The 69,129-nt window shown below is 52.0% G+C and overlaps 6 protein-coding genes across 6 annotated transcripts in view; 3 read left to right on the top strand and 3 right to left on the bottom strand.

The window, feature by feature from the left end:
- Positions 1 to 6,624: 6,624 nt before the first annotated feature.
- On the bottom strand, positions 6,625 to 9,619 carry CALY (calcyon neuron specific vesicular protein; the record flags this gene model as incomplete). The annotated part of the gene is made up of 4 exons (XM_080695115.1): positions 6,625 to 6,915; positions 7,122 to 7,235; positions 8,316 to 8,429; positions 9,485 to 9,619. 4 exons carry the CDS (start codon positions 9,617 to 9,619, stop codon positions 6,625 to 6,627), a joined length of 654 nt encoding a protein of 217 aa, XP_080551241.1.
- Positions 9,620 to 19,806: 10,187 nt separating this feature from the next.
- PRAP1 (proline rich acidic protein 1) lies at positions 19,807 to 21,846 on the top strand (the record flags this gene model as incomplete). The annotated part of the gene is made up of 5 exons (XM_080694893.1): positions 19,807 to 19,862; positions 20,033 to 20,099; positions 20,908 to 20,960; positions 21,409 to 21,512; positions 21,632 to 21,846. The coding sequence occupies 5 exons, from the start codon at positions 19,807 to 19,809 to the stop codon at positions 21,844 to 21,846; spliced, it is 495 nt and encodes a 164-aa protein (XP_080551019.1).
- Positions 21,847 to 24,615: 2,769 nt separating this feature from the next.
- On the bottom strand, positions 24,616 to 26,737 carry FUOM (fucose mutarotase; the record flags this gene model as incomplete). Its single annotated transcript, XM_080694899.1, has 6 exons — positions 24,616 to 24,676; positions 24,937 to 25,010; positions 25,627 to 25,725; positions 25,823 to 25,893; positions 26,057 to 26,125; positions 26,653 to 26,737. The coding sequence occupies 6 exons, from the start codon at positions 26,735 to 26,737 to the stop codon at positions 24,616 to 24,618; spliced, it is 459 nt and encodes a 152-aa protein (XP_080551025.1).
- Positions 26,738 to 31,724: 4,987 nt separating this feature from the next.
- ECHS1 (enoyl-CoA hydratase, short chain 1) lies at positions 31,725 to 39,401 on the bottom strand (the record flags this gene model as incomplete). The annotated part of the gene is made up of 8 exons (XM_080695321.1): positions 31,725 to 31,790; positions 33,269 to 33,336; positions 34,307 to 34,426; positions 35,285 to 35,389; positions 36,306 to 36,405; positions 37,014 to 37,141; positions 37,621 to 37,818; positions 39,314 to 39,401. The coding sequence occupies 8 exons, from the start codon at positions 39,399 to 39,401 to the stop codon at positions 31,725 to 31,727; spliced, it is 873 nt and encodes a 290-aa protein (XP_080551447.1).
- Positions 39,402 to 47,264: 7,863 nt separating this feature from the next.
- PAOX (polyamine oxidase) lies at positions 47,265 to 55,939 on the top strand (the record flags this gene model as incomplete). Its single annotated transcript, XM_080693721.1, has 7 exons — positions 47,265 to 47,445; positions 47,879 to 48,365; positions 48,856 to 49,055; positions 49,599 to 49,851; positions 52,110 to 52,222; positions 54,247 to 54,404; positions 55,796 to 55,939. The coding sequence occupies 7 exons, from the start codon at positions 47,265 to 47,267 to the stop codon at positions 55,937 to 55,939; spliced, it is 1,536 nt and encodes a 511-aa protein (XP_080549847.1).
- A 3,589-nt stretch (positions 55,940 to 59,528) lies between these two features.
- Positions 59,529 to 69,129, top strand: part of MTG1 (mitochondrial ribosome associated GTPase 1) — a gene marked incomplete at both ends in the record, with an annotated part of 13,551 nt that continues 3,950 nt past the window's right edge. Inside the window, 6 exons of the mRNA XM_080694022.1 lie at positions 59,529 to 59,637; positions 60,288 to 60,365; positions 63,006 to 63,097; positions 65,306 to 65,386; positions 65,824 to 65,880; positions 66,086 to 66,176. Coding sequence (XP_080550148.1) covers positions 59,529 to 59,637; positions 60,288 to 60,365; positions 63,006 to 63,097; positions 65,306 to 65,386; positions 65,824 to 65,880; positions 66,086 to 66,176 — 508 coding nt within the window. The remainder of the gene's footprint in view (positions 59,638 to 60,287; positions 60,366 to 63,005; positions 63,098 to 65,305; positions 65,387 to 65,823; positions 65,881 to 66,085; positions 66,177 to 69,129) is intronic.

A 69,129-nucleotide genomic window follows, 5' to 3' on the forward strand; every position in this document is an offset into this window, starting at 1 on the left:
AATTTGGTTACATCTTGACCCAAGCCCAGAGGCTCAGGGCTTACTCCACAGTGGGGCTATGGGGCAGGTGACTCAGACCTGTCTGGAGCACTGGTGGGGAGCCCTCAGAGGGAGGGTCACTGCAGCTCACAGAATTACTTACTTCTGCAATCCCTCTCACCCCAGTCCTGCCTCCTGCTTCTGGGGCTTCTCCTGAATACACATTAGTGAAAATTCAGAAGATCCACTCAAAAGGCAATTTACTGCAGTGCAGTTTTTTAGTAACTAAGACTGGAGCCGGGTGTGGTGACGCACACTTGTAATCCCAGCATTCAGGAGGCTGAGACAGGAGGATCACGGTTCTTGGTCAGCCTCAGCTACTTACTTAGTGAGGCCCTCCGCAACTCAGTGAGACTGTGTTTCAAAAAAAGAATAAAAAAATAGGGCTGGGGGAGTAGCTTGGAGGTAGATGCCCCTGGGTTTCCATTCATCTCCAGTACTGCCAAAAATAAAAAATAAAAGAATAAGACTTAAAGCAGCTCAAATGTCTCCAGTTCTAAACAGCCTGGGTGTTGAGAGCTGATTTGGGCATGGGAAGAAGATGTGGATCAAGGAAGCTAATGAAAATCCTCTAATCCTGAGGCTGAGCAAGACATGTCACTGCAGACACACGCCTCACACTTGCTGCAGCTTTGCTGAAAATCCTGGTGGTTTTTTAAGAACCAAGGAAGTTATTAAGGAATGCTAGGGTTGGTCTCAGGAGGCAACTTAAATAGCTTGAACATTAGTAAAAATAATAACCTCAATTAAGTGAAGCACTTCAATCTATATAAATACATAAGTTCACAGTAATTCTTTAAAAACAATGCCAGGCAAGATGGCATATGCCTGTAGTCCCAACTACTCAGGAGGCTGAGGCAGGAGGATTCCAAGTTAGAGACCAGCCTCAGCAACTTAGTGAGATTCTCGCAACCTAGCCAGAAAATGTAAAAATTATTTTTTAATTTTTTATTTATTTGTGTTACTAGGGATGGAACGCAGGGACATTCTACCTTCGAGCTATATCCTCAGCCCTTTTTGTGTGTGTGTGGGTCAGGGGCATTCTACCTCTGAGCTATACCCCTGCCCTATTTTTTTATTCTTTACTTTGAAACTGGGTCTCACTGAGTTGCGGAGGCCTCACTAAGTCGCTGAGGCTGGCTGTGAACCGCGATCCTCCAGTCTCAGCCTCCAGAATGCTGGGATGACAAGTGTGCGCCACCACGCCCGGCTCTCAGCCTTATTTTTTATTCTTAATTTTGAAACAGGGTCTCACTGAGTTGCAAAGGGCCTCACTAAGTAGCTGAGGCTGGCTTCGAACCCCAATTTTCCTGTGTCAGCCTTCCGAATGCTGGGTATACAAGCATGCGCCACCAAGCCTGGCAATTTAAAATTTCTTTATGGGGCTGGGATTGAGTCAGGCAGGCTGGCTCCAGCCATTGGAGGCGCTCTCAGACACCCTGGGGACTGCTGCAACCACTGCTTGTCCCCCAAAGGGTCTCCAGTTCTCCCAGGAGAACCTGGGTGTGCAGGAAGAGGAGGCCATGCCACAGGCCTCAGGAGAAGAGTAGGTCCCAGCTCTCGATTTCCATCATCGCCCAAAAACCACAGCACCACGGGGTCGTGTCCACGGTCACCATGGGGTCACCTCAGACTCTCCAGCCCCAGGAGGCCCCATACCAGTGCCAGCTGACTATCCACGCAGGGGGTGGGTGAGACAGTGGAGCCTCCAGCTTTGTCCTGCAAGGGGCCTTCATCGATGTTGCCTCAGGCTACACTGCTCTCCAAAGTGGCCCACCCGAGCCAGGCACAGTGGTGCAGGCCTGCAATCCCAGGCCTTGGAGGCTGAGACAGGAGATCACATACTAGAGACCAGCCTCAGCAATTCAGCAAGACCCTCAGTAACTTAGTGAGACCTTGTTTTAAAATAAAAAATAAAATAGGAAGCCGGGCGTGGTGGCGCACGCTTGTAATGCCAGCCTTTGGGAGGCTGAGACAGGATTGTGGTTCACAGCCAGCCTCAGCTACTTAGGCCCTTTGCAACTCAGTGAGACCCTGTTTCAAAATAAAGAGTAAGAAATAGGGCTGAGGGTGTAGCTCAGAGGTAGAAATGTCCCTGGGTTCCATCCCCAGTATCACAATAAATAAATAATAGGCCGGGGGTGTAGCTCAGAGGTAGATGCCCCTGGGTTAAATCCCCAGTAACACACACACATAATAAATCAATGTCCCACTGGACAAAGCTGCCAGAGTCCCACTACATCAGGCATTCTACTTGTGAGAGTGTGTGCCAGAGGTTTCAGAAAAATTGGGCAAGAACAAGACTTATAGTTACCAGGGGATGCGAGGCGTCCTGGGTTTGTGTAGCTGGGAGGGCTGGGTGGCATCCGGATACCTCAACACAGGGCCTGCTCTGGCAAAGGGTGGTCTGTGGCAGAGGCCAGGGGCTGGGGTCCCTGCCCTGACCCAGGGTCCTCCTGTGCCTCTGCTCCCTGAGGTGGGCAAGCACTGGGCTGCTAGAGAGGCGAGGCCAGCACGCTCGGCTCCTGGTGTCTGGTGTTAGGGTTAGAGCAAGTGCCACCAGCCCATGCTGTTTACTACTGAAAACAGTAAAGCTGCTAGTTGGACGTAGAAGGCTCGACTTGCTCCAACCTGAAAAGCTTTATTTCATACACCTGTGAATTTGATTTTTTTTGTTGTTGTTTTTGCAGGTCTAGGGATGGAACCCAGGGGCATTCTACCTCTGAGCCACACCCCCTGCCCTATTTTTTATTCTTTATTTTGAAACAGGGTCTCACTAAGTTGCGGAGGGCCTTACTAAGTAGCTGAGGTTGTCTGTGGACCATGGTCCTCCTGTCTCAGCCTCCCGAAGGCTCGGAGTACAAGCGTGCGCCACCACGCCCGGCTGTGAATTTCATTTTTAGATGCGTGAAAGAATTTGAGATTGTCTGACTACCTCTGTGACTCTGGCAGTCTCGGTGATGGTGTGTGGTATATGGGCACTTGTGCAGCCTTCCCTGGGTAGACTAGGTCCGTGCTGTCAAGGTTTGAGGAGCCCAGGGGAGATCACTAGCAATGCACTGCTGCGCCATGAGAAGCAGACAAGGTCTGAGCCTGGATGTAGTGACGCCCAAGCATCTGTTCTTGTTGTTGTTTTGTTTGTTTGTTTGTTTGTTTGGTACTGGGGATTAAACCTGAGGACATCCTACCTCTGAGCTGCACTCCCAGCCCTATTTATTTACTTATTTATTTATTTATTTATTGGCACCAGGGATTAAACCCAGGGACAGTCTACCTCTGAGCTGTATTCTCAGCTTTACTTTTTATTCTTTATTTTGAAACAGGGTCTCACTAAGTTGCAGAGGGCCTCAAGCTGAGGCTGGCTGGGAACCTGCAGTCTTCCTATTTCAGCTTCCCACATACTGGGATTACAAGTGTGAGAGCCATGCTCGGCCCAGCATCTGTTCTTGAATGTGGCACAAGAAAAACATTTGGGTTTTGTTCCTGATTGGTAGCCCCTAAGGCCCTGGAGTTCCCTTTATATTAGGAGTATCTTTGACTTTTAGTGACAGTCCTTTGGACCATACCACTAGGCCTGAACTTGTGCTGGTGAGGTGATGTGGGCTGGCCCCTCGACAGCTTCAGGAGGGGGATGCTCACCAAGGAGACCAGAGAGTGAGAGCTGAGCCTGCCCTCCACCCTGCAGGACAGGTGCTGGAAGAACTGGGCCCTGCCTACCCCCACCCAGCCCCATAGGCTCCTCAATGTGGTACCCCCAAGGTGTAGCCTTTAAAATAAACCAGAAACAATAAGCCTAAGATAAAATGACAGGGGTCATTGTTTTGTACTGAGCTCCTACAGGCCTGCTAAATCAGAATGGAGCCACCCACTCTAAAGCATCACATGCCCAACCCAAAGGAAGCTGTTGTCTGACCTGCCCAGAAGCCAGAAGAGATGGCAGGCCAACTTCCCAGACAGGCCCACTTCAGTCTGCAGGGCAGGGGCTTTCCCTCTGCTTTAACCTTACACTAAGGTAACCTGAAGGAGCTAATCCGCTGTTTTCCTCTGTGCTGCCCCTACCTACAAGGACAGTGACTGAAATGCCGGTTCCATTGGTTTTGCTTTCTCCTGCCCTCTGTCTGTAGCGCCAAGGCCTCTCTGCCTGACCCACTGGAACATTCCTGGCTTAGAGTCAAGTGCTGCTGGATTCTGGAAAGGCAAATAAAGCCAATTAAGATCTTTAGCTAAATTTGATGTAATTTTGTCTCTTGACATATGTAAAGTGCTTTCCTGAGTGCTAGTATTCATTCTAGAGAATTACCAAGCCTAAGGGGTTGTAGGAGTGCCTGAATTTGTAGCCAAGATGGACTGAAGAGCAGGTGGCTGGGGATCCTAGGCTCGTGCTGGTGTGAAAAGGGGCGTATTGTGGGGCCAGCCGGTGACCTGTGGGGCTGCACTGGCTCCGGGAAGTCAGTGGCAGAGGGACAGGACTCCAGCTGCTGTCAGAGAATTAGCTATTGTTGGAAAAGAGCCCTCCAATTAAATGTAAGAAGGAGAAATAAGAAAAGCACATGTATTTATTTTTGGAAATAAACATAGGAAAGTTAAGCCAGAAACTAATAATATTAATTTCTTTCAGGGAGAAGGTGGGGATGGGGGGGAGGGGATATCTTATCGGAGTCACCTTTTGTATAGTTTTGCCTTTTGGAACTATGTCAAAGTATTACATACTTAAAATAAGATTATAATTAGTAAGTAGGGAGGGGCCCTAAAATGGAGTGCAATCAGTAATAAACCTGTCACTGTATTTCAAATTAATCATGTAATCTCACTGATGTGGAGAAAACAACTGACCCAAGTGACCTTTGAGCGCACACTTAAACTCTGTGCCCTCAGATAAAGAGTGAAAGGGCTCTCAGCAGATGCCAGACTAGCCTGGAGGCTGCTTCTGTGTGGTTTGGCTTACTGATTTCAATGTATCTTAGGACTGAGCAAATGAAGGGAATTATGGGGGAAGACGAATAAACCCTGAGGTTCTGCAATGAATTGCAAGTGTCACATGAACGCCAAGATTTTTACATATGTGTGTGCCTGTGTGCCCACAGAGACACAAGTGCGTGTGGGGCGCGGGGAGGGAGAGGGCGCTCCCGCGCAAGCGCACATTTTCGGCTTGGGTTCATTCTCATCCAAATCATCTGCTTCATACAGATAGAGGGCCTCCCGAGACATCCACTGGCCCTCCCCCATGCTGGGGCCTACTCTCCACTCAGGACATGCCGGCCACTTCTGCTTCCCCTGGCCCCAGAGCAGTCCAGGCTCTGTCATGGCCCCTAACTCCCCAGTGGCCCCCGGCCTGAGCTCATCTCCAGCCAGGTAGGATGTCTGGGCCCAAGATGGAAGCATCTGAGAACAGGTACTCAGATGTATGGGATGGAGGCCACGGACCCAGCCAGCCAGGTTGGGGACAGGGCTGGGGATTGGCAGAGCTGCAGGCTGTGCTAGAAGGGGCTGGGTGTGAGGGGCTCTACGCAGTCCCCCAGACAGCCCACCTCTTGTCTAGTTCCAGAACTCAGGTGCTGGAGAAGGGAGCTTCCTGGCCGGAGGGCAGAGCTCAAGCCCTGAGCGGTCCTAGGCCCCACAAGGTCAGCAGGCCCCACTAAGCACCCACTCACTTCTTCACCAGTGATTCATGCCAGCAGGTGATTTGTCTGAGGGAGGAACCCAGTGCGGATGCTTCCAGGACCAACCCAGAGGAGCCCCAGCTTCCTGCAATGGGGAGACTATGGGACCAGCCTCAGCACCTGGCAGATGGGTCTGAGCAACAGTCAGAATCAACCCAAGACTTCAAGACCCTGTGGGTGGATGTGAGCTCCTCCCATTGTGGCTGGCTGGGATGGCTTGATCAGGACATGAGCGCACAAGCAGGGCTACAGCCCCATGGAAGCCTCCAGCCTTGCAGGAAGGCTGGAGGGCCATGGGCTTCCTCGTTCATCAGCGTCCTGCCTCTCCAGTTACTCAGCCCCACGAGCAAGATCCTTCAGAGGTCCCACCGGGCCCAGGAACACGATGACGGCACCTGCCCACATAGGCTGGGCTCAGGAGAAAGTCCAGCGTGTAAGGACTTGCAGGAGACACACGAGACCCAGGTAGACATGAATCTTTACTTACAGAAAAGCGACAGAGCCAGGGTCCTGCCAGGGCGGGGGCTTCAAAGGAGTGCTTGGGGGTAGGGGCACAAACACCGGGTAAGAAAGCTTGGGGCGATGCGCTGGTCACAGGAGCTGGCAGTGGAGCAGGGACGCTGCAAAGACAGGGTGTGAGGCTCAGTAGAAGGGGCAGGAAGACGGGGCCAAGGGGACCCTCTTCCCAGTGTCCTCTGCCCCGGACCCTGCCCCTGTGTCCTGTCCCCTGTTATGTGCGGCCACTCTGCCCCGCTTCCCTGCATCCCCACAAGTGCTCGGTTGGGGCTGGGGGGGCATGGTAAGCGGTGGGGAGAGAGGGGCAAGGAGGGGGGTCCCGGGCTCTGAGGAGGGGCGGGAGGCAGTGGAGCTGGCCAGTGCCTAAGAGCAGCTGACACACCTACCCGCAAGGGGCGGAGCGCGGTCCTCACTGGGGGGCTGAGGGCACTGCACTGACCGCAGCCTTGTGTGCCTCCTCCTCTCCCTCAGCCGTGGGCTTTCCTGTTGGCTCCACAGTCGCTGTGGCTGCCGCGGCCGCCTGGGTGAACCCCTTGCGCACCTCCTTGGTGCGGTAGTTGTCTTCCCAGGGCATAGGCATCTCCGTGCTGTGCTTGCGGGTCATCGGGTAGGCCCCAATGGCCGCCAGGATGCCACGGTGGCGCTCGGGGTCCATTTCAGTGTAGTACATCTCCAGGGTCAGTGGAGTGCAGATCTTGTGCTGTGGAAGGAAGCCAGTACGGGGAAGGGGGTATTGCTGACAAAGGCCAGCCTCCAGGTGAGGCTTCATGGAGAGCCCCAGGGCCGGTGAAGGGGAAGGGGTTCCCAGTGAGGGGCATCAGCTGGAGTGCCTGGAGGCTGCGGGAGCACCAGAGTGCTCTGTCTCCACTGTCCCCTGCCTGGCCCGACCCCGGCCCACAGCCTTACCCGCAGTAGGAAGCCATCCGGGCAAGAGAACTGGTCATACCAGATGGCCTTGTACATTATCAGCACGCAGCCCAGGAGTGCCATGACGAAGGCGATCATCCTGGCCGTGGGCAGCTGCAGAGGGAGAGAAGCACCCACTGTTGGTGCCAGGCAGGGAACTAGCCCAGCCAGCCTCCTAGGGGAAGCCCCATAGGGGCTGGGGCTGTGCACAGGACTGCCAGCCTAAGTCTTGGTGCTTTCCCCATAGGTGAGTCCTAGGGCCAGGTGTCCAGGAGCCACTTCTCGGGTCTGGGTGTTGCTGGAGGCCCTCCCCTGGGATTGTGCACCAGATATAGCGCATGTGGCCTTTGACCCAGCAGGGGCTTGTAGGAACTTGTCCAGCAGCTTTCCTGTCAACATGGTGCCCATAGAGGCTAGTGGCCAGATAGCCAACTGTTGGATGCTCTTAGGACCATCTCTAGGTACAGTAAGAATGACCTCATACAGCCTAGGCACTTGTGGGAGGTGTGGCCCAGCCTCAGTGCATCTGTGGGGGCACTTTCATTAAAGAAACAGGGTTAGCAGAGAAGGAACAGATGCTACTTCTGAAAAATAAAAGGCTTTAGGAATAGTCCACTAAAAAGTATTACTAAAGCCATCATTAGTAAAAGTTAAGATTAGAAGAAAATGAGAAGCCAGGTGTGGTGGCGCACACCTGTAATCCCTGTATTTGGGAGGCTGAGAGAGGAGGATCACAGGTTCTCAGCCAGCCTCAGCAACTTAGTGAGGCCCTGTTTCAAAATAAAAAAATAAAATAGGGCTGGGAATTTAGCTCAGAGGTAGAATGCCTCTGGGTTCAATCCTTAGTACAAAAAAAAAAATGAAAATGAGAAATGTTTGCCAGATGTGCTGCAGAAAAGTTAATGTCTTTATTACACAGAAATCCTGAAAGTCTAAATAAAAAACTGTGGCCCCTGGGGAGCTGTTGCTTCTCTGGAAAAGAACTGGCTGGGGGCTCAGGAGCAGTGCTCTCCGGCAGCCTTGGAGGAAGGCTGGTATATGGCTGTGGGCCAGCCTCTTCCTGGGATGACCCCTGCCTAGCTCTCCTCCTGAGTGGACGCAAGGGGACTCGGTCCTGCCAGAGCCAGGCAACTGCAGCCTCGTCCCTCTACTGCTCCCTGTCCCAATTCCCCACAGCAATGGGGGTTTGGTTACCCTTCGCCCTTCTTCAGGGTGGTTGCAGGCCAGCTTTTGTCCTTCCAGGTCTGAGAATGTCTTCAGCTGGTCCACAGAGGACAATTGGTACTCTGTCTGCGTCTTGATGACCACCTGAGGAAAGAGATGGTCACAGGCTTATGGGGCAGCTGGGTAAGGACTCAGACAGTCCTAAACTGAGGGGGCTGGGAGCCAGGGCCTACGGTGTGGCTGTAGAGTGGACACTGGGCCAGGCAGCTGAGCTCAAGCCAAGCATGGTGGGTGCTGCAAGTCTGCTGGGGGCCATGGTAGCCTGGGGCCTGGCCAGGCCCCTGACCAAGCTGGTACCCTGAGGGTGCTGGGAGGAAAAGATCCAGAGAGCAGTTTGGTGAGTCGGATTGCCAGATTTAAATTTAAGAGGCACAGCTTCCCCTTTGGTGGCTTTACAGCTTGGCCCCTCCTCCAGGAAGTCTGTCCTGACTTCCCTGCCAGCTCTCACAACCCGGAGGTCCCTCTGACAGAGAGTGCAGGCAGGGGCAGCTCTAAGCTCTGTGTGTGCCCAAGAGACAAAGGCTGGGCCTGCTTGGAGCGTCCACTGCTATAGTAGGCGTGGATGAAAGCCTACTCAGCCTGCTGGAGAGCTGCTCTCAGCCCCTAGGACAGCATGGGTGGGTGGTGCTGGGAGGCCCCACGCTGAAGCCCCCCACCAATAGCGGGGCCCCTGGTTTTTATCTGGGGTGGCTGCTTCTGTCCTGCAGGCTTGGAGCTCCTGGGGCTGAGTCTGAGCTAGGCTTCAGCTGCTTGCTGTTTGGCTTCCCACTGTGGTCTGCTGAAGGTCCACCTTATGTTGGTCACTTGCCCAAGGACCCCATTTCAGGCCTGATTGGGGACTGTGCCAAGCAGGAGAAGGGTGGGAACTGTACTTGCAGGTCCCCGCTGGAGTGCATCCTGCTGGGTGCTCACATGCTCAGGTGTCCTCTGGCACTCTCCATTTTCAGATAGGGAAGGGGTGTGAATGTGAGGGAGCTGACCAGGAGGTCACTTTGCCTATGTTTGGCTGGGGCTTTGGCCCAGCCTGACCCTTGCTCCTCAGTGTTTTGGAGGAAGCCACATCTACATAAACCTCACCACACTCTGTTGTTCCCAGGCAAACTGGAGAAGTTGCCTCTGTGCTGGCCCAGGCTGCTCACCTGGTCAGTGAATGGTGGCTGGAGCCGGCTGACATCCAGGGGGCTGATCAGAGGGACACTGTCTGTAGCAGACCCATCCTGGTCCCCAGGGTCTTTGCTCGGCTTCCCCGAGAAGCTATAGCCCAGCTTCACCATGGTGAATGGTATTCTTGTCCTGCTCCAAACACAGACAGGGTCATTGCCCACGGGCCATCATGTGGGCAGCCATGCTGGCTGGTCTCAGGCTTCCTCACACCAGCACTGGGATGTGCAGTGGGCTGTTTGGAAAACCTTGGGGCAAGCCAGATGAGGCCAGACAAAAGCTTCTAGTCCCCTCTTGACCCCCCAGACCTCATCAGTGCAGGGGATGGTGCCTCTGGCCTGAGCCTGCCTAGACACACTGGGGAGTTGCCCACTGGCTGGCTTGACAGGCCTGCAAGGGCAGAAAGAGAGCCTGCTTCTGGAGAAGAACCATCTGACAGCCAGAAACAAAGCACTGGAGACAGAAATTGAAGAGGAAAGGAAAATAAAGAGGTATGTACACTCCTAGTTCTATGTTCCCCCACCTTTGATTGTGTTCTTTCCCTGATAGTTAAAAAAAGGACAGCTGAAGAATAATTTATTTCCTTTCTTTAATCTCTTCCTTTTATATCAGTGGCTATAAACTGGAAAAGAGTAATGGAGATTACTGGACATCAGAATACAAGTACAGCAAAAGCCTTTGTAAAATCTTAAACATTTCTCAGATGTGCAGTTCCATTACTGTTGGTGATCAGATGCCAACCATAAGACCTGAATGTTGTAGCAGCTCTTTCTTAACCACTTTCCCAGAGTCTACTTTGGAATTGCTGAATCCCTTCTTTTAAAAGTACCTTTCATAACAGGAGCCAAAATGTTAATAGAATGATATTTAACTAGCCTACTCATTGATACATATTTTATGAGTTCTGGTAACATTCTGAGGACATTCTGAGGGCAGTATTCTGCTGACAGGAAAAGATCCAGAGAGCAGTCTAGTGAGTTGGATTGCCAGACTTAAAATATAAGAGGCACAGCTAAATATGAATTTCAGTTAGTCAATGGACACTCTTTTAGTATAACTCATGCAATATACAATATGGGACATACTCATACCAAAATGTCATTCACTGTCAAACTAAACTTCAAATGTCTGGGTGTTTCATCTGGCAGCCCCGCGAGAGACACAGGAAGTAAGAGTGAGCTACTGCTATTGTGCAGAACCCCTCCTCATGGTGCAAAGCTGAAACCTCAGGACAGGAGCACGTGTCTGGCAGCAGGGTAAAGCCCCACTAACACTGGTGGATCAAAGGAGCGTACTTCAACCTCTGAGGAAAGGAAATGTGACAACCTCCAAGCCAACAGAGGAGAAGAGGAGGACCAACACACTCCATCAAGAGGAGAGAGGTCCTACGGCCACCAGGAAACGGAACCTGCCATTAAAATCCTCTCACAGAAAACTCTTCCCAGACAGTGTCTCTGCTGATCTATGCATGTGTCATACAGAACTGGTGCAGAGAAGAGAACCAGGAGCTCGTCAGCTCCTGAGGAGCATCACCTGGACCTCCCAGCCTAGCGGCACCATGGGCGAGAGAAGACATCAGGGCAGACTCCGAGTGAAATTCAAGCAAGACATGGGAAAAGCACATCCCCGGAGGCTGGTGCATTCTGGACATGAACAATCATCTGCTCCATTTCATGGGGCTGAGAAGGGACCTGATAAGACTCAGTGTTCACTTACCATTTTAAAAGTCTATTACACACGAGGTGCAGAAGAAATATTCCTTAACTTGATAAAAGTTTGCCACAGAAACCCTGTATGAAGCAAGCTTACTGGCATCTTCTTGCACTGGGGCCCAGGAAGGAGGTGAGTGACCTTGACTAGGTCAGTTTTATGAGACTTGATGCTGGATGTCTCAGCAATGCGGTCGCACAGTGCAAAGCACAAGACCGAGGTTAGGCAAACACAATTTAGTTAGCACTGTTATCATTTACAGAGGACCATATGTTGGAGGCCAGCCTCAGCAACCTACTGAGACCCTGTTTCAAAGTAAAAATTAAAAAGCAGGGCATGGTTGCATGATTGCAGGTGTATGGCAGGTTTCCCCATGCCTGGTCAGGCCCTTTAAGGGGAGGCCGGGGAAGGAAGGAGGGGGACAGGAAATGAAGGTGCCCCCGTGGGCCTTCATGGGGCTCACTGCAAGGCACGCCAGCCTCATCACAGATGGGGTGCAGGGGCCCCAGCCCTTGGTGGGGAATCTGCCTAGGGTCCTCGTTGATTCAAACATGAAGTTCAGCTCCCCAGGGAGGCCCGAGGGCCATTTTACTTCATCATGGGTTTCCATGGCAATGGTGCAGAACTCCCCCCTATCTTTCTGAAGGAAAAGACATGTCTTCTTGAAGGGGCCCGCTGGACCTTTCGCATCTGGTTCCAGGCCCCTGCCTGGGCAGAACGCTGGGGAGGGGCTCCCTGTGGGGTCATTCCCCCCAACATTCCTTTCTTTCTCTGAGTCACCGAGCCAGCTGGAAAGGCAGACTGGGCGCATCCACGCAGCAGATGGCTCTGTCAATCTGGGGGGCCCACTCCTGCCACAGGCTCCCCTCCACCCTCCACTCTCCACCCCCACCCCCACCCCAGCCTGCACTGCTGTTTGCTCCTGCGCATGTTGGGCAGTGCCCAGAATGTTGATGGACAGAGAGATGGCAGCCCCTCCAGAGGTTGGGGCGCGCTCCCACCCAGTGCTGCGTCACTCGGGCTCGTGGATGCCGGGCACGCGCGTTCTCCTCGTCCGTGCGCAGGACTGCGGATCCCTGGGGGCCGTCACCTCCCCAGTCGCTGAGCCCTGCGCTGCAGTGGATCTTGGTTCAAGCGCTGCAGAGCTGCTGGGGCTCAGCGAAGGGGACATGAGTCGGTGCCGGGAGGCACAGCCACCTGTGGCTGCGCAGCAGGAGCTGTGGCAGGTGGTTCTGGAGACCCCCACCTTCCCACCTCCTGCGGGTCAGGCCACCGCCCCAGCACAGCGCTCCCCTTGCTCTCCACGCGGCGCGGCTCCTCTTCCCCCACCCTCCAGTCCCCCCCCCCCCAGAACTGAACAGGAGCTGGGGTTGCATGAGGACTCCCACTGGCTCTCTCAGACCTGCAGGGGTGGAGCCAGCTCACAGGCAAAGGGCTGCAGTCACGAGAGACCCTCCTCCAAGGTCCCATCGGCCCAGGGCAGGGATGTGCAGGCTGGCCGCCATGGCCTTCCTGTGACTGGACCCCTGGGACTACTTGCCGTGGCAGAGGCCTGGGGACCACCGCCTCCAGCCAGCAAAGCGCCCCCCACCCCCACGGTCCGAGAGGCCTGAGAGCTATCCCCACCTCTGGTGATCAGGGCCAGCCCGGCCTGGGGCAGGCAGAGATGCCTGACGCCCTCTGAGCTGCAGAAGTGCTCCCGCTATGCTCGCCAGCGCAGTAACTGCGCACGCCCCTGCACACTGCACGCCCTTGGGCGCGCATATTTACACCTCTCATGTCCTTGCACACTCCCGCACACACTCGGGCCCCCTCGCCCCCACCACAAGGAGAAACGTGGAAATGGCTCACAGGCGGCTTCAGCGGCAGCTGCTGCAGGAAGCGGTCGCGGGAGGCGAGATGTGGATGCGGAGGATGCAGTTCCAGACGCTTCGCAGCGGGGGGCGGAGCGGGCGAGGGGCTGGAGCGCGAGACCGAGGCTGTGGTTGCCATGGAGACGCAGGCTGGAGGAGGGACCGCAGCCTGGCTGCCCGCAGCACCCCACGTCAGAGCTCTGCCGGGCCTCCGCCTTCACAGCACGCCTCACACACCGGGCACATGACACACACCCCAGCAGACACATGCCACTGCCTGCTCTCCAGACATTCACACCACCTCGCTGCAGGGACCAGACCCCCACAGCTGAGCCCTGGGAGTCTCAGTCCCCTTGGCTGGACATTCGGACTGCCCCATCCACCCCTGCTTCCCACCCCTGGGGCAGCTGGGGCAGGCGTGGTGAGTTTGGCCCCTCACCCAGAGGATAGCCTTCAGGTGTCATTGGCTGACTCCCTGGGCTGTAAGCTTTCCTGGGCCAGGCCCATCTTTCCTGGTTACTGCAGTGACTCATGTGCATGGTGCCTCCACACAGAAGGCAGTGTTTGGTGGAGTGAGGCAGGCCAGGCTTCACACAGGGCGTCTGCTGCAGACATGGCGCTCGGGGCCTGGGCTCACAGTGGCGGCTCACAGTGGCAGCTGTGTGCATGTGTGGCTCATTCCCGTGTTGTTGCCAGAGCCCGCCACATGCCTGTACCATGTTCATCATTCACTGGGCATCTGGACTGTTCTCAGTTGTATTTATCATCTTGTTGAATGCTCGTGGTCAAGTTTTTGGTAGGCATTTGCTTTATTTCTCTTAAGTATATAGATGTCACAGAGGGGATTAGAAGGATAAATTTGCATTTAACTTTTTAAGAAAATGCTGAAATGTTGGCACCAGCACTGCCCTACTTTTCATTCCCATCAGCGGAATGGGAGGGATTCAGTTTCTCCTGTTTCACCAGTGTTGATCCTTGACTGGTTTTGCTGTTTGTCATCTGTATTAGGGAGCTCAGGAGAATTGCTGCAGGGGAGTGGCTCGCCAACAGACTCATTTTCTCACTCTTCTGGAGGCTGAAAGTCTGAGGTCAGGTGTCACAGGGCTGGTTCCTCCTGAGGTCTTCCTCCTTGGCTCCAGATGGTGTCCCCTCTCTCTCTAAACCTTCACGTGGTAGCTCCTTTGTGTGTCTGTACCTAATCAGAACACTAGTCACAGCCTGGTGTGGCAGCACATGTCTGTAATCCCATATTTGGGAGTCGGAAACAGGAGCATTTCAGGTTCATGGCTAACCTCAACAATTTAGACCCTAGTTCAAAAGAAAAAAAAAAAAAAGCTGGGCATGGTGGTGGTGCATGCTTGTAATCCCAGCATTCGAGAGGTTGAGACTGGAGGATCACAATTTGCAGACAGCCTCAACCACTTAGTGAGGCCCTTTGCAACTCAGTGAGACCCTGTTTCAAAAATAAAAAAGACTAAAAATTAGGTCTGGGGTGTAGCTCGTATGTAGAATGCCCCTGGGTTCCATCCCCAGTACTGCAAGGAAAAAAAAAAAAAAAAAAAAAAAAGGAGAGTGCTCGCCAGTCACATTGGGTTAGAACCCACCCTCACAACCTTATTTTAACTTAGTGGTCTCTTTAAAGATTCCCTGTCCAAATGCAGTCATAATATGAGGGGTTAGAGCTTCAGTAGGATGTAGGGGACACCCGCCCAGCGCCTTTAAGCAGAGGCAGGCCGAACGTCATTATGGTCTGCATCAGCACCACCTAACAGAGAATGATGCTGAGCATCTCTGGGTGGCTCTCTAGGCCATCTGCACACCTGCGCTGGAATGTCTGTTTAGCTGTCCTGAACACTTTTCAATCAGGTTATTCATTTTCTTGAGTTGTAAGAGTTTTTATGTATTCTGTACATGAGTCCTTTTCTTTATTTTAAAATAATTGCCAGGCGTGGTGGCGCACGCTTGTAATCCCAGCATTCGGGAGGCTGAAACCGGAGGATCGTGGTTCGTGGAAAGCCTCAGCTACTTAGTGAGGCCCTCCACAAATTAATGAGACCCTCTTTCAAAATAAAGAATAAAAATAGGGCAGGGGATGTGGCTTGGAGGTCAAATGCCCCTGGGTTCCATCCCCAGATCTGGAAAGAAGGAAAGGAAAGGAAAGGAGAGAGAGAGAGAGAGAGAGAGAGAGAGAGAGAGAGAGAGAGAGAAAGAATGAGAATAATTGACAAAGATTGCACATAGGCAAAGTGTGTACTGTGACTCGACACAAATACACCATGTAATGATCACAACCAAGTTAGTTTGCACACCTACCACCACCCATGCTGCACATTGACCCCAGAGCTTGCTCATGTTATCTCTTGCCATTGTGCCCTGCGACTATAACGTAGGCAAGAAAAAACAAGGATAGGTAGAGAGGAGACCAACTGGGAAGGACTGAACTTTTAGATCTAAGAATCTCTGTGAACACCCTCATTTGTATTCCCAGGCCTGTGTTCCTCTAGAATTAAATTTCTAAAAGGCCATGGATCTTAGAGTGCTGTGAGTCTAGAGATTAATGCCTACATACATGGCTGGCTTACACTATTACACAATTAATGTAGTACATTAATTCATTTTTTAGACTAAATAAAGCCAAGGTAAAATAAATTAGAGACTTATGATATGGGCGTACTCCAGACATTATCTACTGACTGGATGACACCAACCTAGAGACCCTCCAGGGGCCAGACCACAGTGGCCCCCCCTGTGCTCCATAATGCAGAGAGGCAAGCTCACAGGCTGACATCGCCTCCCCCGCCCCTCATGCTCACTGCCCACAAAGCTTCCTTGAAGGAAGTCTGGACCCCCACGTCGACCGCACCTCACTCTGAGCGCCCCCACTCCTCCCCTTGTGTGCACCCTCTCTGTTGCCTGATTTCCTGACAAGCCTCTTGCTTCCCTAAATAAATCCTTATGCTTCTTCTCATGCATCCTAGAATTTCTTCCTGGAACATGTCAAGAACAAGCCAGGACCCATTTGAGGTCTCCTTCTCCCTTCTGGGGGTCTCTCCGATCCCTTTCTGGTGACAGCTATGCCCCACCTCCCCACCGCACTGCCCTGGTAGCCCTTCTGTTCTCTGCTTCTGAGGTCATTGTTTTCAGATTCCACATATACGTGAACTCATACAGCATTTGTCTTCTTGTGTCTGTGTTGTTTTGCTCAGCCATCCACTCAGCACAGTGGCGAATGGAAGTGGAGAGTGCATCTTGATTCTGATCTTTTTAAAAATATATATTACTTTTATTGGTGCATTGTAGTTATATGTCATAGTGAAATTCAAAATGATTCAAACCTACACACACACTGCACTTGGTGCATTTGCCTCTGCGTCCCTCCTGGTCTTCCCTCCCCGCCCGTATGTGTTGGTGAGCCCTTCTTGTATGGGTAGACCTTGTTGGACTGTCCCCTTCTCCAGCCCTCACTCTGCCTCCCACTGCCCCTCCTCCCCTCTGCTGGTTTCCCTCCTGGCGTAGCTGAAGTCCCTTCTGTCCCCTGTTTTCATTGTAGCTTCCAAATATACGAGAACACATACAACTCTTGCCTCTCTGGGTTGGCTGACCTCACTTAGCATAGTATCTTATGGGTCCATCCATTTTCCTACATATGGCATAATTTTGCTTTTCTTAATGGCTGAGCAAAGCTCCATTCTGCTTATGTACAGCATTTCGTTCAGCCATTGTGAACTGTGCTGCTATAAACATGTGTGTCTTATTCCTCATTTCTTAAGGAGATATCTGGCAGTATTTAACCATTAATCTGATGCTTGCCACAGAGTTCATGATGCCCTTTAACTAAGTTTAGAAAATTCCTTTCCATTCTGGGGGGTTCCCCCCTTTATGCTGGGCCTAGTCCTAGTATTTTAGTTAATTAATTAATTTATTTATTCATTTTTGCAGTACTGGGGATGGAACCAGGGGCATTCAAACTCTGAACTACACCCCCAGCCCTATTTTTTAGTCTTTTATTTTTGAAACAGGGTCTCACTGAGTTGCAAAGAGCCTTGCTAAGTAGCTGAGGGTGTCCTCAAACTGAGATCCTCCGGCCTCAGCCTCCTGAAAGCTGGGATTACAAGTGTGTGCCACCACACCTGGCTTTAGTCCTAGTTTTTTAAAAGTTTTTTTTTTTAGCATAAATGGGCATTGGATTTTGTTAGATGCTTTTTCTATGTGTATTAAAATGGGAGATCTTTATAATGTAGTACATTAATTGATTTTTTAAAATATTAGATTGACTACATTCTGGAAATAAAATCCTTTTCATGTGCTGCTGAATTTAGATTTTTTTCTTTTTTTTGGTGTGTGTGTGTAGTTCTAGGGATGGAACCTGGAACCCAGGGGCATTCTGTCTCCAAGCTATACCCCCAGCCCTATTTTTTATTCTTTATTTTGAAACAGGGTCTCACTAAGTTGTAGAGAGCCTCACTAAATACCTGAGGCCAGTCAGGAACCTGTGATCTCCTGTCTCAGCCTCCCAAGTACTGTGATTACAGCGTGTGCCACCATGCTTGGCTCTTCTTTACATTTTAAACGTGATTTCCATTACTTTTTTCATCTGCTACGTGTAACACCTGGGTCCCCTGGAGGTAGTGTCTAGTGCCCGTTTCCTTCCCTGAGGTCTGACCACACCCTTCCTGTTCTTTGCCTGCTTTTTAATAGGTTCACTGGTGGTGGCCAAAGTGGGAGCAATGGAGGAGCTGGATGAGAGGCAGAGGGCACGTGGGGCTCCACACTCTGCTCACCTTCTCCAGACTTAAAATCACTCAAAATGAAGTCTATTGTGTTTTTAAAACTAAGTTATTTTTATTTTATTTTATTTTGGTACTGGGAATGGAACCCAGGGGCCTTCTAGCTCTGGGCTACACTCCCAGACCTATTTTATACTTTATTTGGAAGCAGGGTCTCACTAAGCTGCTGAGAGCCTCACTAAGTAGCTGAGGCTGGCTTCGAACCTGTGTGATCCTCTCATCTCTGCCTCCCAAGTGCTGGGATTACAAGCCTGCACCACCACGCCCAGCTAAAACTAAGTATTTTAGATACCCCCACCCCGCCCCATTGCTGCTTTTGCCTGCTGGGTTAGCAATTTCCCTGGGACAAATCTGGACTGTCTGCCTCATGGTTCATAGGACTGAGACCTCTCCTAGTGGTCTCCATTTTCAGCCAGCTCCCTCCCACCATCCTCTGCCTGTGCTGGTCAGAGGCTCACATCTCACTGCAGCTGGCTGGGCACACCCATGTGGGCTCCTCTTCCTGTGCCATCTCCCTCTCCCTCCTGCTGTAATCAGAGACGGGGAGACCTTGGCCTCTCTCACAGGCAGCCTGGTCGTGGGGTGCCAGGTCCTTGTGGCCTCCTCCTTTCTGGTCCCTCTGTTGAAGCTCTGGCTGGTCTGGAGTCATTGCTTGTTGCACCATGGGACCCTGGCTCCTAAGCCATGAGCTTCTTGGCCGTCCATGGGGCATGATGCCCACCTGCCACTTCTTGGACTGACTGTTTCTCATTAGCTTGTTTGCCATGGGTCAAGTTCCAGATCCTGAGTCTTCACCCCTCTTGGCGTGTGAAGTCCGTGCAGGAGGAGTGCTGTGCTCGAAGGGCCTGAGAGAGGCGACTGGAGGGTGGGACTGGCTGGCCCTCAGACTGGAGAGTGTGGGCTGAGGCCTTCGGCCAGTGGCCCACCCCTGTCAATGCAGGACCCTCGTTGGTGTGGCCTGAGGGGAGGCAGGAGCAGGTGAGGACCCCACGCAGGAGTGCAGGGGAGGCTGGTGCTGAAGTGGGTGGTCCTGGTGAAGTGGCAGAGGGAGTGGCTGGATGGGCCGCCAGGAGGTCCCTCAGATGGGGGTGTCCCTCAGAGTAGCTCAGGTGTCTGGGCTTGGTGCCAGGTTGGAGTAGGGTTAGGAATGCATGGGCCCAGCCCCTGGGTCCACAGGATGACTGGCTCCTGACCTCTGGCCAGACACACCCATGTGGGGCAATAAAACCCTGAGAAGCCTGGGCAGGAAGAATGGAGCCAAGTACCTGGACGCCTGTATCTGCGACCACTGCTCCCTGGAGTACCTTGACACGGAGAAGGGGACCCAGCCATGAGGAGGTGATCCTGCCCCTGCACTCAACTCCCCCCACCTAACCCTGGTGGCTTGCCATTGGCCAGGGCAGACCCTGCTATGCGGTCATGGTTACCTGGCCACAAGTCCTGGAGCTCCAGCTTAGAGACTGTCCCAGAGGGCTCCTTGTCCCCACCTGGGGCCTAACTCCCAGGGACGCTATGGGAGGGAGTGGCCCTCTGTCCACAGACCATGGGGGTAGACCATGTTTGGCCTGTGGACAGGGATAGGCAGAGTCCCCCACAAGATGTAGAGACCAGACAGACAAAGTGGTCCCTGGATGTAGAGACCAGACAGACAAGGACCAGAGGCTCTTTGTCCTTCTGGTCTCTACATCCAGGGACCACTTCTGAGGGCAGCCCAGTGCCCCAGGTGTGTACCAGAGTGCTCCGACCCAGTGGGAAGTCATTGAAAACCTTTGGGAGGAGAGGTATCAGGTTGTGATGGCCCAAAGAAAGGGATGGGGTTCAGAAGACAAAAGCCAGCAGGTGCCTGGGGAGGTTAGCTGGGGCTGAGGTGGAGTTTTAGGCAGGCAGGCCCCTGCAGGACTGCATCAGCCTGTTGGGAGAGTGCAGAGGTAAGGATGAGGGTCTGGGGACATGGATGCAGACGTGTACCTTGGCATGGCACCTCTGGGCAGGACGAGCCCTTTTCTGTGAGATGGAGGTAATCAATTACCTGTGGCCCCTCAGGAACCCACCCCGGGCCTTGCTGTCAGCACAGGCCTTCAGCTACAGCAGGTGCTCACTGGGGCCTGCAGGTGGGGGCTGCTGAAGGGCAGGGGCAGCCCTCATCATCCTCACACCTCTCCCTGCCCCCACCCAGGCTCCTCCTGGTCTCCTGCCTGGTGGCTGTGCTGCTTCAGAAGGCCAGTGCAAACCTAGTTCCCCAGGTAGGCATGGGTCCCTCTGCTTGGCCCCCACACCTGGCTGGTCCTCTGCCCCAGCCAGGGGGCTTGGGAATGCTTCCCCGCCCCCAAGCTGGCCTGGCACTGAGACGTGTGCAGGTGCTTTGTGGCAGGGCCTCCGGATGAAGGTCAGGCCACTTCCGCTGGGCTCTGAGACACCCTGTCCAGGTGGGGCCTGGGCCTTAGTGGCCCCTAGTAAGGCCCTCTTGGTACTCACCTGGCAGGTGGCTGAGCTATACTATTTGTGATGATAATGGTGCCTGGGCTGGGGCTGTCATGGGCCCACTCAGCCTGTACCCAGCCACCCACCGCTGCCTGGAGCTGGTTGCCACCCTGGGCCCCCTTTGCTCTGCCTCCCTCTTTTCACCTTGCCCATGGGGTTCTGGGTTCAGAGGGGCTTGACCCTTCTGAAGGCCACTAGCCAGGGAAGGCAGAGGCAGGTGAACCCTCACTAGTCTCTACAGAAAGCAGCCAGTGCCCAGGGCTGGGCAATGAGGGAGGCAGGGGCAGGGGTGCAATTCACATCCCTGCCTGGAGGGCTGACCTCCCCGGGCCTGGCCAGGGTTCCCATAGGCTGGTTCTTTGGAGGCGGCTGGTGGCCTCACTTCCCTGGCAAGTAACCCTGAGACCTGAGATAGCTGTACTTTGTTCCATAACCCTTAAAGACGCCCACAGGTTTGCTGAGCTGGCCAGCTCAACCTGTAGCCCCGGGAGGGGATGGAGTAGCCCCTCCCCGCATGTCTGTCCTTCAGCCTCGACTGGCAGAACCCACATCTGTGACTCATTCTCTCAGGTCGCTGTCAAGACAGAAGGCAAACACTGGGTCCTTGAGCAGGATACAGAGAAGTGCGTGCCCCGGACGGCCCCTGCCCCGCTCCCTGAAGCTTCAGTATATCCCTCTGTGCTTTCTTGGGCTTGTGGTGTACTGGGCAGGCAGAGAGAAGCTCTGTCAAGCATCTCTGGGAGGGGGAGATGCTTGGGCCTCCTCAGGAGTGAACTCCATGAGGGCGGGAGAGCAGCCTGGGGCCTGGGCCATCTCCCCCCACTTAGCTGCCTGCTGCCTTCTGATGAGCCCAGCCTTGGACCAGGAGGCTTTCCCACCCTATGCCTGTGAGGCCCCTGCCCGAGGCAGCGCTGACTCTCCCAGGCCCTGCTCCTGCCACCAGGGGCAGGGAGCTTTACAGGGGCTCCCAGGCTGTTGGCGGGTGGCTGGCTGGGCTTCCTGGGCAGCAGACCTCCCTGGCGAGGGCAGCTGTGTTGTCTGTCCTCCTTGCACATGGACCTGTGTGTGCAGGGCCTGGGGCATCCAGGTGGACCCTCCAGAGAAAGATGACCAGTTGGTGGGGCTGCTCCCCATGCTGAAGCTGAAGCCCGCAGCCTCCGAGGAGAAGCCGCCAGGTCAGGCAGGGCCAGGTCTCAGCAAGGGGTCTGCCCAGTGGGGTTGAGTTGGAGGAAGAGCGGGGTGGGGGGATCTTGGAAGGGAAACTGAGGCCACACCTCCATCTGCTTGTTCCCAGGTATCAGTGACTGGGTGGAGACTGAAGACATCCTGGCGCGTTTTCGGAAGCCTCAGCGGGGTCCTGAGCCCGACCTTGACAGCCTGTACCACCCCTCAGAGGAAGAGGACCAGCATGAGGACACACCCAGGTTGTTTATAATGCCGCCTCGCCAGGTGCTCCAGGGGCCAGAGGAAGACCTAGACCACATCCACCACCCTGTGGAGGACTCCTGAGGGCCCTGACCACCCTGCTGCCCTGCCTCGAGCCCCAGGCTTTCAGTCTGCTGACCCTCCTCAGCTAGAGGAATAAACACCTGCAAACAGATGTGGAGAGTACCTTGCACTTAAGACCCACAATCCTAGTGCAGGCCTGCTCATCCGGGAGGAGAGGACTGCACCTGCCCCACCTGTGGCACATGCAGAGCCTCCCAGACCACAGCCAGGGGCACAGGCACATAGATACATAGGTGTACAGGTCCACAGGGGCTCAGGGGAGACACTGGCTTCCTGGCCTGATTTTCTGGGCAGCTATCTGGAGTACCAGTCCTTCTGCGGAGTGTCACCCAGCAGAACAGTGCCTTAGCACAGGCACAGGCCACTCAGTGGTCTCTAACTCTGTAGACACACCGGGGACCCTGGCTCCCATGGCTGACAGAACAGAGCCAGCTCTCCTCCATCCACAAGTGCTTGCCCAGGTGACCACCTCCTGTGCCCCTGTGCTCAGTGTCCCTGGCACATCCCCATTCTCCAAAATAAATGGCAGGCTGAGGACTCATGTACACCCTGGCCTCCAACTCCACTCCTCAAGCCAGTCCCCACACATCACAGATGTGCTGGCCGAGGTCCGGACAGTGACCTTCCAGGTGCTGCCCTCACAGGGCAGAGTGGGCCCAGTTTATTATATGCAAGTGTCTAAGTCAGCTAATCATTGCCATGGCAAAATACCTGAGAAAAACACCCTGTAGGAGGAAAGTTATTTTCGCTCAGTTTCAGAGAGTTTCAGTCTGGGATTGGTTGGCTCCATTCCTTTGGGGTGAGGAAGAGCATCAGGGCATAAGTGCATGGTGGGTGGAGGAAACCTGCTTACCTCATAGTGGCCAGAAGGCAGAGAGAGAAAGAGAGAGTGAGCCAGGCAGGGGCTGGGGACAAGACACACCCTTCCGGGGCACACCCCCAGTGACCAGCCCCTCCAACTGGGCCTCATCTCTTATGGTTCCACCCCAATAGCTCTTCACGTCACCATTACAAGTCTATCAGTGGGACAAAGCCCCCATGAGCCATTCATCCCCAAAGGCCCCACCTCTGGACACTGCCGCACTGAGGGCCAAACCTTCAACACACCAGCCTTTGGGAGACCCGCCAGATGTAAACCATAATTTCAAACCTCTACAAAGTGGTTTACAGAAACACCCTTGTAGCCGGGCGTGGTGGCGCACGCTTATCATCCCCGCGCTTGGGAGGCGGAGACAGGAGGATCGCGCAGGTTCGAAGCCAGCCGCGGGCGCTGGCTTAGGAGACCCTGTTTCTAAATAAAAATGTAAAAATAGGTCTGGGAGTGTAGCCCAGAGGTAGAAGGGCTTCCAGGAACCCCAGTACCACCACCAAAAAAAAAAAAAAAAAAAAAGAAACACCCTTGTAGTTGGGCATGGTGGCACATGCTTGTAATTCCAGTACTTTGGAGGCTGATGTGCGAGAATCCCAGGTTTGCATCCAGCCTTAGCTACTTAGTGAGGCCCTCTGCAACTCAGTGAGACCCTGTTTCAAAATAAAGACTTAAGCATAGGGCTGGGAGTGTAGCTCAGGGGTAGATGCCCCTGAGTTCAATCCCTAATAACACACACACACACACACACACACACACACACACACACACACACACCCTGATGTGGCTAGTCATGGCTGTGGGATCAAAGGCCCTGTGGAGAGGACTGCCGCCCAGCCCATGGGGAAGCTGGAAGGGCCGTGGTGGAGGAGCAGACAGTATAGACCCCAAGGTCTGTGGCAAACCCCAGACAGGGCTCCTTCTTCAGGCTCAGCCCCAAATCCCCACCTGGATGGGCCTGCCCTTCTCTCTGTGGTCTTAGAGTGCAGGCCTGGGTGCCCGTGACCTACCCCCGGGCCCCTGAGGAAGCCCCTGGTCACCCTCCTCCTGCACTCATATGGCTGAAAAATCTGGGGGGCAGGGAGAGGGTCCTGGGGAGAGACTCCCAGATCTGGATAGTGGCTTGAGACCCAGCCCCAGCATCATGTGGAGAAGCCCCTGCTGAATCTCCCAGGTGTTCCTTTAGTCCAGCCCTGTCTGCCCTCTGTCCAGCTCTGGGAACCAAGTGACTTTGGTCTTTACCTAACAGGGCAACTGAGGCTTCAAGAGTTCCCTCTTGAAGAGTTCCCTCATGCACATGCAGTGGGCACTGGACCTACTGTGTACAGGCCTGGCCAGACCACACCCAGGCCTCTCTGCCCGTGCCATCCCTACTGGCACCTGAGGCCTTGAGAGCCTCAGTTCTTTCTTCTAAAGTACCCAGGCCAGCCCTGCCCATGAGTTTGGGTTGGAGGGAGAGGCCCTGGTCAAGAGCCACCTTGTGTGTGCAGACTGAGGGGCTGGTGCAGAAGCCCCACCTCACCCAAACCACCAGGCAGCCACTGCACCCACCTCTGGGCTTCTGCCAGGCACCCTGGAGCCCTGGGCCTCCCCTTGCAGGTGGAGTCCCCCTTGAGGATTCCAGGGGGTGTCCTTTGGGGGCAGCAGCTCAGCATCAAAGTGCTCAGCATCAAACAGGCCCACGAAGAACAGAGCCTTTAGACTGAAGGTTGACAACCACTGCATTTTCCCATCATTCTCAGAAGTGGGGAGCCTAGGCCTAGTCAGTGGCCTGTCCCTAGCCCCAGGGCCAACAGGTTCCCTCCCCTTGCTGGGCCCAGTCCAGTGCGCCGGGGCATGTTGGCTGGGCTCAGGGCACTGTCGACTCTTCATGGCCTGGAACAGTCTTCACTGACCGAGCATCAGGAGCCAAGGTCAAGCGTCCCTTTCTTGAGGATGATGTTCCCATAGAGGGCCGTCTCCCTGCAGAAGGGCCAAGCTGAGCTGCATGGGGGCCAGGGCCAAGGCCCCGGCTCTGTCTTCTAGGGACATGAGGATCCCATCTGCTTCCATCCCACCTGCTGGACAAAGTCCAAACACCAGCTACCTTGGGCAAGCAGGGACCCTGCCTGCCCCAGTCCCTCCCTCTTTGCATTGGACCCTGAGCCTGCTGGATGGGAGCCCAACAGAGGAAGGGGGTCTTCCCAGGGAACTGGGGCGGGCACACCCCACCTGGAACCCACCCAGTTGCAACAACAGCAAAGGCCTTTTTGGCTCGTTCATAAAATTCAAACCTCTCTATCTTCACCAGGGCTTTCTGGAAGACAAAACCACACAGTTGGAGGGACCCAGCTGAGTTCTGTGCAGAAGGCAGGGACACCAGGAGGCAGGGCCCTTTGGGCTCCATTTCTCTGGTTCTCCTGGGGCAGAGGGCCCAAGAGCGCTCAGCCTCTGACTCCAAGAACAGTGGGAACAGTGGGCTTCTCTTGCGTCTGTCCAGGGCTGTAGGTGAGCCGGAGGTGGCGTCCTCTGGCCTGGGGCTGCTTGCAGGCTTCTGCATCTCTGAGTGGCCCCAGGAGTCCTGCCCAGGTAGACCAGCCCAAGACCTGCCAAGGGTTAACCAGGAAGCGGGCAGATGCCCTCACCGGGCAGGCACATGAACTGTGGCAAAGAGGGAGACTTGGGAGCACACCTGCAGAGGTCAGCAAGGGCAGACACCCCCTCCCACAGGGCCATTGAGACGACCTCCGGCAGACAGGTCAGGATGTGAGAAGGCGGTGGGAGCCAGGAAGCAGAGGGAGACACCACATGGCCCAGGTGCAGCCAGCACTGGGAGCCTGGTGTGCCGGGTGCCCCATAGCTGTGGTGAGGGCTGTTGGAGGACATTGGACCCCGGAGGCAGCGCCTCTGCCCCTTCCCAGGCCCAGGCTCACCCCGCAGCCAGCCTCGAGCAGGAGGGACTCGTACTCTTTCCACACTGGGGTCGGCATGCCCCTCTCCTTGTCGCTGGGCACCAGCTCCATGACAGCAGCCTGGGGACAGGGGTCAGCTCTGAGCCCTGGGCACCTCCAGGACTCCCCCACTGGTGAGGGTTCAGCCCAGAATAGCAGCATGGCCTGTGGCTCTCACCGGGCTCTCCACGTAGGTGTCCAGGGGCAGGAGCTTCAGCACAGCCTCCAGGAGCTGCGGGATGCCCAGTCCTAGGATTGGGGGGTCTTAGACTTCTTCTGCCCATGCCCTGGATCTCCCTCCAACTCACTCCTGGGCCCCAGTGAGCCGCTAGTAAGGATGGCTGGGGGCCCAGGACAGAAGAGCAGCCACGTGCCAGGACCACTGCCCACCCACAGTCCCTGCCTCCCTCACCGTCTGCCCGGATCTCCGTGGGCCCACACTGGCAGATGGAGGAGGTAGGGAAGTTCAAGTCTGCAAGAACTTTGAAGACAGACCCTGGTCAGTATGCACCCTCCTAGAAGGCCACAGCACCCACCATGGTCAGCCAGCCCGTCCTCTCTGGTCAGTGGGCACGAAGGTGGTTCACCCCATACCCCTTCAGAGTAGGGGAAGTATAAAGACAAGGGTTGGGAGGGTCAAATCCCTGTCTTGGGGGAGAAGAGGTACAGTGTGTCCTGCCTCCAGCCACTAAGCCTTGGCCCAGGGCCCTCAGTCCCTCAGTAGGCCTGGGCAGGGTTTAGGAGGCCGGAAGGAAGAATCTGGTGAGCCGGCATCCAGCCTGGGAACCCCTGGCTGGGAACACTGGGCTGGAGAAAGCCCTGCCTGAGCCAAGGTCCACCCCCACCTGGTGACTGTCTGGGCTTGTTGGCCTAGGGGGAGGGCCCTGGGTCTTCCTCTCCGAAGGGCAGCACTGGGCACGTCCTCTCCCTGCCTCCCTGCTGAGGGCACAGGGCACCAGCGTGGCTGGACTCCTGCCCAGGGTTTCTGCAGCCGCCTCGCTTGCTCACCAATCTCGTCTCCATGCCCCATTCGCGCCAGCGCGTACAGCAGCTCAGGGGACAGCAGCGCGGGGACACCCTTGAGCACCACCATGGCCGAGTCTCAGGACTGGGCGGGGCCAAGGTGGGCGGGCCTGGCCCAGGCGGTGGCAGCTGGGGGAGAGCTCTGGAAGTTCGTCCTGTGGGACAGAGCAGTTCCTGCTCCAGCCAGGAGGCTTACCGCCCACCCCACCCCCTTGTCCTGTGTTAAAGTGCCAGAGGCCACTAACAGGGCAGGCGAGAAGGAAGGTTGTCAGCATCAAGGGCAAACAGAGCCCCAAGCCTGTGAGGCCTGTCAGAGCACCACAGGTAGGAGGTGTGCTGGAGTATGAGCCCTAGGGCGTTTTCTGATAGCTCACTGTGCAGGATTTCCTGGATCCTGGCCTGGGACCAGCCAGAAGTACTCAGGGCTAGGTGTGGGCTCCTGTCTCTGCCAAGTGGAACCCAGCTAATGGAGTGTGCCCAGTCCGACGAGCACTCTCCACAGGTGCAAAGTTGAGCCCTTCCTTGCTTCTAGCAGGATCCTGGCTGAGGCAGTATGAAAAGGAGTCTCCAACAGGCATCTCAAACCCTGGGGTAAGCTGAGCACAGAAGGAAGAACCTGAAGTCCCAGCTTCTGGAGAGGCTGCGGCAGGAGGGTTGCTTGAGCTAGGGAGCTTGAGGCTGGTCTGTGAGAAAATTAAGAAGAGAGGGTGTTGACACAGTAGAGCACTTGCCTAGCCTAGCTTGTATGAGGCTCTGGGCTTAATCCCCGGCACTGAAAAAAACAAAAAGCAACTGGGGTTCCATTGCTAAAAATAAAATTATGGAGACAGATGCTCAATGCATATGAAGATTTAAACAAATTGTTAAAGTGTGGATTTGGGGTTTCCCCTGAAGTCTATACATTGGAGGCTTATTGGTCTGGCCTTGAAGCTATTGGCAGGTGGTGGAAACACTGGGGGGGGCAGTGTAAGGGAGCTAGGTCACTCTGGTGCGCCCTTGAAGGCTTACTGCAAGGCTGGCCCCTTCCCCTCCTCACATGTGCCTTCCAGCTGTCATGAGGTGGGCGATTTTCTCTACCACGTGCCCCCCATGATGTGCTGCTTGGCCAAAGGCCCAAAGCAACAGGCCAGGTGACCAGGGACCGAACCCTCAGGAACAGTGAGCCAAAATAAGCTTCCTCCTCATGAGTTGTTATGAGTTCCTCAGGCTTTTGTTTTGCTTTTTTGTGGTACTGGGGATTGAACCCAGGGATTCTACCTCCAAGTTCTACCCCCCCCCCCACTTCACTTGTTATTTTGAAACAAGATCTCATTAAGTTGCTGAGGCTGGCTGTGAATCAGCCTCTCAAGGACTGGGATTCGAGGTGTGCACCACCATGCCCAGCTTGCTCTCAGGCATTTTGCCACAGCAATAGAAAGGTAACACACCAGTCAATGGGTTTTCTCCATTTTGTTTCCTGCCTTGTACACTTAAAACTGATGCCTCCTGTGCGTGTTTATTCTGGACTCTAGGGTTGATGGTGTCACCAGCGCAAACCTCCACGTGGCTTCAGCTTTAATAGACGATCATGTCCGTAGCTGGAGCCACCAGGGTCTAACCTCCTGGCTCCTGTCCTCTGGGAGACCTTGTGTCTGTTCATAAATAAGTGTGCCAGACAGACAAGACCCTGAGACTTATCTACCAAGAAGGTTGTTCTGTGTGTATGTATGTGGTGTTAGGATTGAGCCCAAAAGCATGCTGCCCCTGAGCTACACCGGGTCTTGTTAAATTGCTGTCTTGCTAAGTTGCTGAAGCTGGCCTCAAACCTGCAGTTCTCTTTAGCTTTCCAAGTACTGAGATTACAGGCCTGCATCTGTGTGGCTGAATGTGAACTATCATCTGAGATGTGCAAAGCCAGGTGTGTGACAGTCAGCTCAGTCCTTTCTCCGAGTAAGTGACCCTCTACTCATCCAGCTCCAGTCCTCCAGGCAACGACTCACAGGCTCCTGGTCCATGCCAGCCCCAGGCCATGACTGCACTGTGCAGGCTGTGGGCAGGGGCAGCACTGCACACGATGCTGTGGGAAGGCGCCTGACCCCAGACCCCAGGCAGGGGAGGCATCATTTGCTTTGGCCTAGCTGCAGAGCATAGCCTGGCTGTGCACTGGCCACATGACGAACCACGAATGTTCCCTACAGTGTGAACACGTCTTACCCTGAAGCCCAGCTGGGCCAAGCCCTGCCCTGGTTTGCATCCAGCACAGCTCAGGCCTGAAGGGCGAGCCCCACTGATGGAGTCCGGGCGGCGGCTCAGGCTAGCCCTGGCTCAGAGGACTTGCTGCTGTCTCTGTTCTGATGCAGATTTCACAGCCTCTCCTTAGCAGGTGTGAGGCTGACCTGAGGCTTGGGAGCCCTGACCCAGGTTGCCTGTGAGGCCCCAGACCATAGGACATGGGACACCATATAGACTCAGGACTTCCACTCTCACCAATATGTTCTTGCAAACAGAGATTGAAATAGAGGTTTAGCATTTTGAGAATAAACAGCAGACATTTGGTGACAGGGGAGGTGGTTTTCTCTGGCCAGGTTCACTGACCACCCAGCTTCCCTGAGCCCTGCCAGGTGCCTGATGTTGCTCAAGGGTCCAAGCATGAGGCCAGCCCTCCTGAAGCCTGGAGCCACCAGAGAGCCTTGGCGGTGACATGTCCACCAGGTTCCAACAGGGTACTCGGTTTCTGTGTGCTAGGTCCCCAAACCCCATGTGGCAGCTGGCACTGAGGCTGACAGCCACTGCATGCTTCTGATTCACACTCCTTACTCTGCTTCTCTATGCCTCAGAAACCAGCAGGGGCTGTGAGGACCCAGGATGCCAGTGGCTCCCTTGGGTTCTGGTCCATCTCTGAGAACATGCATTTTAAGCAAATGTCTCAAGGGTTCAGTTGCAAGCAGCACTCACACTCACAGGAAGTGCTGAGTGCCCAGAAGAGGCCTGCCACCCTCCTGATGAGCCTGCCGGCCACCAGGCTCTCACACCGGTAACCCTGTGCACAGCAGGCCCTTCTCCAGAGCCCGGCACGTCCCACTGAAACACAGGGGTGGTTAGAGGGGTCACTGTCATGTTATCTGTGGCAGTCCCAACAGCAAGAAACCGGTGCTTTAAAGACTCATCATCTACTGGGTGGTGCACACCTGTCCTCCCAGCTACTCAGAGACTGAAGCAGGAGCAATTCCTCCCAGGGGTTGGAGACCAGCCTGGCAAGACAGCAACCCAGTTTCAAAAATAAATGTCTACCACCATAGAAATGACACATCTACAGCATACGATTTGAGGCCACTACAGCAACGCAAGCAGGGGTTATTCCTCAGCAATGAAAAGAAGCGAGATTCTGACGCATGACTCAGTACCGATGATCCAGAGAACACCATGCTGTCCGTGCTTGGGCTGCTATGATGGTGCCATGGACCGGGTGGTCTGCAGATGACACTGATCCCTCATGGTAGGAGGCTGGAGTCGAGCAAGGCAGTCATTCTGGTGAGGGCCTGGGCTATGTATGATGTGACTCTGGACTGTCCTCCGAGGCAAAGACTGGGTCATGAAGGCTCTGATGTCATCACAGGTGCATCCATTTGGTGACTAATCAGTTGGTGGCTGAGTGGGACCTAGTTATAGGCATCAGACCGCTTTGGGTGGGCGTGCCTTGCAAGGCTATATCTTCTCCTTGGCTCTCTTCTTGCTTTGCTTCTCGTCTGCCAGGTGCCGAGCAGCTTTCCTTTGCCGTGATGTTTCTGCCTGGGGAGCTGGTCAACTGTGAACTGCATCTCCTTCCCTAAGCTGTTCTTGTCTGGCATCTTGGTCAGTGACAAAAAGCTAACACAGCTTCATGCATAGTGCCTTTCCATAGCGTTGTGTGGGGGAGAGCACGCCCTCTCGTAAGCACGCCACCTCCAACCACAAGGCCTCACCTCCCGATACCATTACCTTGGGGGTTAGGAGTCCAACACAGGATGGGGGGTACAAGCACTTAATTCACTGCATTGTTTAAGTGGAATAGTCTAGACACAAACAGACAAATAAATACTGTGTGAGTTGACTTACATGAGGTACCAGGGGTATAACATTCACAAATTTGAATGGTGATGCTATGGGCCAGGGAGTCAGTGTTTGGTGGAGACAGTTTCAGTTTAAGAAGATAAGGTTCTAGGAGTGGATGGCGGTGATGTCTGCACAGTGTAAATGTGCTTGATGGAATGGCCACACACTTAGACACGGGTAAGAGGGTAAAGTGTATGTCCTGTGTAATACCACAACTGAGAGGAATGGCACTGAGAGAGACACACCTACACAACACATGTAGAAAGGAAACCAGGTGCGTTTGCACAGAGACTATGCAGAAATGTGAAAGGAACCCACGTTTGAAGCCAAACTGCATTTAAGCCCCTGTGGACATGTGGACGGAGGAATCCAAGCAGGCTGCAAAACCAGCCATTCACAGTGGTTAGTTACCCTGGGGTGTGATGTGGGGATGCCTTTAAGGGCTTCCGTTTTATTTGAATGCTATCACTCACGATAATAAAAAAAGACAACTAATTTATTTGTCCTCTAAGAGATGACTAAAAGCATAACTAACTTGAAGTAATCACTTTAATCAGCATTATTCTGTTCAAAATCAGCACACAGGAGTGTGTTCCCCTGAGCAGCCACATCTGTCGGCTGGGAGCACAGGCCTGGGCAGGCAGGTGCCTGCTTTCCATCTGAACGCGGTACGTGCAGAGGAATGTGCGCAGAGGGACAGCTACAGAGTGAGCACCTCAGTTTCTGAAGTGAAGTAAAAAATTAAACACGCTGAAGGCGCCTCAGAAGAATCTTTGATGCAGAAGAAAGCGCTCTGTTCGGAAGGCAATGTGACTGACTCTCCAAGGGCTGAGAGAGCGCGGCCGGGCACGTGAGCACTCGAGCGGAGGCCACAGTCCACAGCCACTGGCAAGAAACCGCATGGCACTCTCAGAAGGATGATTTATTTGCCTCTCAATTGAGAGCTGTTTCCCTCTCAGGGAGAGGTGCAAGGCCCAGGCAGGTTCTCAGTGGTCTTTGAAGTTGGCCTTTCTCTTCTCCACAAATGCAGCCATGCCTTCTCTCCGGTCATCCTGGAAGGAGGGGAGAAAACAGAGGTGACATTCTCCTCTTCCCGCTGAGCCCTGCCACCACCTGCCTGCACTGCTTCCCCCAGGCCCACTCTCCCTGCTCATGGGGCAGGGAGGGCGATCTGCAGCAGGCCCACTTGCAGGCAGGAGGATGGGATTCCGACCAATAGGGCTGGCCTTGGGAAGGGCAGGGGTCCACACACTCAGGTGACAGTCACTCGGGAGTGACCCATGCAGGTGTCGACTCCAGCCATTTCTCAGAGAGCCTCAAGGAAACCTCTGGTCACCTCGTCCCCTGGGTCAGCAGGGTCTGTTTCAGCAGCACCCACAGAAGCAGAGACAGGATGGACACACACACACACACACACACACACACACACACACACACCCCTCCATTTCTTCCTTTAGAGTCCAAACCATTTTTAATCTTTTATGAAACACCTAGATGTGACTTTCTGGTAATAAAGGAGGTGGATTATAATGTCAGAAGATTTCTGCCAGGCATGGTGGCACACACTTGTAAGCCCAGTACTTGGGAGGCTGAGACAGGAGGATCACACAGGTTCGAAGCCAGCCTCAGCTACTTAGTGAGGCTCTCAGCAACTTAGTAAGACCCTGTTTCCAAATAAAATGTAAAATAGGTCTGGGGTGTAGGCCAGAGGTAGAAAGCCCCTGGGTTCCATTCCCAGTACCACACACACACACACACAAAAAGATGATTTCTTTTAAATTACTTGTAAGAATCCTAGGAAATACTGCTCTAAAGCATCAGATCATAGTTATGATCACACATTTGAAATATCCCAAATAAGAGGAATAACCTAGAAAAAATATGAATAAAATAAAATGCATTTCCACTTTTTTTTTTTTTTTTTTGCAGTACTGAGGATTGAACCCAGGGGCATTCTACCTCCAAGCTATACCCCAACCCTATTTTTTATTTTGAAACAGGGTCTCACTAAAATAGCTGAGGGCTTCACTAAGTAGCTGAGGCTGGCTATAAACCTGCGATCTACAATCCTCCTATCTCAGCCTCCCAAGTACTGGGATTACAAGCATGCACCATCATGCTCGGCTTTTTTAATTTACTTATTTTTGAGACAGGGTCTTGCTATGTTACCAGTCTGGTCTATAACTCCATAGACTCAAGAGTGGCTGGGACTGCAGGTTTCACCACTGATGAATCCAGCTATAAGCTGCATTTTAAATGAAGGAGCTGCTGTAAAGGGTGTAGTTTATAGGACATTTTGTAATAGGAAGTAACCCTAGACAGTTTTTCATTCTAACCTCCACATACTGTTTTTTTGTTTTTTTTGTTTTTTGCTAAAAGCAAGGCCCACTGATAGAACAAGTCTGATCCAGTAAGAGGGAAGCTAACAGTTCTGATTAGAAAGAAATGGCATTAAATGATAAAATCTGAATAGTTCCCAGCAGTCCCATAACCAGAACACACTTGATTCTCAAGCACTCTCTTTACTCACGGTCGCAAAGGTTGAATAGAAGAGTTTCTTCTCTAACTTATTTCCTTCTGTTAATGTCATTTCAAAGGCTGGAAAAGAAACCCCGCAGTCATGACCTGAGATGCTGCATTGGGCTGCAGAGCATCCTGCGTGGTGTCCGCTGCCCCAACAGAAACCGACTCAGGCCCAGGTCTGCACGGCTCTCTGTGGCTCAGGGCACCTCCCTCTGTGAGCCCACAGCCCAAGATGAGGTGCCATGTGAACTGTCTGTCCCTCCCAGGCCTACGGAATGTTCATCGGTGGTCAGAGGGCTGGGACAAAAGGCGGAAGGACAAAACCTGCCCAATTAGGAGCTCAGAGGCATAGAGGATAATTAAGGATGCAGTCAGAAGAGAGTGCGGTGCCTGGGCGTGGGCTGAGCAGTGTGAGCCTTCAACTGCGACCGTGCCCCAACACTGAGCAGCTCCCCCATGGCCTCGCCGTGTGCTGGCTCCCCAACAAAAGCTCACCTGCCTGAGACCAGCAGCAACCTTGGAGAGGCTGTATCCTCTCTGGAGGTGCTAACATAGGCCTGGAGACACTGGGCCAGCACAAGTGCCTTTCGAGTGCTGAGATGAACTGCTACCTTAAGACGCACGGTAACTGTTCTGAGGAGGGAGGTCAGGTGGGCATGGCCAGCAGGGGAACCAGAAGTACCAAGACCAACCGCCCAGGCTCATGGACATCTTCAGGGAGCCAGGCTGCCTCAGATCCCAGGAGGGAAAATGGGCTCTCCCACGAGCTAGAGGCCAGCCTGACTTCAGGGTCTGCAGCTGTTTCCTACCTTGTCCCTCCACAGTGACACATGCGGTCACCTCCCAGGTCTGTACGAAGGGACACTCAAAGTATAGCAATGCAATCTGGGAGGGACTGAACTGGAACGCTAGTAACAAAATCACAATTTTGAATATTCTTCCATTTCTGCCCAGGATGAGCCAGGTGTAGTCTTCCAGAGCTTCACATTCCTTCTATGAAGTCCTGGGGAAGCCTCCCAACTTGCTCTTTCCAGTGGCCCCCTACCTGCATTCACGGATTCTTTGGCCATGGCTGCTACAATTTTGGAATTGCTGGCAATTTTTTCTGCACATTGAATGGCTTCGTCAACCAATGTTTCAACAGGAAAAATCTTGCTTACAAGACCTAGAACTCAAAAAAGGTGGTGAATAACATTTAGGAAGAGCACAAATTCCATTTCCTTTGGAGTTCCAGTGACTGCTGGGAGCTAAACAGAGACACTTCCCTGGAAGAGGGGCTGGCCCCTCCCCTCCGCAGTCAGGTCACTGCGCTCTCAGATGCTCAGACCAGGCTGTCCTCATCATTAGATGGCAGAAGCAGGAGGAACAAGGATGATGGGCACCAACAGGCCAGGGAAAGGTCTGGCTGGAAAGGTCCTATAGCTCCCATTGCTTATGCTGGGCCACAGGAAATGGATGTTCTACTATAACTCTTTTTTTTTTAGTATTCAGGATTGAACCCAGAGTATTTATTCTATCTCTGAGCTATAACCCCAGCACTATTTTATTTCTTCTTTTTTTTGGTTCTGGGGGTAGAACCCAGGGGCATTCTACCTCCAAGCTAAACCCCCAGCCCTATTTTTTATTCTTTATTTTTAATCAGGGTCTCACTGAGTTGCAAAGGGCCTCACTAAGTAGCTGAGGCTGGCCGCGAACCACGATCCTCCTGTCTCCCAAATGCAGGGATTACAAGCGTGCGCCACCAGGCCGGGCTCTTTCTTCTCACTTTGAAATAGGGCCTCACTAAATGCTGAGGGTGTCGCTCAGTTGCTGAGGCTGGCCTGTGACCCTCCTGTCTCACACCCAGCTTCCATTACAACTCTTCAACCTGAATACCCATCTCTGGTAAATACTTCAAGCTATAAAATCCAAAGGTGGTCAGCCTCCTGGGCCCTCGGGACCCAGTGGCTTTAGTGCCAGTTACCCCAAGGACACCTAACAGAGCCATGTCCCTACCCGGCCTCTGAGGGCAGACCAGTCCCACCTGCTTGCTTGGCATCCTGGGCTGAGATACGGTCACCAGTGAGAACCATCTCCATCGCCAGGGACTTGCCGACCGCACGGGTGAGTCTCTGGGTGCCCCCCGCACCTGCAGGGAGAGGGGCCACGGATCATAGCTGGTTATGCAGTGAGTGAGGCCAAGAAGAAACCACAGGAGCTGGGGCCATGGCTCCCCGACAGAGCACATGCTTAACATGCACAAGGTCCTGAGTTCCACTGCCAGCACCACAAAAGGAAAAAAGAGAAGCCACAGGTGTTCTACTAGCCAGTTCATAGGGCATGAAGGCGAGGCCAAAAACAAAATCCAGTAGAACCAAGTAGCCAACAGGTGGGACAGACTGCAGAGCGCCAAAAACCTCAGGGCAGGCCTCTTGATCTAGGAGCACCAGGGGTTCTCCTCAGGTTCTTCCACCAATATGCTAGAGCCTGCCACAGTTCCCTGACTCCATGTGCAGCTGTCCTCTCCTGGAACAGACACTGAACAAATGCTCTGAACTCACAGCACAGTCTCGGACCCTGGCCTGATCTCTGCAGGTGGATGGTGCTACTCTTTGCCTAATATTCCAGGCCCCTTCGGGGTCGGGGATGGGGAGGTCCTGATTCCCTGCTGTGCTGAGCTTGGGAAGGCAGTGTGACCTGTGTGGCCAGAGGCATGGAAGTGAACAGGCCAGGGTCACATGAGGCAGAGCTCTTAGTGCCAGCCCCAGGTCACTGTTCTGGCTCCCAAGCTTTTGCCCTTCAGGGGACCTGCCTAGGGTATGGATCAGGAGCAGGAAAAAAAATCACTGTGGCTATGAGTCAGTGTAATGCTGCCTGATGCTACCAGACATGGGGTTGGGCTAGAATCCCAGGCCAGTTAGGTCTGCTCTGCCCTCCGATCAGGTCCACATAGCGAGCATGACCAGACAAGGGGCTATTATTTTGGACCTCTGGCTGAATGCAGGCGTGGCCCCGAGGCATGGGCGGCCTTGAAGAACTGCCTGCTAAAGTTGATGTGTTCTCACCTGGGATCGTCCCCAGCAGTATTTCCGGCTGTCCAAACTGGGCTTTTTCACCAGCGTAGATGATGTCACACATCATGGCAAGCTCACAGCCCCCACCAAGCTACAAGAAAACAACTGCACAGGTGAGCTCTGCAGCACGGTACAGGCAGGAAATCATTCTGTTTGCTTACTGGCCTTTTTCATAAAGGGCCTGGCAAAGATTAATCTAGTGGCACAAAGTTAAGCACTGGGATAAATGACCTACAAATGGTTGGCACTGCTTAGCAATGAAGAGGCTCTTCTGCAAAGGACAGACAGTAAGCATTCTTGGCTCTGATGTGAACACACAGCTCTACTGTGGTGGCTCAAGAGCAGCCACCAAGCATGTGCCCAGGAATGGGTCTGGCTGACCCCTGGCTACAGGGGCTTCGTTAAATGACCACCATGTGGAATGGCTGTGTGGCTTTCCACAGTCCATGCTGATGGGTCTGGAAGATGCGCTGCTTTCATAGGTGCAGTGTAGGTCAAAGGACAGTAAATCAACAGCAAAGCCCACCAGCCTCTTGGGGAGACCAGCAACTGAGCATCAACAAACAAAGCAGACACCAGAAGATTCTTCCTCCTCCCTCAGTGGAAGTTACTGGAAGCCACATGCCAACCCACCATGTTCCCTCCCCACGAACCTGGCCCTCTAGTTACCCACGTGCCAACCCCGATGTGGACACTCACAGCATAGCCATTGACGGCAGCAATGACTGGCTTCTTGATTTGCGTCAGGTGGTCCCAATGGCTCAAGAACTTGCTGGAGTAACAGTCCTGGAATGTCCGGTTCTGCATTTCCTTAATATCAGCTCCAGCTATGGGCAGAAACAAGGCTCCAGTTACCAGAGGCCCCACCAGACCTGTACCTCCTAAACCACAGGCAGCTGAGCAGGAACCATGGGCAGGCCTGGGGTGGCAGGGAAGGGCCAGCATGGGTGCCTGTTATGACAAGGAAACACAGGGGCCAAGGAAGGTGACAGGTGCCAGGACGACTCATCAGGCATCTAACCTGGACGGCCCTGGGTCACTCTGGATACGTGGTGTTCTGCTGGTGAAGTGCACTGGAGTGTCCAACCCAGAGCTGCTCATCCAGGCCAGTCATTTTACACTTGAGTAAATCCTGAGATGCACCCCGCCACAGAGGGACAGTCTGTCTTACCCCTCCATACCCGCCATGCACCCCGCCACAGAGGGACAGTCTGTCTTACCCCTCCATACCCGCCATGCACCCCGCCACAGAGGGACAGTCTGTCTTACCCCTTCCCATACCCGCCACTCCTGCTGCCCAGCATACCTGCAAATGCCTTGTCCCCTCCAGTGAGCACAATGGCTCCCACGGCCGGGTCCTCCTCAAAGGCCTCCAGCGCTCGATTGAGCTCCTCTATCAGGCCATTGCAGAGCGCGTTGAGTGCTTTGGGGCGGTTCAATCGGATCAGCCCCACACTGTTATTCTTTCCCTTTTTTTCGGTGATGATGTACTCAAAGTTGGCCCCTAGGGCAAGTGGACAAATGGAGATCTCCATCGCACAGGTGTCAATGTACGGATACCGAGGGGCGCTGCCTGTCCCTGCAGCTCCCACAACCACTCTCCTCTTTTGCATCTCCTTGAATGTTTCCTTAAGGCAAAGAAAACCTCCACCATGGAACACAGCTGCTTTCCAAATACGTGCAGGGACAGGGAATTGCCTTCTCGCAACAAACATCTCGAGGCGAGAGAGGACAGAGCTCTGGCCTTGCTGGGGGACAGCCTGGTGGGAGGGAGACAGAGGCAAAGGAGGGAGGGGTCGCTAGCTTGGAAGTGGGGAAGCAGTGGACTGGTATGGAAGAAGGTGAGCCCAAGAGACAACAGGTATCACATGTTGGGCAGTTAGTTCCCAGAACTAATAGTGCCTGTTCGGAGGGCTTGTTGGGGTTGAGTGTTGCCTTCCCCTTTGATTTTGGCCCTGGGTATTGAACCCAGAGCCTCACATATGCTCTGCCACTGAGCTACAACCCCAGCCCTCACATGTGGAGTGCTGAGCAGCAGCATGTCAGCTATATACAAGACCCAGGAAAAGACTGATGGCTGGTTCCAGGTTGAGGTGCAGAAGTCAGCCAAGAACTGGGGATGAAGCCAACACCACTGACTAGCTGGCTGGAAGTACAGGGTGCAGGAAGAAGCCTAGCCCTGGGGCATGTCTGGGAAGAACCCTTTGCAATACTGAAGTGGGTGGTATCTACAAGAAAAATCTCTGAAAGTGGGCTGGGACAGGAGGGAAGGGAGAAAAGGACTGTCAGCTGGCGGCTGTGGGAGGAGAGTGGGTGTGAGCATGGCACTGCTGACCAGATGGTCTGAAGGACAGGCCTAGGGAGAGGCAGTGAACACGGGGTGGGCCTGGACAGGAGCACCACAGACAAATAGTGCCTGCGTTCACAATCCCTAGGCTGCTTGCTCAACAGAAGTGCCCATCACCATAGAGCCACCTAAACACACATGGAGTTTCACAGCCAACATCCAAGTGTCCAGCAGGTCAGAGGTCCTGGCACTTGGTCCAGCACTGGAGTGGAGAAGTGGCAGTGACCGACCAGACGGAGGTCCTCCTGGACATGGTCTTCTGCAGGCACCAGGGTCAGGCGGGGACTGGACGGCGTAGATGGGGTCAAGAACTGGGGGGGGGGGTGCTAGGCTCATGTGAAGCTGGGGGGAAATGTGGGTCCAAGGTCATGGCGACTGGGGGGCTCAGGATCAAGTTGAAGGCTGTGGGCAGGCTGGAGCATGAGGGCTGGGTCAGGTCAGGTATCTGAGTACCGTGTGTAGAGGGGTTCGGGTCCGGGTCTGCGTCGGGCCAGCGGCCCAGAGTCAAGCAGGATGAGGGGACTGGAGCGACTCAAAACCGAGTGTGGGGTGAGGGCCTGGGGCCAGATGGGGCCCGGTGGAGGGTGCAGGCTGGGGGTTCGCCTAGGCTGGGCACGTGGGGTGCTGCGTCCTCGTGCAGGCCCGCACTCACCCGAGGCGAAGGGCCGCGGCGTGGGGCGCAGGGCCAGGGGCCGCAGCGGGCCGCGCAGGCCGAGAAGGAGAGCGCGCAGAGAGGCCATGGCCGGACGTCTCCCGTCCGCTGAGTCGCCCCGCCCCAGGCGGAGTCGGGACGCGCCCGGAAGCGGAAGGGGCGGGGCGCGACCTCTGGCCTGGGGGCGCGGACAGGGGGTGCGGCCGAGAGGCGTGGTAAAAGGGGCGTGGCCTTGGCCGGCGCCTGCGGGCACCCCGCTCCGCCCTTCTTGGCCCGGGGAGACTGCATTTTATCTTTTTTATCTTTTATTTATTTATTTTTCTTTGCAGGTCTGGGGATGGAACCCAGGGGCATTCAGCCTACGAGCTACACCCCTTGTCCTTTTTTTATTCTTTATTTTGATTCAGGGTCTCACTGAGTTGCAGAGGGTTTCACTAAGTAGCTGAGGCTGTCTGCTAACCGGGATCCTCCTGTCTCAACCTCCCGAATTCTGGGATTACAAGCGTGTGCCACCACGCCTGGCTGGATACGGGTTTTAAATGACAGGTCCAGACACAGCCCTCATGGCACACCGGGCGCGAGACTGCTGCTTTTCGTGGCAACCACAGAGATTCTGAACACCAGATTAGGAGTCAAGGTTTTACATAAATAAGATTTAAGTAAATTGAAACATTAAGTACAAGTCCACGCTTGTAATCCCAGCGTTCACAGACAGCCTCAGCTACTTAGTGAAGCCCTTTGCAACTCAATGAGACCCTGTTTCAAAATAAAGAATCAAAAAATAGGACTGGGGGTGTAGCTTGGAGGTAGAATGCCCCTGGATTCCATGCCCAGTACCGCAATAAATCAATTAATTAAGTAAATTAAAACTTTTAAGTACTTAGATTATGAGGCCTCCATTTGTGTTCTTGCCCACACTCTGCCAATGCTAAGGCGGAGAGGCTATGACATCACCCACAAATGATAAAGCAAAACTGATATTTTCTTTTTTAAAAATTTTTATTGGTGCATTATATTCATACATCATAATGGGGCAAAACTGATATTTTCAAGAAAAGAATTAAATTTGGTCGGGCATGGTAGTGCATACTTGTAATCCCTGCACTTGGGAGGCTGAGACAAAAGGATTGCATAGATTCGAAGCCAGCCTCAGCTACTTAGTGAGGCTCTCAGCAACTTAGACCATTTCCAAATAAAAATATAAAATAGGTCTGGGAGTATAGCCCAGAGGTAGAAAGCCCCTAGGTTCCACTCCTAATACCACAAAAAAAAAAAATTAAATTCAAACGGAGCCCAGCGTGGTAGTGCACGCTTATAATCCCAGTACTTGGGAGGCTGAGACAGGAGGATGGCGCAGGTTCGAAGTCAGCCTCAGCTACTTAGTGAGGCTCTCAGCAGCTTAGTAAGACCCTACTTTTAAATAAAACATAAAATAGAACTAGGTGTAACCCAGAAATAGAAAGCCCCTGGGTTCCATCCCCAGTACCACAATAAATTAATTAATTAATTAAAACCAGAATGGAATGCCCAGAACCTTTTATTTCAAGATTTAGGTAACACAAAAACTTCATAAGCCATTGTCGTGGTCCACTCCTTTAATCCCAGTACATGGGAGACTGAGACAGGAGTATTGCAGGTATGAGGCCAGCCTCAACAACTTAGCAAGATCCTGTTTCTAAATAAAGAGGTCTGGGAAGATAACCCAGAGGCAGAATCCTCTGGGTTCTATCCCCAGAACTGCCAATAAATAATAAAAAACAAAACTCCAAGATTTTTATATTATCAGAAGCAGGACACCAACAAACCTTTAACTAAAGGGACCTCTGTGTTAGTATATGTCAAGCTACTATGTCAGATAGACCCCAAGTGAAATCTCAACACTAAATTGATTCTTTTCTAACAACCCAGTGCTGGTGTAGAGGTCAGGTGGCTACTGACCTATAAAGGAATTTAGGGACAAAACTGTAACAAGAGAGAGCTATAAATGAGACTTGTTCATTCTTTAAAAAATAGCTTTATTGTTGGGCGGGTGGCACATGCTTGTAATCCCAGCACTGGGTAGGCAGAGACCAGAGGATCACAGTTTAGGGACAGCCTCAGTTACTTAGGGAGGCCCTTCTCAACTCAGTGAGACCCTGTTTCAAAATAAAGAAAAAAAATAGGGCTAGGGGTGTAGCTCGGAGACAGAATGCCCCTGGGTTCCATCCCTAGTACTGCAAATAAAAATAGATTAATTAATATTAGACTTATGTATCATACATGTTGCCCACTTAAAATGTGCAGTTCAGGGGTTTTCAGTATATATGCAGAGTCTTGAAACCATCACCATAATAAGTTTAGAATGTTTAGAGCCCCAAATAATCTCCCATATTCACAGTCACCCCTGCCACCCCCGGCAACCACTAATATACTTCCCATCTCTATGGGTGCGTTTATTCTGAATGTTTGCTGTGAACAAGGTCACACAGTAGCAGGCCCTTGTGCCTGGCTTCGGTTCATGGTTAGCAGGTTTCAGCGCTGCATTGCTCCATCCTAAATGACATTCCATCATGTGTTCCTTTGTTGGTGTTGGGATCAACTCAGGGCCTTGAGTGCTCTACCCCTCTGCCACACCCTCGGCCCCCATGGGATAGTCTAACATAGATTCCCAAACCCAGGGATACTGCACCTGGGGGATGCTGAACCTTCCAGGGGCTGGTAGTAACCTCAGGTGTAATTAGAGGACATTGAATAAAAATAAAGTGGTGGAGGAAGCACTGGGTGGAGGGAGGAACATGGGTAATGCCACCCACCTGTGAGGGCAGCACCAAGGTGGAGAAACACAGAACTTTGTGCCTCTTGGTGGAAACAGGAAGCCTTGTGGCTGGAGCTGGTGGCCTTAGGCCAGTGGGATGCTAACCAGTGAGCTGCTTCAGAGGACGAGGGCTGGCTGACTATAGCTAGAGGTCAGAATGTTGGCTGCTGCTTTCTGGTGCAAGCTGTGATACTACATCTAGGATAGAAGAAGAGTGCGGGCCATCCCTGATGGGGATTGAGCCTGTATTGATTGTTATAAGAGCTGTATTAATTGCAAATAAGAATAAGCTTTCGTACTTGGGCAAAACAATAAAATCCTTTTCTCTGCTTCTAAGCTGTCAGCCAAGAGCTGTAGCCAATATTGACCTTGGTCAGCTAAAAGTTGGTTGTTAGCCCAGCTAAACACAGAACATTAAAACACAAAGAAAAACTAGATCCTCACAGTAAAATTAAAAGAACCTTGTATTAATTACTAATTACACAAAAGAGTCATAGCCCAAAGCCTCCATGCTTTAAAGGACTATATCCCTGTATTTTTCTCTTCTATTCATCATAAAACAAGTTTTCAACACAATAAATAACTTCTAGCAGATAGAGATAGAAAAAGGCTAAAACCTCCCCAAGGATACAGGTATATGCCCTAAACTTCAAACCAGGTGCCCCTGACTCTGCTAACCGAGTAACACATCTTCATCATTAATCTGACACAAGAGGCTTACACTGCAAAATAATTGTCAGGCCTGCACTTGCATATGAGGGAAAAGAAAAACTATTCGCTAAGCAGGAGGGGAGAGAGGAGCTAATGAATTCTTATAAAAAATATATGTGGGAGCCTGCTGAGGGGTTAGGCCAGTGCCGGGGCCAGCAGCTGGCATCGGAGCCTTCCGTGAAGCAAGGCCGCTACTGAGGCCTCCGAGGCCTGGATCAGAGCCTGCCGAGGGGTTAGGCCGATGCTGGGGCCATCGGCTAGCATCGAAGCCTGCCAGGAGGAAGGCTGGTGCTGGGGCCTCCGAGGCCGGGATTGGAGCCAGCTGAGGGGTTAGGCCAGTGTCAGGGCCAGCGAGACCAGAATCGGGGTCTCCCATGAGGCAAGGCCGCTGCTTGAGCCAGCGAGGTCTGGATCAGTCCACCGGATAGCCAGGCTACAACTGGGGCCGTCAAGAGTGGGATCGGTATTTTCAACGTGGCATGCACAGAGAAATATCACAGAAAATTAAAACCAGATGCTTCCCCTAATCAGCAATAAATAGGAGGAAAGGGGCAACAGGAAGTGGTCGAGCTATAGAAAGGGCCCTATAGTGAATCAATTAAGGTGACCAATTAGAGGGTATGGAATAGGGGAGGATGGAGCCTCTTTAAAATGCAGGAGGTACATAAACATATGTATCAAAGTTAATCACCAAACAAGCATGGGATGGAGGGAGGGGGAGGGAATGAAATGGGGACTGGATGAGGGCTAATTGGATGATGTGTGTTTGTATATCCTCTCAAGTCTTGTATTCCAATGTGATGTATGATTACAATGCACCAATAGAAATAAATTTAAAAAATATATGTGTTCAAAAACTTCAGTGTCTTACTTCCCGAGCACTCCACTGCATCCTTCTGATGTGTGCTTTGATTGTTCTGTCCCTTTGTTCTACCACTGTAATAAAACTTTGCTTAAGCTTGCAGCAGTATAGTTCTGGCTATTTTTCTAAATTAGTTAAGAATAAGAACCCACAGTGACATCTCAAATGGTTACAATCCCTTCTTTGGGTCCAAGGTGTTCTTTTGATAATAAAAATGTTAATACATTTTATACACATACACATATAAGATAAAATGTATGCAAGAATCACAAGATATCACTTTTTTTTTTTTTTGGTGGTACTGGGGTTCCTGGAAGCCCTTCTACCTCCGGGCTACACTCCCAGACCTATTTTTACATTTTTATTTGGAAACAGGGTCTCCTAAGCCAGCGTGCGCGGCTGGCTTCGAACCTGCGCGATCCTCCTGTCTCTGCCTCCCAAGCGCGGGGATTACAAGCGTGCGCCACCACTCCCGGCACAAGATATCACTTTTTATTGAATTTATTGGAGAGATCAAACACTCAGCCAAGGCATTGAGGTCCCTGCCCTTTTTTTTTTTTTCAGTACTAAGGATTGCATCCAGGGGGATTCTACCCCTGCTACACCCTCCAGCCCTATATATTATATTTTATTTTTTGAAAAAGGGTCTCACTAAGTTGCAGAGGGCCTCACAAAGCAGCTGAGGCTGTCCATGAACCTGCAATCCTCCTGTCCCAGCCTCCTACGTACTGGGATTACAAGTGTGCAACACCATACCCAGTTTAGGTCCCTGCCTTTTAAGCAAATATGGATCCTGGCAACACGGGAGCTCACACAGTGACAAGGTGACTACAAAATTGTTATAGAAGTACAGTGTGTACTATATTAATTTTAGGCAGTTATGATTTAACTGCATCTCTGCATGTTTACATTTCTTTGGACTGCAAATGGTATCAAGTATGATCTGTGTTTTGTAAATTTTGATACATTTTAACTTTTAAAAATAGATTTGTGGGTTGGGGTGTTGGCACATTCTTGTAATCCCAGTACTTGGGAGGCTGAGACTGGAGGATCACAGGTTCAAAGCCAGCCTCCACAATTTAGCAAGGCCCTTGCAACTTAGTAAGACGCTGTTTCAAAAATAAATAATAAAAAATAGGGCTGGGAGTTTAGCTCAGAGGTAAAATGCCTCTGGGTTCAATCTTCAGTGCCACACACAAAAAAATTTGTGTATATTTTATGGTAAAATAATTCATCATATAGATATATTTTATGCCTTTATTGTAACGGTTTGAGATGTTACCATGGGTCTTGTTCTTAGCTTGTTTAAAAAAAAAATAGCCAGAACTGTACTGCTGCAAGCTTAATCAAAATTTTATTATTACAAAGGTAGAAAGAAGGGACAGAGCAAGCCAAGCACTATGTCAGAGGGATGCAGTGGGGCCTTGAAAGTCAGACACTGGGGTCTCCGAACACATGACATTTTTTTGGTAAGAATTCATTATCTCCCTCCTCCTATCCTGCTTAGACCATAGTCGTCTTTTCTCATCAAAAGCGGGTGCAGGCCTGTCAGTTACCTCTGCTGTGTGAGCCTTTTCCATTAGATCACTGATCAAAATGTGTTATTTAGCTAGCAAGGTCAGGGGTTACATGGTATATGCCCATTTTGAAGTTTAAGGCATGTATTGTCTGCCTGTGTCCTTGGTGAGTTCTCAGCCTTTCCCTATCTCGGGCAGAAGTTACTTATTGTGTTGGAAACTTGTTTTATAATAAAGAAAAGAAAAACGCAGGAATATAGTCTTTTAAAGTATGGAGGTTTTGGGCTATAACTATTTTGTGTAATTAGTCATTAATATTGGGTTAATATAGCTTGCTTTTTCCCCTTTAACTTTAGACTTTAGTCTAAACTGCTGTGAGAGTCTATACAAATCTTTTTCTAAGTGTAGGGGCCTGTGTTTTAACAGTCAGTGTTCAGCTGGGCTAACAGCCAACTTTGAGCTGACCAAGATCAACCCTGACTGCAGCCTTTGGCGGACAGCTTAGAGACAGAGAAAAGGATTTTATTGTTTTGCCTAAGTATAAAAACTTGTTCTTATTAGCAATTAATACAGCTCTTATTAACAGTCAATACAGGCTTAAATCTCCATAATTTATGACAAAATATTTTTTCTTAAATTTTGTTTTGGTTCTTATGTGAGTTTTCTCAAATTGTTACAAATAAAAATAAAGTAAAATAAAATCCATACATAGCACCCGCACAGCTCAAATTCATATAAGGGTCACAACACACAGAAGCTGCTATCTTCTGGAAGCCTTTTCTGGAGTGTATGTGTGGGGGCAGGAAGAATGGAGTCCACCAAGATGCCAGAGTGAATCAGGGAAAGCATGAAGAAGGGAGGGGAAGCTTAACCTGAAGCCAGCAGACACGGCTAAGGAAGCTGCATCCAGGTCGCTGGAAGGGAGTGCCGCAGGTGCTCAGGGAGGCCCCACTGCCTCTGAGGCGGTGGAGAACAGTCCCCGGACCAGAGGACCTGCAGGGCTGCAGGCCTGCCTGAGTTTGACCAGGCTGCTCTGCAGGGAGCCCTGGCGGAGGGGGACCTGCCAGAGGAGGGGACCTGAGAGGCCTCTCCACGTGCTCGGCACTTATCTTGAACTCTGCACTTTACCTGTATCTGGCACTGTGGGTCTAAGTGTCCTAAACTTGATTTTGGCGATGTTTCAGTACTCTGTATACTAAAAGCTCTGAATCGCATGTTTTAGGTGGGCAGAGTGTATGGCATATAAATCTTACATAATATAGCTATGTTTTTAAAATGAACAAACCTGATTTGGTTTAGGTACGTGAGCAACGTCACCTGCAAAGGGCTCTCGGAGGCCGAAGCACAAAACTTTGTGCCCATAGGTGGAATGTGCTGACATATGACGTTCAAGAGATCCCCAATTTAACATGGTTCACCTTACCATTTTTAGATTTTACAATGAGGCAAAAGCAATTAGAAACCATATTGCAAATTTTGATGTTTTCTCGGGCTGGGAGTGGGAAAGAATACATTACTCTCCAGCCACTCGCAGCTCCCAGTCCCAGGTTCCGGTTGCCCCCAGCCTCCATCCAGACCAATCCCCGGTCCCTTCAGGCTCGGCCCCGCCCTCCATCGCCCCGCCCATCAGGCCCCGCCCCACGCCCTTCGCCCCGCTCCACGTCCAGGCCCCACTCGGCCCCGCCCCCTCCCTCACGTCCTGCCCCTAGGCCCGTCCCTCCAGCCCCTCGCCCCGCCCCGTGCCCAGGCCCGACTCCGCCCTCCCTCGCCCCGCCCCTCGGCCCCGCCCACCCTCCCCGCCCCCACGCCGTGGCAGACCCTTTCGTCTCCGTCCTCCCTAACCCCGCCCCGCCCCTCTGTCCCCGCCCATCAGGCCCCTCGCCCCGCCCTGTGCCCAGGCCCCGCCTCTACTTTCCCCGCCCATCTGGCCTTCCTCGGGTCTCATCTCCGGCCGGGTCCCCAGTCCACCCGGGCCGGCTTCAGTCCTCCCCTCCCACTGCGGCCCCCGCCCCACCTCGTGGCCTCGGCTGTCGGTGCGGGCCTCGCGGCTGACCCGCGCTCTGCGCCATGGCGTCCGGCGACTACGGCTCGCAGGCCCCTGGCGCCCGGCGGGTGCTGGTGGTGGGTGGCGGCATCGCCGGGCTGGGCGCGGCGCAGAGGCTCTGCCGCCACCCGGCTGCTCCGCACTTGCGGGTCCTGGAGGCCACGGCCCGCGCCGGGGGCCGCATCCACTCGGAGCCCAGCTTCGGTAACCGCCCGCGGACCCCTTCGCGGGGCCCCTTCCCGAACCCCGCCCCGGAGCCTGACGGGCCCCTTACCCCGGAAGCCTTACCCTGCCCTGCGAGTGGAGCCGGCCCACTTAAATGAGCCTAAGGTTCACTGGGCCAAAGAGAGAGCGCCGGCCGGGGCAGGCCGCCTAGGCCCCCCGCACAGTTGCCCGGCTCAGACCAGGTACGCCTCTTCCTGCCCTCCCAAGGCAGTGTAGGCCAGCACCCCCTCCCCAAGCCAGGTCTGACAGGGCACTGCCTTTCCCAACCGCCCGGCCCTCGGGGGCAGGACCTGAGATCTTCAAGCGCTGCGTGGCCTTCAAGCTGGTCTTTTGAGCATGTGTGGGTAGGGCAGGGCTGGGGTGACCTTTCTGGGAAGGGGACAACCCAATGACTTCTCCTGTGCCCTCCCAGGTGGCGTGGTGGAGGTGGGCGCCCACTGGATCCACGGGCCCTCCCAGGCCAATCCCGTCTTCCAGCTGGCTGCAGAGTTCGGGCTCCTGGGGGAGAAGGAACTGTCAGAGGAGAACCAGCTGGTGGAGACAGGGGGGCACGTGGGTCTGCCTTCCCTGTGCCGTACCAGTTCCGGAGCTAGCGTGAGCATGGAGCTGGTGGCAGAGATGGCCAGTCTATTCTATGGGCTGATAGACCAGACCCGAGAGTTCCTGAACGCAGCCGAGACCCCAGTGCCGAGCGTTGGGGAGTTCCTTAAGAAGCAGATACGCCAGCAGGTGGCCCGCTGGACAGAGAACGAAGAGACTAAGAAGCTTAAGCTGGCCATTCTGAACAGCTTCTTCAACGTGGAGTGCTGCGTGAGCGGCACTCATAGCATGGACATGGTGGCCCTCGCACCCTTTGGGGAGTACACCGTGCTGCCAGGGCTGGACTGTACCTTCTCTGGGTATGGGGTGTGCCCCACCTGCCTGGGGAGCCCCACATGCACCCCAGGGCCACAGGCTGGCTGGGCTCCTCCGTAGGCTTTGGGAGGCAGTGGGGGCATTTTCTGTCCCCATTCAAAGAGCGTAGTTGCAGCTGCCCCCTGCCAGGCACAAGCAAGTAGGGCTGCCCCTCTGGACTCTCCGGGTGTTAACCCCTAGGCTCCTGCCCAGGGAGTGGGCATCTGCGACTCCCAGAGCTCTGTGTGGGTAAGGAGGGAGCCCTGGTTCTCACGTGACATCCTGGACAACTTTACGTTGATCAGCTCAAGGTGGCAGGTGTTCACATCGTGTGTTTGTAAGCAGATAAGCACAGGATTTGCCCTCTTTTAGGCAGACTCCTCCCTGGCCCCAGTGATAGTCCCTTTGAGTCTCTGGAGTCTGAAGGGCTGTTTCCTCCAGCCCTACCTTTCTGGGGTTGGTTTTCTAAGCAATATCAACCTCCATCTTTCCTAGGGGCTATCAAGGACTCACAAACCACATCATGGCTTCCTTGCCCAAGGATGTAATGGTCTTCAACAAGGCTGTGAAGACCATTCACTGGAATGGGTCCTTCCAGGAGGCCGCGCTTCCCGGGGAGACCTTTCCCGTGCTGGTGGAGTGTGAAGATGGCAGTTGTCTCCCAGCCCATCACGTCATTGTCACCACCCCCTTAGGTAGGGCCTGCTTGCTTTGCTTCCTCGCCTGGGTGCCACTCCCATCCCCAGCCCAGCCTCTGGCTCACCCAGACCTAGCTGGTCCTGGGACACGTGCTCTGCTGCTGAGCTCACGTCTTCATTCTAGTAACTTCAGGTAGCTGGCAGGAACGACTCTGTCATGCTTGTAGCAATTGCATGCTTTGGGGTTAAGAATTTCACAGTTAAGAGAACATGCAAGTCCGTGCAGTTTTGCTTGTGGGGAGGTAACTGGAAAGGCTGGCATGCCCTCAACTGACCCGAACTGCACGGCTTGCGGTGTGGAGAGCGCCTGTGTGGGGTTGGTCATGCTCACTGTCCCTGACGACCAGCAGGGTCCGTGGGCTCATGTCCATGTTTCCTGACGGCCAGGGCCTTGTCTCTGCATCCCCAGGGGCCTGAGTGAGTGGTAGCATGTTTAAAAGTTTGTTTCTGATTCCTCACAGTGACATCAGGGTGGGTTCCTGTGGATGTGGCTTCTGGTAAGAGGACGTGTGACATGCTATATCTAATTCTCAATTCTAGGTTTTCTCAAAGAACACCAGGATACTTTCTTTGAGCCACCAGTGCCTGCCGAGAAAGCAGAAGCAATCAGGAAAATAGGCTTTGGGACCAACAACAAAGTCTTCCTGGAGTTCGAGGAGCCCTTCTGGGAGCCAGACTGCCAGCTTATTCAGGTGGTGTGGGAGGACACGTCGCCCTTGAAAGACACTGCGCCACCGCTGCAGGACGCCTGGTTCAAGAAGCTCATCGGCTTCCTGGTCCTGCCTCCCTTTGAGTATGTATCCTGAGGGCTCTGAGCAAACCTGGCCAACTCACTGGGTCTCGGTTTGCTTGAGACTACAGTTCATGTAGTTCTCTACCAGGCATTTCTGAGGGTTTAGCAGGTGGTTGTCCCAGAGCCCCCAGGCTGCTGACTCTTGACACTTTGGGCCCAGCCCCACAGGAGCAGTGGAGGCCAACTGCGTGCAGGTTTGCATCAGCCACAGTGCGCTGCTGGACTGAAGGAATGTTTAATACGTGAGAAAGTACTTCCTGGAGTTCTGTAGGAAGCTAGGATTTGGAGATACAAAGAAATTTGAAACATAGTTCTGTCCGAATCTGAGGAGACTGTACTTAAATGGAATGCGGTAACTGAGCAAAAGGTACTCAGGAGCACTGGAGCCAGAGACTGCAGGAGAAGGGCTGGCTGTGTGGCCCAGCTGTCTGCAAGGTGGCATATGTGGCTGGCGCCATTCCAGGAAACCTTGCAGTGCCTGATGGGGGACTTTGCTCAGACACGTGGTGCAGAGGAGACCATGTTCTTAGCTTGAAAGACTAGAGATGGGGCAAGGGAGCCAGAGCTCGCAGCCTCTGAGAGTAGCATCTGTCTCTTTCTACTGAGGAGAAGTGGACTTTCCAGGAGTTTGGAAATGGGCTGGGGTTGTGGGTGGGAAGTGGTCCCGAATTCTTTTTTTTTTTCTTTTTGCAGTACTAGGGGTTGAACTTAGGGACATTCTACCTCTGAGCTATACCCCCAGCCCTATTTTTATTTTTTATTTTGAAACAGGGTCTCACTAAGTTGCAGATGGCCTCACTAAGTAGCTGAGGCTGTCCACGAGCCTGCGATCCTCCTGTCTCAGACTCCAAGTACTAGAATTAAAAGCGTGCGCCACCACGCCTGGCTCTGGATTCTTTTCTAAAATGGTTAGGAGCCCAAGAGCTTTTTTTTTTTTTTTAAATAGGAATTATGTCTGTATTTACCGCATGAGAAACTAAAACTGAGAAGTTTACAAATATTACATATTTCGGATGACAGTAATAAACCTCTTGCACATTAGCATAAGTAACATATTTGAAATGGAAACACATTCCTCAAATTGAAAGACAAGGTAGCAGTATGGTTCTGGCCTTAGAAGGCGCTGGGTTCTCAGTTGCTTCTGCATTCTTTCTGTTCTGCTTTACTTTGGTGGAAAGATGAAAAGTCCAGGTCTCCACAGATAATGCAGCTGGAGGAGGGAGCAACAGGCAGCTTTCTGGTGGTGGTGGTGATTCTTAGAGATTACATTGAGCTCTTAGAGGCGGCCTCAGGAGTCCGAGGCTGAGCGGAGGGGCTGTGTAACCTCCTTCCATCACAGTCCATTTGTTTGTCTGGCACTTTTTTTTTTCCTGGCGTCTAAAAATATGGAACGCTTCATGAATTTGCGTGTCATCCTTGCGCAGGGGCCATGCTAATCTTCTCTGCATTGTTCCGATTTTAGTATGTGTGCTGCCAAAGCAAGCGCTGTCTGGCACTTTTGAATGGATCTTTTACCTATCTGTGATTTGGGCTATTCAGAAAATATTGACCATATAGTCTTCCAATTGTTGGCACGTTTTGTTATATAAAAGTTAAAGTTACCGCTACTGCTACCAATCTCAGAAAATCTTGCACTGTTGGTGGCAAATACAGATTTTTTAAAGTTACGATTTTTGCGAGAGGGCTTAAATTTTATCATCAATAAGTATTGTTTGCCAGTTTTTTCCTATGACAAACATACTTTGTTCTCTTTGAGGAAATATCAGCCGAATATCATGATCTGTCATGTTTGTTCAGGTGGAAATAGTGTTTGCTAGCTCAGCTGGCAGTGGAGCCTCCTGCCAGGATTGTCACCACCACATGTGGCAGAAGAGCTTGGTGCCTACTTCCCATTTCTTCACATAGATTATTGAAAAGATGTACTTTAGGGTCAAGAGTTAGTAAAATCAGTAACTCGCTGTTTCATCAAGAACCTGCTCAGGTGGAGAAGCATTTTTCCCCACAGTGACTGGTGGGGACCACACAGAGCCTGCTCGAGGCCCTTGTGTCCTTGTCTCTGCTGCAGGGGATAGTTTACTGCCTCTGCTTGTGCACATGAGTGCTGGGAACAGCGGATGCCATCTTTGTGAAACGCGCGGTGTTAGGCAGACGCTCTGGCAGAGCGCTGCTGTGTGGGTGTGTGGCGCCCTGCACAGTGTGGGTCTGGGTCCTTGCTGATGGAGGAGGGCAGAGCTCGGCTGGTCTTTCTCTCCACACAGGTCTGTGCATGTGCTCTGTGGCTTCATCGCTGGTCTTGAATCTGAGTTTATGGAGACTCTGTCTGATGAAGAAGTGCTTTTTTCCCTAACCCAAGTGCTCCGGAAAGTGACAGGTACTGACCTCCTATGGTAGAGTTACTTTCTGTGTCTCTAAACAGGCTGATCTCTAAGCAGAAAGTAACCTTTTTTAAGCAGAGAAGAACAGAGTTATGCTGTGTACATTTCTGGGAAAGCCTTTGCTCATATTGGTAGACTCAGTAACATTGTTACTGCTGTGGAATTGAATTGACTTTGCAAACATTCTACTTTTTTTTTTTTTTTTTGCATACTGGGGATGGAAGCCAGGGGCATTCCACCTTTGAGCTACAACCCTAGCCTTATTTTTTATTTTAATTTATTTATTATTATTATTATTATTATTATTATTATTAATTATTATTATTATTTTGGTGGTGGTGGTACTGGGGGTGGAACCCAGAGGCTTTCTACCTCTGGGCTATACTCCCAGACCTATTTTATATTTTATTTGGTCTCACTAAGTTGCTGAGAGCCTCACTAAGTAGCTGAAGCTGGTTTTGAACCTGTGTGATCCTCCTGTCTCAGCCTCCCTAGTTCGAGGATTATAAGCGTGGGCCTCACGAAGTAGCTGAGGCTGTTTTTTGAGCTGCGATTCTCCTGTCTCAGCCTCCTGAATGCTGGGATTACAAGCATGTTCCACCATACCTGGCTTTTCTACTTCTTTTTTTTTTTTTTCCTCCTAAAATTTGCCACCAAAATAAGTGCAGTCGTCCTTAATCAGACACTTTCTTTTTCTTGTATGTGTGTGACACTGGGGGTTGATCTCAGGGGCATTCTTCCCCGGCCTTATTTTATTTTTATTTGGAAACAGAGTCTTGCTAGGTTGATGCAAATTTCACTGCTTGCTGAGGCTATCCTTGAGCCTGCAACCTTCCTGTCTTTGCCTCCCAAGTCCTGGGGTTACAAGCGTACACCACCAGGCCCTGCTAGGCTCTTTCTTATGAGGAAGTGGAAGCTCGTAAAAGCTGCCCTGGCAGACAGGGTCTCGGGGTGGGAGAGCCCTGGGCTCAGGGGAGCTGCTTGTTGGTGTCTGATCCCCTGTGCAGCGTTGAGCAGGGCCTGGGCCAGGAAGAGCCTCTAAGGAAGGTACTTGGTGGTTTGGTGGATTCCCCCAACTCCAACACAGGAGATTGAACCCAGACGTGCTGGACCAAACTACACTGCTCCTCTACCCTTTTTAATTTTGAAACAGGGCCTCAGTGAATTTCCCAGGCTGGTCTTGAACTTGTAACCCTCCTGTCTCAGCCTTCCAAATACCCAGTGTGTCACCATGCCCTGCTGTATCTTTCATTTTATTTATTTTTAATTTATTTTTATTTTATTTATTTGTTTTTTTGCAGGTCTGGGGATGGAACCCAGGGGCATTTGACCTCTGAGCTACACCCCCTGCCCTAATTTTTATTGTTTTATTTCGAAACCGGGTCTTACTGAGTTGCAGAGGACCTCACTAAGTAGCTGAGGCTGTCTGCAAACCACGATCCTCCCGAATGCTGGGATTACAAGCGTGCGCCACCACGCCCAGCCATCTTTCATTTTAAATTGCTCAAAAAAAATTTTTTTTGGGGGGTTTGGTAATGGAGATTAAGCCCAGGGACATTCTACCTCTGAGCCACACCCCTTCCCCATTTGTTTTTTGCTTTTGAAACGGGGTTTCACTGAAGCCAGGCGTGGTATTACAGTTCTGTAATCTCAGTACTTGGGAGGCTGAGATAGGAGATTGCAAGTTCAAAGCCAGCCTCAGCAACTTAGGGAGACTCTGTTTTCAAATAAAGAACAAAATAGGGTTAGGAGCATAGCTTAGAGGTAGAATGCCTCTGGGTTCACTCGGTGAGGGGTGGGGAGAAGAGAAAAGAGGTAGGGTTTCTCTGGGTGCTGCGAGTCTCACTGTTTTCTGAGGCTGTCCTCACACCTGGGATCCTTCTGTCTCAGCTTCCTAAGTACTGGGGTCACATGTGTTCACCACCCCACCTGGCTGAATTGCTCAGTCTTTAACATGAAAACTGATTGCAGACATGTGGGTGAGAGTGCTAGGTTAACATGCTGTGTCTCTATGGCTCAGGGAACCCACAGCTGCCTGCGCCCAAGAGTGTGCTGCGGTCTCGCTGGCACAGTGACCCATACACGCGGGGCTCCTACAGCTACGTGGCTGTGGGCAGCACTGGGGACGACATAGACCGCCTGGCTCAGCCCCTCCCTGCAGAGAGTGCCGGTGCCCAGGTATGATGGCAGCCCTGGGTGGGGCACCAGGGGTGCTGCTGTGGAGGTTCCTGGAAAGGCAGAGGTGCTGGAGTGGGTGGTGGGTGGTGCTGAGCCCCCAGACTCGGAAACCATTTTCTTTTCAAAATTAAAAATAATTTCACCCAGGCATGATGGCACGAGCTTGTAATCCCAGTACTTGGGAGGCTGAGACAGGAGGATCTCGAGTTTGCAGCCAGCCTCAGCTACTTAGTGAGGCCTTCCATAACTTAGTGAGACACTATTTCAAAAATAGAGAATAAAAAATAGAGCTGGGGGTATATCTCAGAGGTCAAATGCACCTGGATTCAACCCCCAGTTTGATAAAAAATTAAAAAAAAAAAGTAAAAAAAAGAATTTCAGCCAGTGTGGTGGTACATGCCTATAATCCCAGTACTTAGGAGGCTGAGACAAGAGAATCATAGGTTTGAGGTCAGCCTTAACAACTTAGTAAGGCCCTCAGCAAGTTAGTGAGACCCTGTTCAACATAAAAGATAAAATGGGACTGGGAGTGTATCTCAGAGGTAGAATACCCCTGGGTTCAATTCCTAGTACCAAAAAAGAATTAAAAATGTATTATTTATGTCAGAATTATACATGAAGAGTTGGAGAATTCTACAATGCTAACAAAACAAAGCAAAATCTGGGGAAACCTATCTTCTCCTCAGGGAACTTTCTTTTTTATTTTTTCTTGTGCTGGGGATGGACCCCAGGGCCCCAGGCATGCTAGGCAAGCACCCTGCCACATTTAAGAAAATTTGTGGAAAACATCAAATGTGTACCGAAGCAGGTGGGTGCAGTAGGTGCTCACGCTGCCCTCAGCGGGCTTCTTGTTGACTGGCTTGTTGTTCCTGAACACAGTCACATGCAGATATGGGCTGGCATGTGGCTCGGCCGTAGAGCATCTCTTGGCATGCACAAGGCCCTGAGTTCATCTCCAGCACCACACACGTGAGAAAGCGGTAAGATATGTAACTGTCCCATATCCCCATTAAGACAAGATTAACTCCTCAGCGTCATCTGGATGAGTGTTCTCTTCTTTGGCTTGACTATTTGCCACGTTGCTTCTTGAATTTTCAGGCTTAGACACTGTTGACCTGTTTCTGCCACAGCACATGAGCTCTCACTCTCTTCAGCTTCCCCACCCACCCCACAGGCCTCTTCCACCCTCCTGGTGGGCCTGGTGATCGTGGTGAGGTCACTGTTGAGTGCCCCAGGACCTCAGTCTCTTTTGGTGGCACTCTCCTGCATCCTTGGGGCAGTGAGTCTTCCTGCCCATTGGAGGATGCGAGGGAGTGGCGAGTGGGGCTCCACTTTCCAGTGTTTCTCTGCCGGCCATCTCAATCACATTTAACCCTGGCCTTTTTCTGTAGCTCCAGGTACTGTTTGCTGGAGAAGCCACGCATCGGACGTTTTACTCCACGACGCACGGGGCCCTGCTGTCTGGCTGGAGAGAGGCTGACCGCCTCATCCACCTGTGGGACCTGCAGACTCCACAGCCCCGGCCCAGGCTCTGAGCTCTGCTCCCACCTGCTCTGCTACTCTGTGCAGAGGTGAGGGCCCTCCTTCCCTCCAGTGGACGTCTTCCAGTCTGGCTTGAGATGCTGCAACTTTATTGACAGTCCTTTTTGGACAGCTGATCACCTCATTTGCTGTCTGTCCCTGGAACTCAGTCAGGGTTCCCAGATCCGGAAGTCACGGGATGCTGCCATTCACCATGATGCTGTGCACATAAAGTAGCAACACCGTTTCCTGTCCAGTGTGGTCCTCATTCCTGGGACTGCAGCATCTGCCACCTTGTCCTTGTCCTGCCCTGGGCCAGGCCGGGCCCTGTCTCTGACCCCTCGTGCCCCATGCATGGCTCTCTCTCCAGGTTCCCTGGACTCCCAAGCCCTGTGGTTGCTCCTTGTCTTTGGTTCTTCAAGTGTCCCCCCAAGTTCCAGTGTAGCCAAAAAACCCCCCTTGCTCATCAACAGACAGTGCTTCAGGTATCCCTCCCTGCATAGGGGCTGAGTGAGGGAGGAGAGCTGGGGGTGGATGAAGTATGGGGCACCCCACCTGGCCGGGGGCTTGAGGCTTTCTAGAGGAGGTGGCACGCGGGGAAGCAGGCTGGCCAGGCAGTGGGCAGGCCTGGGAGGGCTTGGGGAGTGGGTGGAGCTGGGGTGGCCTGCTGAGCTCCCCTTCTGGTCTTACTGTAGCTGTTCCCAACTCGCAGCAGAGCAGACAGAATGTTCAGACTGTTGCCAGGCAAGGACACTGAGGAGGTCCCCAAAGGGAGGTGGACTGGCGTTTAGGCTGCGAGGGTCCTTGACGTCATCACAAAAGGGAAGTTCAGGACCGGCAGTGAAGCACAGATTGATTTTATCGAGAGAAAGAAAGAAGTACTGAGGGACAGGGTAGAGCAAGGCACTACTATACCTAGGTTGATCTGTACATGTCAAGTCCACAGGATACGACCCAAGAGGATTCTTTGTGTTGGACACTAGATATCTAATTGTCTGCTAGGTATTTTTTTCATTCTTGAAAAATATCTGATAATTTCCCCGTCAGGGTGTTTTGATGTTTTGTGAACAATAGTACTACACTGATGTAACATTGAAGGTTTAATAGAAGGTATCACTCAAGGTTGAAGTAATCAGATGACCCACAGATAAGGTCTAATAGTTGATTTAATGTGCTGCTGTGATGAGCGTATGTACAAGTGACTTTGAATCTGGATTTTTGGTCCTTTCTACCTAGCCTACCCTAGCCCCAACTGATCATCCCTACAGCTGCCATGAGTGCTTGGGTCTCTTCCCTCGAGCGCTGATGCTGGAGGGGAGGCAGGTGTGGCTGGGAGGTGGCACTGCAGAGACGTGCTAACCACAGATGCCTGCTTCCCACCCACGTATCTGGGGCTGCTGGAGGGCTTCTGCAGGGAGCTTGCGGGACTCAGCACTTCAGAGTGGTCTGTCCTGTGTCCTATGGTGCTGGGCTCCACTCTGGTCCCAGGAGTTAGAAGGAAGGGCCTGAGTGCTGAAGCCTCCTGCTTGGCTCCACCTGGGCATGCATATCCCTCACTGTTGGCCTCAGAGTCCAGCCCAGCTCTCTGCATGGCTCCTCCTTCCCACCCTTCTGGTGTAGGGTTAAGTCCCCACCCTGCCGACTGCCCAGTCTCTCCTGGTGGCTTGTGATGCCCTCGAGCTCTGCAGGCTACTGCCTTGTATCAACCAGACTGGTCCTGCAGCAGACGGATACCTGTCGTTCAGATAGCTGTGGGAAAAATCAGAAACCCAACAGGGCTATTGGTAGTTTATGGTTCTAGTTTCCTTCAAGGTCAAAAACCTTTATTGATGACATTTAGGGTTACATCAGGTCATGTGCTTTTGGAAGGCACTTCTATTTCCAAAGAGACTGTCCTTTTTTGGGGGACAGGTAGGAAGGAGGGGAAGCTGGCAGGCTTTGAACCTCATGGGGGTGTCTGATGTCCACATCTCCTCAATCCAGAAACTTAAAGCTAAGTGCTAGAGGTTAAGCGTCAGAACCATGGTCTGAGCATGTGTAGTGTTTTAGGAGGTGCTTCCTGGTCACACACACAATTTTCTCCCGAAGTCATGCGGTCTATGAATGGACTTATTTTAGCAGAACTACAGTATTTGGAAAGGGATTTTTTTTTTTTTAATTTAAGACCTGGAGTACTTGAAAAAGAAAACAAAGTTGTTATATTGATAAGGTACATTTTAAGTATGTGAAAGTTTATAACCAAGTTTGTAAGAAGGGACCAAGCATTGATAGGGGATGGCTAGCTTTTGTTACATATACACTTAGAATTTGTTTAAGGGAGAACCAGAACCACAGCCTTGCACACAGTGTGCAAGTACCACACCTCTCTGAGCTGCATCCTCAGCCCTGTGCCTGTGTGTGCGTGCGTGCGTGTGCCCAGGCATGGAACTGGGGGGTTGAACCCAGTTGAACCCAGGGGCATTCTAGCTCTGAGCCACACCCCGCAAGCCCTTTTTAGAATGAGGTCTAAGTTACTGAGGGTTTGCTAATAGGACTACAGGCTTGGCCACCACACCACTCTGCCCTGGAACTAACTAACTAACACACACACACACACACACACACACACTCTCTCTCTCTCTCTCTCTCTCTCTCTCTCTCTCTCTCTATCTCTTTATCTCTTTATCTCTCTCTCCTCTCCCTCCCCTTCTCCCTCCCCCTACTGGGGATGGAACCCAAGGGCATTCTACCTTCGAACTACCCCCCAGCCCTATTTTTAAAAAAATTATTTTTATTGAAAGTAAATGTTAAACATTTAATCTGTATTTGGTGGCCTCTTCCCCCTCACCCCCAGCCCTATTTTTTATTCTTTATTTTTGTTGCAAAGGGCCTCACTGTAGCTGAGGCTATCTGAGAACAATGCTGGGATTACAAGCATGTGCCACCACCCCCAGCCTGGAATCTTTTAAATTTAACAAATGTTAATATATCTCGGAATAGCTTTTTTTTTTTTTTTTTGTGGGTGTGGGGATGGAACCCAGGGGCATTTGACCTCCAAGCTACATCCCCTGTCCTATTTTTTTATTCTTTATTTTGAAACAGGGTCTCACTAAATTGTGGAGGGCCTAAGTAAGTGAGGCTGTCCGCCAACCGCGATCCACCAGTCTCAGCCTCCCAAATGCTGGTATTACAAGGTGTGCCACCACGCCTGGTTCTCGGAATGGCTTTTAAAAAATCCTACAACGTGGTGCATGCTTGTAATCCCTGCGCTTGGGAGGCGGAGACAGTAGGATCACGCAGGGACCCTGTTTCCAAATTAAAAAATATATAAAATAGGTCTGGGAGTGTAGCCCGGAGGTAGAAGGGTTTCCAGAAACCCCAGTACCACCCCCCCACCCCCCAAAAAAATCCCACAAAGAGGTGCCCGACATCCCTGGCCTGCAAAGCCTGCTGCTTGGGTCCGCCCGCGCGTAGCCCCGCCCCCTCCAGGGCCCCGCCCACCTGGACTCGCCCCCTAAAGGGCACGCGCAGACGCGCCCGGAACCCTGGCGCGCCGGAACCGCGAGTGTGGGTCCTGGCCTGGCGGAGGCTGTTCCCGGCAGAGCGCTTCCGGGACCCGGCGCCATGCGGCTGTCATTGCGCGCGCTTTGTGCTGCTGGGGCGGTCTGGCGCGAATCCTTCCCCTTGCATGGCCGAGATGTGGCGCGCTGGTTCCCGGGCCACATGGCCAAGGGTGAGGTCGGGCGGGAGGCACGGTCCGGTCCCGACCTCCGGAGCTCCGGACGCCCACTACCCGCGTCCCCAGCCCCGTCCCTTAGGAAATGCACTCGGCACCGCTCGGACTGGTGGGAAAAGGGGAGGTGCCCTCAAGTCGCAGGGTCCCAGCTGCTGCTGGCAGCGCCTTTGGACTTTACCAGTCACATTTTTCTCCTGCCTCAGCGTCTTTAGAGGTTTCTTATTGATTATGCAACATATTTGACCCCAAGATGACCTCTGGGAGGTGCGGCCTTGGGCATGGAGTTGCGCCAGCCGCTTGGGGAGGGAGAGGAGCCTTGGGACCAGGTTGGAGCACACGAGGGGCGCCAGGCAGCTCTGGAGCTACAGCTCTGCTGCTGTTGTGCCTTGTTTCAGGTGAAGGAAAGATCGGTACTTGTTCCAGTGTCCACACAGTACCAAGTAACTCATCTATTCTGTAGCCCAAAGACCCAAGGTTCATTGACATTAAGGGTTCTATCCAGAGTCTCCCTGGACCCTCTCAACACCACTTGCTGAACATGCTGCCTCCCTTGTCGCTGGGCAGAGTGTATTCTTTTAGGTTGCTTATGTGACACCACTTAAATCTGCCCTCTGAAAGGTGTCCCTTAGTGCCCTTCTGTTTTCCAGGACTGAAGAAGATGCAGAGCAGTTTGAAGCTGGTGGACTGTGTCATCGAGGTCCATGATGCCCGAATATCCTTTCACAGTGTAGGAGGGGCCCCGTTCCTCAGCCAGACTGCATAATGTGGCCCGAAGCATTCCTTTTCTCAGTCTACCTCTGTTTGGCCTGGCCCAAGTCCAGTCAGCCAGTAACCTTGCTTGTCTTTGTTGACATTTAAAGTAGTGATTCTCAACCCTTGTTACATATTAGAATTATGGGAGACTTTAAAACACACCGGTTGCTAGGCTGTTTTTCAGACCAGCGTTTCTGGTGTGAGGCCCTAGCCATATGTGTTTAGAAACTGCCCACCTCTGCATGGCTTATCTTGGCTTCTGCCTGGTATACCAAGGCTTTACAGGGTGGGCGAGCAGTAGAATTCTCAAAGTAGGATATGAAATCTGAGTTCAAATGTTCCTATCAACCAGGGCTTTCTGCTGTTTTTGGGTGATGAATTGGCAAGACCTAGTGATCTTTACTGATGTGTGTTTTTCAACCCTGTTTTGTCACTTTTGAGCTATGTTGAGGCTCTCCTTGAAGGTTTTGATTTGTGAGTTGTTACCTCCTACCTGGTCTACCCTGAAGAGCCTGGGGAGGCTAGATCACCAGGCCTAATCCCCTCAGCAGTGCCTTCCATGGGCAGCCAGTTGCAGGTGTATGGCTGGCCACTGCTGAGAGCCTCTGGGAATAGTAGTGGAGGAGTAAGGATCATTTCAGGGTTCAAAGTCTCAGTGCTTTAGCAACAAATCATTAAGTTACTTTGTTGTAGGCTGTAAATATATATCAATTCACCCACATCTTATGCTGCTCAAAGATGTTTATTGCCAATTATATGATTTTGAAAAAAATAAAGTCAGTGGGCGTGATGGCACATGCCTGTAATCCTAGTACTTGGGAGGCTGAGACAGAAGGATCAGATTCAAGGCCAGCTTCAGCAACCTAATAAGATACTGTTTCCAAACAAAAGCTAAAATAGGGCTGAGGGTACAGCTCAAAGGCAGAATGCTTCCAGGTTCAATCCCCAGTGATGATGATGATGATGATAATGATGATGATGATGGTAATAATAATAATAATATCATCTATATATCTATAGTTATTCACATAGAGTGTGTGATAAGACTTTTCTCCTTTGGTATCTGGAACATTCTAGCTTCTTCAGGAATAGCAAGAAGCTTGTACTGGAGAGTGGCCTTTTATATCCTGGGAGAGGAGTCTGGAGGCTTGTGGGTTTCTGAGTGAGCACAGGGTTAGTCACCTCTGAGGGAAGATCATTTTAGGGTGGCAGATGTCACTTAACTGGATGTCTGGATAAGGCACACCTGAGGCCTCAGGACTCTTAAAACTAGACCCCCTGGGAGAGAGAAAGTACCAGGAAGACCAAGGGCTTAGGAGGTGAAGAAAAGAAGCCTTTGCCTGCCTATGTTAGTGTTTTACAAGGTGGAACCTCACACCCATGCCCAGCGTCCCTGACTGAGGGTAGCAGTAAGAGATAACATCCCCTACATTCTTGTAATCTCAGTACTTGGGAGGCTGAGACAAGAGGATTGCAGGTTCACGGTCAGCCTCAGCCACTTAGTGAGGCCCTCTGCAATTTAGTGAGACCCTGTTTCAAAATAAAGAATAAAAAATAGGACATAGGGTATTGCTTGGAGGTAGAATGCCCCTAGATTCAACCCCCAGTACTGCAAAAAAAAAAAAAAAAAAGAAGTACTGTTCCCAGGGGGAGAAGGGACCTGCCCCCTCTGCAGCTGCTGGCCAGTGGCAGACATCTGAAAGTTCTTGGTAGCCACCAAGAAGGCAGGGTGTACTTTGAGATACTCTAGCTAGAACTTTATGGAGACACTTTTTTTGTGTGTGTGTGGTACTGGGGATGGAACCCAGCGGTATTCTACCTCCAAGCTACACCTCTAGCCTTAAATTTAATTTTTTATTTTGTAATAGGGTCTCACTGAGTTGCAAAGGGCCTCACTAAGTAGTAGCTGAGGCTGTCCTTGAACCTTGATCCTTCTGTCTCAGCCTCCCAAATGGGAGTACAAGTGTGCACCACCACGCCCAGCTTGGGAGACACTCTTTTGGAGTGGTCAGAGCATATGTTTGGGTTTTTTTCTTCTTTTTTTTGGTAGTACTGGGGTTCCTGGAAACCCTTTGGCCTCCAGGCTCCACTCCCAGACCTATTTTTTAAAATATATTTTTATTTGGAAACAGGGTTTCTTAAGCCAGCAAGGCTGGCTTCGAACCAGCGCAACCAGCATGATCCTCCTGTCTCCACCTCCCAAGCGCAGGGATTACAAGCGTGTGCCACCATGCCCGGCGTAGAGCATGTGTTTTAAACTTAGGTACCTTGGCAGCTAAACATTGGTTTAGATATAAACCCTCTCTCTAGCTTTGGTTTCTTCTTGCTATCTTCATTCTCAATTGGAGAGCCATGGGACAGCCGGTGTCCTACCTGACTGCATGCTCTGGCTGTGGCAGGATGCACTGTTGCCCCAGGTGGGAGGCCAGGATCAGGGTTGGCTTTACAGCTTTTGGGCTGGCTGTGTCTGCTTAGAGATGAGGCTTTGTCTCTGCCATCATTCCCTTCTGATTGAGTAACATAAAGTAAGTTCATCGTCTAGTGTGTATATATACACACACAAAATAAACCCAAAGGGGTTTTGCCTTAACATTGTCACATCCCACTTTCAGGACGCAACCCTCTGTTTCAGGACACACTTGGACTGAAGCCTCACTTGCTTGTCCTCAACAAGATGGACTTGGCAGATCTCGCAGAGGAGCAGGTGAGGCCTCCCCATGGAGGTCCCAGCAGCCCGACAGAAGAGCTGCTCACGTAGGCTCGAAAGCAGGCAGCCCCAGGAAGGCCTTAGGACAACAGAGACAGCTCCTCAAATATTTCCGAGCTGGGTGTGGTGTCTATAACTCCAACCCTTGGAAAGCTGAGCTAGTGACACCCTCCGCAGTTTTAGCGAGATCGTACTTAAAAATGAAAGATGAAAGGCTGGGGTACAGCTTAGAGGTAGAAGCTCCTGGGTTCAGTCCCCACGACCCCAACACACACCCCAAAACACCTCGAGTCTCCATGTTTCTTTTATCCCTGGGTCATGCAGAAAACGCCCTGCCCCTGGTCACCTGTGTCTAGTTCTGCTGGGCTTTGGAGAGACCTGTCAGCTACTTGACCCCCCCACTTCTCTAGCCCTTCTACCTTGAGTTATAGAGTGTGCAGAAGTGCCAGCTGCAGGAAACCTGAGGTCAGGCTTGTGAGTGTGGACCCCTGGGGGCACTGTGGCCATCGCAGGAGACCTTCCTACAAACCAGCACTGTCCAACATGGCATGTCCCTTCAGATAGTAAACGAGGACCTAAGTGCTCATAATGGACACACTTCCCATGGGAAGTGGCTGTTGAGTCATTGGAGCCCAAGTGACCACTGCACTGTGCTGTCCAGGGGTCCCAAGATGATGGATGCTCTGTTCACTCTGTCCCATGTGGCGGCCTCTGGCACACATGGCCACCTCAGCTGGGAAACTGGCTTTCACATTTTGTGTGAGGCACTGCAGCCGACACAGGAGACCTCTAGGGCTGCAGGCATTGACCTCCTACAGCTTCTCAAGCTGCAGGGCCTCCAGGGGTCCATGCTTGCTAGCCTGACCCAGGTTTCTTTTTTTTTTTTTTTTTTTTTTTTTTTGCTGCTGGTACCTTCTCTCACACTTTATGATCTGGAAGCTAGAAGGGTCAAGAGTAGGGTGGTGTGGGGGGTGGGAGAGGCTCAAAATAGCTAACAGGTTTCTCCAAAGCCCAGCAGAATTGGGTATAGGTGGCAGAATTGGGCATATATTTCATATGGCCCAGGGGTAAAGAAATGTGGACACTAGAGATGTTATTTGAGGACTTGTCTTTGATTTTCTTGCTTGGTTGTCCAGACCTTTGTAAGGTGTTGGGTCTTTTGAATTCAATATAAATATTTTAAAGTTGTTAAATGCTTCAGAAATTGTCCCTCTGCTACAGCAGCAATAATGCTTTCAGGCCTCTTTTTTTTTTTTTTTTTCAATACTGGGGATGGAACCCAGGGACATTCTACCTTGAGCTACACCCCCCAGCCCTATTTTTTTTTTTGTCCTTTAATTTGAAACAGGGTATCACTAAGTTGCGGAGGGCATCACACATAACTGAGGCTGGCTGGGAACCTGTGATCCTCCTGTCTCAGCCTCCCAAGAACTGGGATTACAAGTGTGCGCCACCACGCCCAGCTTATGCCTTCAGGTTTCTTAGCTGATTTGTACCCAAGCACAAGACTTTTTTGCAGGTTCCAGGAGAAGTTTAATACCAAAGCCACCTGGTCCTTTCACTTCCTGGTGTCATTCCTAGCTCTGCACCTGCAGAGCAGAGGTAGGAGCCCTCTCTGTTAGTGTGTGTAGATATGAGTGTTAATAAGATATGACAGGGGTCATGTCATGATGAGACATCAGCCTTAGTTCACTTTTGGGCTTTTAGTGTTAGATATTCCTATAGTCAGATTAGGGTCAGTGCCGCTATCGCCTAAAATGAGCCCAGTGTTTGAGTGGTAGTCAAAATGCACAAGAGCAGTGAGATGGTTCAACCAGGATCAGGCTCGTGCAGGCTTAGAGCTGGAGTGGCTTCAGGATGGCCTGCTGACTTGTGTCACTCAGGCACCGTGTCCCCAGCCCTCACTGGCAGAGACTAGGGTGCACAGCGATGGTCCGTGCCTGCCCTGAGGCTCTTCCCTCCCGCCCTCCCTTGGGCCAGCGATAGGCCAGGCCTCCACTTGAGCCCTTGCCCGGCACCGTCAGGGCTCCCCATCGGCTCTGCTGGCTCTTCTCTGTGCTGCCCAGCCTCTGGAGGCTCTGGTGGTCCTGAGCAGGTGGGTGCTGCTGGCAAGAGTCCCTTCAAGTTAGATCCTTGAGTTTTATACCAGCTGTGTCATACCACCTGTAATTCAGTTAGTCTTTAAAATGGTACTGTCTCTTTCAGAAAATCATGCAGCACTTAGAAGAACAAGGTCTGAAACATGTCATTTTTACCAATTGCGTAAAGGATGAAAACATCAAGCAGGTAGCCCTTTCTGTTTACACATGATGTTTCTGCTTCAGTACACTGATTTTTAAGAAGCAGAGTTTTGTAGAAGATCCTGGACTTGGGTTCTGTTGTCCAGGAGTACAGTGTCTCCGCCTTCTTTGGAAGGTTGTTAGAGTCACAGCTGTCACAGAAGGCCCCCTGGGGAGTGGCCTGCTCCTTCATGGTTGGGGGATGGGGACGGGTGACCTCAGCTCCTGCTTCTTGGTCAGATGTCTGATCTGGACACTTGAGTGTACTGCATTCAGACATTCAGGAGGAGCCATACTTCTGTAATCAGCTGCCATGTGGATTTCTGCTCTTAACTCATGAGAGGAAAAGGAGATAGAGTCCTTGATTCTGGTATATGGAGGTGGCAGAAAGTGGGTGGCCAGTCAGGGGACAGCAGACTGAAATGCCAGGCTTGTTTGTTGCAGGTCATCCCCAAGGTCATCGAACTGGTTGGGAGCAGCTACCGCTATCACCGAGCCGAGGTTGGTTGGGGGCCTGGAGTGCAGTGGGTGCCTGATCCCTCTGAGGCTGCTGCAGCGCAGAGCCCTGTGTGGTTAGGCCTGGCTAGGAGGCCCCTCTTCGTACTCTGTCTCTTCAGCGGGAAGGACCACTGCCGACCTCTGCCTCCTGGGCTGTGGTCCCTTGCCCTGGTCAGGTGGGTTTGAGGTTCTTCTCTTGCCTCCACAGAACCTGGATTACTGCATCTTGGTGATTGGAGTCCCCAACGTGGGCAAGTCCTCCCTCATCAACTCCCTGAGGAGACAGCACCTCCGGACAGGTGTGCCTGCACGCGCTTACCGCCGCCTTTCCAGAGGGAATGGTGTCCTGCTGGGTCATGGTGACCCTTGCACATCCCACATGTTCGTCCACCAAAATGACGGTGATGGTGTGACAGGGCTGCGTGGTGGACAGTCACTCACCATACATTTTACGCTCATTTTGTCTTCTCTGCTAAAATCTTTAATGTGGGGATAGTTTTTCTAAACTTCATGTTTTTATAAAAATTCATTTAAATGTCTTTGGTCAGAGAATCACACATGCTGTAGAATAGGCAGTTTCCAGGCAAGGGGGTGGTTTCCATGTGAGTGGTTTGAACAGTGCCTTCCCTCCAGAGGGACAGGGAAGCTGTGTGTTCTCATCCCAGACTTTTTGAACTTGTTTGGAATTGCTTTTGTGAGTCCTAGGGCTGTGCTCTGATATCTGCTTATCCTCAGGTTTTGCTTCAAAGTGAGGACCACAGCACTCATTCACAGTGCCCTTGACTCTTAGGTATTTTTTTTAATATTGGGGATTGAACCTAGGGGTATTATACCTCTGAGATACACCCCAGCCCTTTTTATTATTTATTTATTTGTTTATATATTTATTTACTCTTTTTGGTACTGGGGATTGAACCTTGAGGCATTCTACCTCCAAGTTATACCCCAACCCGATTTTATTTCTTTTTTGAAAACAGGATCTCATTAAGTTGCAGGGGGCCTTGCTAAGTTGCTGAGGCTGGTTTTGAACTGTGATCTGCCTGTCTCAGCCTCCCAAGTACTGGGATTACTAATGTGTGTCACCACACCCAGCTACTTTATTTTTTATTTTAAAACAGGGTCTTAAAGTGGCACACACTTGTAATCCCAGCATTTGGGAGGCTGAGACAGGAAGATCGCACAGGTTCAAAGCCAGCCTTATTTACTTAGTGAAGCCCTTTGCAACTCAGCGAGACCCTGTTTCAGAATAAAGAATAAAAAATAGGGCTGGAGATATGGCTCAGAGATAGGTTCCATTCCAAGTACCACAAAAACAAAACAAAACAAACAAAACAGGGTCTTGCTAAGTTACCATGCATTGGCCTTGAACCTGTGACCTCCCATCTCAACCTCCTAAATACTGGGATTACAGGCATGTGCCAGCATGCCTGATTTGTGCATTTTTAAAACATTTATTTATTTATTTATTTGTGCGGGTCTGGGGATGGAACCCAGGGGCATTCAACATCCGAGCTACATCCCCTGCCCTATTTTTTATTCTTTATTTTGAAACCAGGTCTCACGAGTTGCAGAGGGCTTCGCTAAGTAGCTGAGGCTGTCTGTGAACCAGGGTCCTCTGGTCTCAGCCTCCCGAATGCTGGGATTACAAGCATGCACGCCTGGCTCACTTAGTGATTTCTGACACACCAATCCAACAGTTCAGTTCTAGAGAGGGCTTGATTTGTGCATTTTAAAGTTCATTCCAAGCTGGGCATGGTGATGCACACTTGTAATCCCAGCATTTGGGAGGCTGAGGCAGGAGGATCCGGGTTTGTGGACAGCCTCAGCTACTTAGTGAAGCCTTTTGCAACTCAGTGAGACCCTGTTTCAAAATAAAGAATAAAAAATAGACCTAAGGACGCTGGGCATGGTGGTGCACGCTTGTAATCCCCGCACTTGGGAGGCGGAGACAGGAGGATCGTGCAGGTTCAAAACCAGCCGTGCTGGCTTAAGAGACCCTGTTTCCAAATAAAAAAATATAAAATAGGTCTGGGTGTGTAGCCTGGAGGTAGGAGGGCTTCCAGGAACCCCAGTACCACACACACCAAAAAAAAAAAAAAAAAAAAAAAAATAGAGCTAAGGGTGTAGCTCAGAGAAAGAATGCCCCTGGGTTCCATCCCCAGACCCACAAAAATAAATAAATAAATAAATAAATAAATAAATAAATAAATAAATAATAAATAAAACAAAATGTTTAATCCAGCCTAGGTGAGGTGGTGCTTGCCTATAATCCCAGTACTTGGGAGGCTGAGACAGGAGGGTTATTGGTTCAAGGACAGCCTCAGCAAGTAAGTAGTGAGATTCTCAGCAACCTAGCAAGACTGTTTTCAAAACAAAAGCCTAAGCCCGGGCGTGGTGGCGCACACTTGTAATCTAGCATTCGGGAGGCTGAGACCTGAGGAGGATCGTGGTTCACGGTTAGCCTCAGCTACTTAGTGAGGTCCTCTGCAACTCAGTGAGACCTGGTTTCAAAATAAAAAATAAAAAATAGGTCAGGGGGTATAACTTGGAGGTCGAATGCCCCTGGGTTCCATCCCCAGACCTGAAAAAACAACACAAAACAAAAGCTTAGAAGCAGAATGCCCCTGGGTCATGTTAGTGATGTTTATTAACAAGCCTGCTCACACCGTGAGGCTGAGAGCTTTAAGCTACGCCAAACCTTTATTTCATGAAGGGTATCTTTGGCATCAGGTGGGAGTTGTGACATCACCTGTTCTGAAGTTTATTGGTGCCCACCCGCCCCCGCCTGGCACTGTGCCACTGCTCCTTCGCGTGCGCTCCTTTGGGGTGGTGGCCTTAGTGCTCACAGTGTTGAGCAGCTGTCCTCGTTGCCTGCTCTCAGACTCTTGTTACCACTGATCACAACTCTGCATGGAGACAGCAGCCCCATTCCTGCCACAGTCCCTGAAACCCTGTTCTATGGTCTGCCTCTGGGTTGAATGCCCACTGTCAGTAAGTGGAATTGTAGCTCACTGTCCTGTGGTGGATGCATGCCACTCAGGTGCACTGTGTTACAGTGTGTCTAGATTCCTTCCTCCGAGGGTGTCTATACCACACCTTGTTCATCTGCTCCTTTGTGAGGGATGCCTGTCTCCCTTGGCCCCTGGCTGGTTTGGCAGTGGGTGGGGCAGTCTCCCTGGGCATGCCCTGAGCTGGCCCATGCTGGCCTCACTGCCAGGCTGCTTAGGCTTGCTGGGAGTGGTGCCCGCAGCA

This window comes from Muscardinus avellanarius (assembly GCF_963383645.1).
Source record: "Muscardinus avellanarius genome assembly, chromosome: 4".
Taxonomy (NCBI): domain Eukaryota; kingdom Metazoa; phylum Chordata; class Mammalia; order Rodentia; family Gliridae; genus Muscardinus; species Muscardinus avellanarius.